This window comes from Zingiber officinale, chromosome 5B, assembly GCF_018446385.1.
Source record: "Zingiber officinale cultivar Zhangliang chromosome 5B, Zo_v1.1, whole genome shotgun sequence".
NCBI lineage: Eukaryota > Viridiplantae > Streptophyta > Magnoliopsida > Zingiberales > Zingiberaceae > Zingiber > Zingiber officinale.
The window spans coordinates 108,312,877-108,384,965 of NC_055995.1; the positions used below are offsets into that span (position 1 = coordinate 108,312,877).

The 72,089-nt window shown below is 35.2% G+C and overlaps 2 protein-coding genes across 2 annotated transcripts; both read left to right on the forward strand.

Moving 5' to 3' along the window:
• Positions 1-19,888: 19,888 nt before the first annotated feature.
• LOC121985307 (glutathione S-transferase T1-like) lies at positions 19,889-48,154 on the forward strand. The gene is made up of 7 exons (XM_042538672.1): positions 19,889-20,051; positions 20,191-20,264; positions 25,446-25,506; positions 26,336-26,389; positions 27,308-27,387; positions 28,021-28,226; positions 47,775-48,154. The coding sequence occupies exons 1-7, from the start codon at positions 19,987-19,989 to the stop codon at positions 47,979-47,981; spliced, it is 747 nt and encodes a 248-aa protein (XP_042394606.1). The 5' UTR covers positions 19,889-19,986; the 3' UTR covers positions 47,982-48,154.
• An 11,476-nt stretch (positions 48,155-59,630) lies between these two features.
• LOC121985308 (thylakoid lumenal 19 kDa protein, chloroplastic-like) lies at positions 59,631-60,675 on the forward strand. The gene has a single exon (XM_042538673.1). The coding sequence runs from the start codon at positions 59,765-59,767 to the stop codon at positions 60,515-60,517; it is 753 nt and encodes a 250-aa protein (XP_042394607.1). The 5' UTR covers positions 59,631-59,764; the 3' UTR covers positions 60,518-60,675.
• The last annotated feature ends 11,414 nt before the right edge of the window (positions 60,676-72,089 follow it).

Consider the following 72,089-nt stretch of genomic DNA (forward strand, 5'->3'; position numbering starts at 1 on the left):
TACATGACAATCCTTATGAGCTCCTCTTGGGGACATTATCAACCTAGATTCCTAGGACACATTTTTCTTCTATAATCAACAACACACACTATAAATAATATCATTTCTCAACTTATCGGGCCTCTTGATTTATCGAGCTAAATCTCACCCTTTGATAAGTCAAAGAAATAAATACTAAGTACACGTGCTTGTTACTATATCGGGATTAAGAGCACACACTTCCATAATAACAAAGGTCTTGTTCTTTTATTAAGTCAGTATAAAAAGAACTTATCTTAGATGGTCATGCTCAATACACTCAGAGTGTACTAATGTAATTTATCAGTCAAGATAAACTAATACCTAATTACACTACGACTATTCCAATGGTTTGTTCCTTTCCATCTCAGTCGTGAGCTACTGTTTATAATTTATAAGGAATTGATAAAATTATCTTCTGTGTGTGACACCACACACTATGTTATCTACAATATAAATTAATTGAACAACTACACTTAATTTATAAATGTAGATATTTGACCAATATGATTCTTATTTCTAAGTAAATATTTATACAAAAAGCTAAGCTTTTAGTATACATTCCAACAACACCTGATTCTTCGCCAAATAGATAGCATTCTGACTATCGTATAATAAATTGACTCCACCTTACTGAACACCCAGTTCTCTGACCAACTTTGTAGCCATAAAGCTTCCTTCACTGCTTTAGCTGCTGCCAGTACTCCGACTCTATAGTTAGATAATTCAATAATAGATTGTATCATAGATTTACAGCAAATAGGTCCTCCTACCACAGTGAACATATATCCTATAGTAGACCTCCTATCATCTAAATCTCCTGCATAGTCTATATCTATGGACCCAGTAACTGAAGGATCTTGCGGTTATCTATTGAACATGATATCATAATCAATTGTATTGCTCAAGTATCTGAAAATTCACTTGTACCCTATAACTTTCTCTCCTTCAGGAAGTTCTATTAGATCCCATGTTTGGTTCTTATGCAATAACTTCATCTCCTTCGTCTTAGCACCCGTCCACTTATCCTTCTCAGAGCTATGTATCGCTTCTTGAAAAGATGTATGGTCTCCACTACTAATGATAAGCACATAAGATACCAAGTCTTTGAATTTGTATTTAGTGGGTGGTTTTATGACTCGTCTCATTCTGCCACCAACTATAGTGCAATGCTCCTTGTGCTCTGAGCTAGAATCATCAAAGTCATGAGTTTCTAGCTCCACCTGCACAACATCTTTCTCCATGTTACTTTGTGGTATTTCCTTTCCTTTTTCTTGAGTATGTCGTAGCATAGCCTTCTCATCAAACACGACATCTCTGCTGATCATCACCTTGTTTGCCATAGGATCCTAAATCTTAAAGCCTTTAACTCCTTTCTAATACTCCATAAAAATACATTGCTTTGACTTCACATCCAACTTTGATCTTTCCTCACTAGATATGTGCATATATGCTGGACATCCAAAAACTTGAAGATGAGAGTAATCTACTTGATTCCCTGTCCATACTTCCTCTGATACTTTGCCTTCTAGTGCTGCCCTTGGTAATCTATTAATGAGATAACATGTCATATTAACTACTTCCGCCCAGAAATTCTTTGCTAGCCTTGCATTCATCCTGAGACATCTTGCCTTCTTGATGATTGTCCTGTTCAATATTTCCGCTACCATGTTCTGTTAAGGTGTCTTGTGAATCGAGAAATACCTCATTATCCCATATTGCTTATAAATTTCTTAAAACTTTGAATCTGCTACTCAGTCCCATTATTTAACCTAAGGTATTTGATCTTCCTTCCGATCTGGTTCTCCACTTCAGTTTTTCACAATTTAAACTTTGTAAAAGTTTTGACTTGTGACGCATAAAGTATATCTAGACCTTTCGTGAGTAATCATCAATAAAATTCACAAAATACAAGTGTCCTCCATGTGGTGCTACACTAGCTGGTCCCCAGAGATCCATATGTACATAGTCTAGAATTTCCTCCGTCTTGTTTGTTGCTGTTTTGAATTGCACTTTGCTTTATTTCAGAAGAACACAGAATTTACATAATTCAAGCTTACATGTCTTGACATCCTTCAATAAATCTCTCTTGTGAAGTTCTAGCATCCCACGTTACTCATATGCCCTAGCTGCATGTGTCACAAGACACTACTGTTTGATTCAGACTTCACCGAGATGACTCCACCTATAACTGTAGTCCTTATCAACTTATAGATGTTTCCTGCTCTCTTTTGTCTTTTCATTACCGTTAGAGCTCCTTTGCTAACTTTTATCATCTCACTTACTGATTTGTAACTACAACCAATACTATCTAGTGTGTCTAGTGAGATCAAGTTCTTCCTTAGCTTTGATATATATCTGACATCGCATAGGGTTCTGATCACACCATTAAACATCTTGATTCTGACGTTTCCTATGCTGATAACTTTGCATGATGCATCATTTTCCATCAACACTGAACTAGAATCCACTGCCATATAGGTGTCAAACCACTCCTTGTTTAGAGTCATGTGATATGAACATGCAGAGTCTAAGATCCATGCATCTGTCAACTGCTCTAAACTCGACATAACTGATAATATATCTACATCACCGTTCTCTGAATTTTCCTCTTCAATTATGCTTATAGACTTTACCGAACTACCTTTGTTCTCTACAACATGTTTCCTTATCTCTGGACAATCACTTTTCATATGACCTTTATCTCCACACTTGTAGCACGTGATCATCTTCTTCCTTCTCGACTTAGAACGAGTCTTGTTGTCGTTATCCGATCCATATCGAGATTTACTCCTACCACGCTCTTGGTTGTTATTTATCACAAATCCTTCTCGATGAGAAACTTTATCGCTTATTTTCTTCCTTTAGTAAAAACCTAGAAATGCACTTGTGATCTCCTCTAATTTAAGAGTTTCGTTACCCCACATCAAAGTAGTAACCAAATTATTGTATGTAGGAGATGAAGGTAGAGAATTCAACAATATCAGTGTCTTGTCTTCATCTTCAATCTTCACATCAACCCGTTTCAGATCACTCATAATCTGGTTGAATACGTTAATGTTCTGGCTCAGATCGATTCCTTCTGTCATCTTCAACCCGAATAATTTTTACTTGAGATACAGCTTGTTTTTCAATGATTTTAACATGTACCGACTTTCCAACTTTTGCCAAACTACCACTGGTGACTCCTTGTCCATGACATGGTACATCCCATCATTCGTAAAACAAAGCTTGATTTTTGTCACTACCTTCACTTGAAGTTCTTCCCAATCTGATCTCTCCATGCTTTTTGATTTTCTTTCTCCCAACGCCTTCACAATATCTTGTTGCACTAACAAGTCTTTGACCCTTCTTTGCCATAATCTGAAGTTCCCAGTTTTGGCAAACTTCACTGTATCAAACTTCATAGAAGTTGTTCCTGGCATATTGAAGAAATCCGCCAAAACATGTAACTCTGATACCAATTGTTGCGTAAAGAGGAGGAGATAACACCTCTCAACCTTTAACGCATAAGAAGAGGAAGAGAGATCGTGTGGAGCAATGAAACAAGGATGTACAAAAGGAGCAAACATGAGGAAGGAGAAGAAGAAGAGGAAGAAGAGTTACCGTGATTCGGCAACGTGTCTACTCCACCAAAAATGGCCAAAGCTTTATTAGAATTTTCTCTACTCAAGAGAATCACATTCAATGATTCTCATGATGGTTGTTGTACAATTGATTTACAATGATCCCTATAAATAGTGTATAAACCCTAAACCCGATAAAATCATAACAGAATTTTGTTATAAAAAATTACAAAAAAATTCTATTATGAAAAATCATAACATAACTCGATTATATAAAATAGTAACAAAATTTTATTACGAAAAATCTTAACAAATTTTTTTTCTATGACATCCATCGCATTAGCCTTCATCCAAATATGAGGTACCCGTCAACATCCTTAATAACCAAAAGGAGGATATTACTATATGTCAAGAGGTCTTGAAGTTTATGGTTGGCTTAAAGATCTCTAAGCTGAGATGTTATCAACAATTATTTTTAAAAATGTATAAATTATATATATATATATATATATATATATATATATATATATATATATATATATATATATATATTACACTCAATCAAGCATTATACATCATTATGTGAATCATTACTTTAAAAATATTTTTAATAAAATATTTCTATCAATTTTGTATTTTTTTAAAAAAATATTTTAAATTAATTTCCTTAGCATCTCAATTGTTCTAAATTTTAGAGTTTCAATTAATTTACTTAGCCTCTCAATTGTTCTAAATTCTTAAGCATGGTAACCTTATGACGAGTTTATTAGCATGATTTGTTTAAAGTATAATTAAATCAGATTTCTTGATGATTTAATCTTAAAATTTTAATTAATTTTAGATTATTCAAAGTAAATTTGGTTTAAAATTTTCAATTAATTTTGTGTTGATATAAAATTGTAAAAATTAATTATTATTTAATTTCGGATTTATTTAATTAATTTAAAATTAATTTTGGATTGAATTAATTAAGTTAAAATTAATTTCGAATTGAATTAATTTGATTAGAATTAATATTGGTTAAATTAATTAAGTTAGTTTTTTTTTATTAATTAATTAGGTTAAACTTAATTTTGGATTGAATAATTATGTTAAAGTATATTTTGGATTAATTAATTAGGATAAAATTAATTTTGGATTACATTAATTAAGTTATAATTTATTTCAGATTAATTAAGTTAAAATTAATTTTGGATTAATTAAAATTCTTTTAAGTTAATTAATTTTAGATTATATTAAAATTAAGTTAATTAATTTTGGTTTAGAGTAAAAAATGGGTTAATTAATTTGATTAAATTAAATTTATTCAAATTAGTTTTATCTTGAATGAATATATTAAAGATTTTATTAAAACTTTGATTAATTTGGTCTAGATTTAAATTGATTTAATCTTGATTAGTTTTCTATACTAATTAAGCTCAAATTATTAATGATAAAATTTGAATTTAGTTAATTGAGGATTTTCTTGGTTAACTAATTTTTTATTTAATTTTGAACGAGAATTTTTAATTAAATTTAAATTATTTAATTTTGAATTTTAAATTAAATTTGGATTTTTTAAGTTAGTAATTGTTTAAATTAATTTTATCTTTATTATTAATTAATTTCAGATTAATTAAATTAAATTAATTTTAAATTAATTATTAATTAATTTGGGATTAATTAATTTAATTATTAATTAATTTAGGATTAATTCAATTCAATTAAAATTATTTAATTAATTAAGAAATAATTAAATTAATCATTAATTAATTTAATAATAATTAAATTAAATTTAAGATCAATTAAATTAAATTTAGAATTTTTAATTAATTATTAATGATTTTTTTATTAAATCAAAATTACTTAAATTAATTATTAATTAATTTCATATTAAATTATAATTTTTTAAATTAATTATTAATTAATTTGAATTAAATTAAAATTATTTTTATTTTGATTATTAATTAATTTGAATTTTGAAAAGGGTTGGTTGACCTTGTGTTCGATTCGAACTTAGCTTTAGATTCATTAAGAAGAAGTTTATAAATAAGCTTTTTGCTATGGTGAGTCACAATAGACATTATTAAAATAACTACGTGTCTAAGATAATGGTTTTCCAAAACAACCAACCCAAAGAATTTAATACTAAATTTTAGTCTAATTAGTTCATATTTGACTGAGATAACTTCAACTAAATCCATTAAGTCTAGTACATTAGGTAGAATACATATATTTCAACCTCATTTGACAGAGCTTCCTTAGCCTACTATCATCCTAATCCATTCTAATACTAGATTGTCAAGGTTAGTTATATCTTTTCTTGTTTAACCATTTTAAATTAAGCAGAAAAAGAAACTAGACATGCATAAAGAAAGCAGTAAACCAATCAATCATGCAATTTAATAGGAAAGAATTATTTTTCTATTATATCCCTTAAATCATAACTTAGATAAGGTCTATCTAGATAATAAATTTAATTCTCGGGGATCCAATATTAATTTAGTCCAATTTTATTAACTAAACATGTTTTGGGGATCTATGCTTGGACTTGATTTTTATTATTTTAATTAAGTAACGATAAGTAGGACTGTTTGTTGTGTTATCTTTGTATTCGAGTTCAAATTTATTGCACACGATTAGTTAGGACTCAAGCATCATATTCAAATACTTGGAGCATAAATTAAACATTTCCAATGTTTTATTAAGTCTCTCCACTTGATCTTTCAAGATGAAATTTTCTTCTAAGTCTTGCAACTTGAGTTGAGTTTCCATTTTGAACATGTTTTGTTGAGAAATTTAAGTTGCAATGGGGATAAAAGTTTATCCCCCTAAGCGCCTGGGACCCTTCCAGGTGTCTCGATTAGGGCTATAAATACAGCTCTATTCCTAGAAGCTTATATAGAACACTTGTAATCATTTCTTTTTCGATTTAGCTTTGTAATTGAGTGCTTCAACTGCTGTAAGAGGCTTCTCCGCCTACGCCTGAAGGAGAATTTGATTAGTGCTTCAGAGTCTTGCACTAACAACATTCCGAGTTATAACTAAGTAAAAATCGTAGTCTATTCCTTTCTTTAATTAGTCTCTTATTTTTTATGCAAGTGTTAGATTTATTAAAGCTGTAAAAGTTTGAGAAAGGTTTTTTTAATTTTTATTGTGTAGGCTATTCACCCCCTCTAGTCGGCTACCAAGGATTCTACAAAATGACTTAACTTAAGTTTCATTGACTTAACCTATTTCCATTTAGAGTCTGAATATGATTGTGGGATGGTTAGGTTAATTCAATTAGGGTTTCACAATCAAATTATGATTAGGTTTAGCTATTTGGGTTTATGGTAAAACTTAGCTATACTATGTACTGTGTTGTAGGATACTAATTTGAGACAAATATTTTGACACGGAGATAGTTCAGGACGATCTATATTTGAGGCGGGTATATATTCCTTAACCTCTATAGACTATTGACCTTAATGTATGGGTATAGTTGATTGATTAAGTTATTTTGACTATTCATATGTTGTAGATGTATGCACGAGTGTGGTGTGTTGATAGGTGTTTTATTTAACTATACATGTTGTTTAGTAGACACCTATTGGATTATCACATATATGTATGTGTGGTTGCTAGATTTTACTACTAGATATACTTGTGATACTGTTGCATGGTGATAACTATGACCGTGTCATGATTATTTCATCTTACACATTATTACATTGTATACATGTTGTCAACCATTGTCTCCCTTGTGGTTGAGAAAGTCGCTAGTCATATTATCTGTCCACTTGGCCACTTAGGGGTAGTGGTAACTGAAGGATCGAAAAGAATTTAGATATCTCCACAATGACATGATATTGTTTACTTTGGGCCTAAGCTCTTATGATTTTATTTTTGGACTCTACCCAAAAGGCTTCATACCGGGAGATATCTTTTTCTTATAAAATCATGATCTTTCACATGTATTTTCAATATAGGATTATGTTTATAACCTTGCACCCCCAACAATAACTAGAGTTGCATGCAACTGGTGATGTCGTGCCCACTCGGTCATTCAGGATAGTGGTAGCGGAGTTGTGTGCAGACAGTGACCTCTTTATTATGTAGCTAGATAGCTACTTTACATCATGTCCGACCGACCGCTTAAATGTAGTAGTAGCTAGAGTCGTGTATAGTTGTCATAGTCCTCCCCACTCAAATGTCGTGGTGCTAGAATGGTGTGTAGGAGTGACATATATATATATATATATTCATATGCATGTGATGTGTGTTACATTTGATGGAGATACTTGTTGGGACCCAGTGACTGGCTAGAAGGGGGGTTGAAAGAACACTTGCATAAATAGAATTAGAGATAAACCAAAAAGACGAGGCTCATAGATTTACTTGGTTACAACCGGGGAGGTTGTTAATCCAAGGAAGTTAACGCGTCCACTAAATATCTCTTTCAGGCGGAGAAGCCTCTTTACAGCAATAAAGCACAAAAAATGAGAAGTTAAATGAAAATTAAAGTGTGTATAAGTGTTGTTTGCAAAGATGCTTGTTCTTCTTTAGCTTCTGGACCAAGACTGTATTTATAGCCTTGGTCGGGGCGCCTAGAAGGGTTCCAGACGCCTAGAAGGGGATAAAACTTTATCCCCTTCGCAACATATCACGACCAAACGTGATCTGGATAATATCACATTCTGGGTGCCCGGACCCTTAAAGTCAACAATGTTGACCTTTTTCGGTCCGGACCCTCTACTCCGGTACTGCTTGCCTCGGTCCGGGTCTACCGCTCTGGCTCCGCTTACTTGGGTGATTTCGGCCATCCGGAATAGGGCTCACCCGAACCCAACTTTCGATCTTCTCCTCGAGCAAGCTTCCGTTCCGACTTCTTGTACCTCGGAATCGTCGCATGCTTCCTTCTCGTCCGCCAGCATACTCTTCCGCAGCTTCATCCCTCGGACGCATTGAGCCCGTCGGCTCTCTCCCGTGTCGTCCTTCTCGCTAGCTGCGTCTTTTGCTCGACTTCCTGTGCTCCTAAGCTCCTGCACATTTAGATACAGGGATCAAAACCAACAGGACCTAACTTAACTTGTTTGATCACATCAAAACAACTTTGAGATTCCAATAATACTTACTACATATGCCTATGATATGTTGCATATGTTTAAGATATGAATATTATATATGCTTGACATTATCATACATATTACATGCTATCATATTTTGCCCATATAGTTATGAGCAGTTCTGTTGTCGATCTTTAGTTATTACTGATCATTATACCATACTTGTTAGGCTAATTTTAGTATGTGCATTTTATTATGTTGTATACGATTGAGTTATCGGAAAAGCGTCGTCGTGTCGCAGGAGCAAAGTGCAATAGAGCAGTCGTAGGAAGCAGTTGTTGTTTTTTTGCTCCAGGTGATGGCCTCCTTATATAGGAAGCTCCGGGCGCTCGGATCCCTTCCGGGAGCCTGGATTGTGACGTTGGCCCAGCCAATCAGTGCGCTCCACGTTGCAACGAGGATAAGTTTTACCTTCCAGGCGCCCTGACCAGTTCTAGGCGCCCGGATCCCTTCCAGGCGCTCGGACCACCATTTTCCAGAAAATTATTTTCCTGTAAGAAAATGTTAGTCCAAGGTAAAAATACAATTTATACTACCCTACAAAATAAAGTGTTAGCACAATTATATTCAAACAGAGTAGTAATTAGATTCTATCTCCTTGAGATCAGAATCTAGTCAAGATCTCAACTTAGACTTCCGATGGTGTTTATAAAACCCGAGTCGCTAAAAGATCTATCGATTTCTCCATCAGAGAATTTTTTGGGTATCTAGGCTGCCGGATGTGTACGGGGGATCTTTTCTCAATTTATCCTGATTTACCAGAATCATTACGTCCTCCACTTGATGTCTCACCTGACTCCATCTATGAGTACTTCTTCGGTCATCCTAGACCAGATGACCTAGATGAGTTGGATGTTGACTTTCCCACTTTTGCTGCCCTACGACTATCTGCCCCTGACTATATTCTTTTTAAGATAGTCACAAACTGTATTCTTCCAATTACATCCAAACCTCTTGCTGAGATCCGACCCTATCATTGTTTGATGCTGTATGGGTTGCGTCGGCGTCTCGACTTTGACATTATGTCCAGCATCTACTCTTCGATCATTTCATATTCTCGGCCCAGCGGCTCCACTGTTTATATGCCTTATGGGCATATAATTACTGATTGGCTCGAGACCCTTCAGGTTGATGTGTCTAAGGGTAGGGTAGTCAAAATGGTCAGGCAGGATTGCCGACTTGGGAAACGGGCATTTTCCAAGTCTGGCATCATTGGACAAAATGGGGGAGTTACCACGGGACCTCCACGACAGGTTGCTCTTGTTCCGCGACGCCACATGGTAGAAGTCGTTCTGATCGTCGCCGATGATGTTGCCCTTGTTGTCGAAGGTGTGCTGGTGTTCGATGATATGCGCAGTCATCAGGTGGTGACACAGCAGTTGCTACTCGGATGGATGGCACGCTACCCGCCTCCGCAGTCTTACCCAGGCTATCCATCCTCCAGCGTGCCGCCTCAGGATTTCACCCCTCCTGCCGATGATGGTGATGTTCCTCAGTGTGAGGATGTTGATTGATACAGTTTGTTTGTTGACTGCCTGTATTTTGGATGTTATTTGTTAGTCTTTATGACTGACACGGATGTTTGCACTTCTGATGCTACTCATGTATTTATGGTACTCAGTTTTATATTTGCTTGCTCTTTATTATATTTCATTTTCTATCCGTTATTAGTATCTTGTTCACTTGCATGTCTTGTTTGTCTTTTATTTCCTTATTACTGTCTTATAATACACTTAGAGGGAATTCTCAGTGCTTTAAGAACCAGACAGTAAGGGTTAAGGGGGAGTTCTTTAAGTTATCTTACCTTATTCGCACCTTTTCGGTGTTTGACAAAGGGGGAGAAGATAACTAAGTTTAGATGAATGCAAATGTGAAGACTCTCACATAGTGTTGTATCCGTCTTAGGGGGAGGATCTTGATTCCCCTAAAATTATGAAAATTTGAACAATTCTGATCTAAACTTAAATCGTGTTGTCAAACAACAAAAGGGGGAGATTGTTGATACAGTCTGACCTGAAACTAAGTTCCACGGATCGGTCTGATGACCGATCAGATGACACTCAGTAGCACACTGAGTGAAATCTGATCGGTCTGCAGACCGATCAGAAAACACTCAGTAGCACACTGAGTGCAATCTGATTGGTCAGGGTGACCGATCAGGAGAAGAGCCTGCAGAAGAAAGAAAGAGGTGGATCGGTCTACCGACCGATCAGAGAACACTCAGTAGCACACTGAGTGCAATCTGATCGGTCAGGGAGACCGATCAGGAGAAGAGACTGCAAAGAAAGAAAAGAGGTGGATCGGTCTGTGGACCGATCCACACTCAATCTGATCGGTCACTACGACCGATCAGAATGGTCTCAGACCGATCAGGCTTTTGCCTGATCGGTCCAAGGCACTGTGATCGGTCTGGTGACCGATCCACACACTCTGATTTGTTCGTTGTATCAACGATTCCTTCACTGCTTTTGATATATCTCATTCATTTATGTGATGTAATCCTCTGTGCTGTTAGCTTTTGAGTTTGCAGGTTAACAGGTATCATTCCAAGCCTAATTTCAAATTAAGTTCGTAAGAGGAATGCGACAAATGGTCTTTCTGTTGGTTTCAGCGGCGCATGGTGCATTTCAGGCATCAACGGATACTGCTGTGATCTGGAGCTTGGACCAGATTTGTGACAGCAGAGATCAGGTTTTGAGAAGCAGTAAAAACAACGAGAGGAGAACAAGAACAGAACACGAAAGAAAGCTTGAAAAAAAGGGTGTGCTGTTGTGCGAAGTTCTTGCGCTCTCGGGTGAACTGCGATCTCTGTTTTCTGCTACTAATTCTCGCGTGGTTGTAAGCACTCCTATTCTCCTTTGCCACCGAGTTTCTGTAAGTCTCGTGCTTTAATTTAGATCTTTCTTGAGACTCTGTTGAGAGGTTGCTCCACCGAGAAGGAGACATCTTTAGCCGGAAGTTATCCGGGGTGCGATCTACCGAAGATCAAGGAGTCGTCCACCTTACGGACACGCCGAGGAGTAGGGGCAAGTTATCCCCGAACCTCGTATATCTTTGTGTCTGCTGTGTATGTGTTTTTCTTCCTTCGTTTTAGTTTTCCACTTCCGCTGTGCTAACTAGTTTTTGTGTAGAAATCTCTGTCTAAGTTTTTTTTTAAGAGGCTATTCACCCCCCTCTAGCCATCTAAGATCCCAACAATTAGATTCTATCTCCTTGAGACCAGAATCTAGTCAAGATCTCAACTTAGACTTCCGAAATAGATCTAAGTTGGATCGACGCCTACTGTTCCCTTGAACGGGGAACGCGTCCTCACCAAGTCACTCCCCTCCAGTGACTTACCTTAACTTACCTGTCAGACATCCGTTGACTTAGCCGAACTCCACTGAGTTAGTACAATAGATAAGGCAAAATAATGTTAACAGAATTTGAGTATAACCTAGGGTTATCTCCCCTAGCTTCACTCACTGGGACTTCCATTGTTTGGCTTCACTTACCAGGACTTCCTTCACCTAGCTTCATTCACTAGAGTCCGACTTCACTCACTAGGACTTCTACCACCTACCTCCACTCTCTAGGGCCTGACTTCACTCACCAGGATTTCCACCACCTAGCTTCACTCACTAAGGCCTAACTTCACTCACCAGGACTTCCACCACCTAGCTTCACTCACTAGGGTCTGACTTCACTCACTAAGACTTCCACCTTGCCTATCCTTTGGTTAGAGCTTACATTTGTTAGTCATCTAGTATTGACTATACTTCTCTCTTCCAAATATCAAGTCCTGTTTGGATTAACTTTTGGTCAAATTGACCAGACTTAGGTATATTGTCAAACATCGAAATCTTAGAGGTCGACTGCACCAACAATCTCTCCCTTTTTGATATTTGACAGTTTTCTTAAGTTAGGCTTAGGTCTTTAAGGGTTAAATCTCAAAGTTTGAGAGATTCGAAAAGTTTGAGAGATCAGAAATGTTTTAACTTTTCTAACTTAAGATAACTCTCTTTTTTTAACTTTTCTAACTTAAGATTGCTCTCCCCTTAGGCACACATCAAAAAGACAATAATATTTGGTAACGGGGGAATTTAAAAAAAATAAGTTAGTAACTTGTTCAAAAGTAAAGATTTTCAATAAAGAAGTTAGAAATAATTTTCAAAGTCTATTAATTTTGCATACTTTACTATTTTTTCATTAGATTCCAAAATTTTGAAAATGCTAGAATAGAGTTAGAAGATTAAAGAAACAACATTTCAAAATAAAAAGTTTGGAGAATATTTTGAAAATTGAATCTAACTTTTAAAAATATTTTAAAAAAATATTGAAAATGTAATACCCCGATTCTGAGATTCTGGTTAAGTATGACTTAAAAGGTTAGATGGTACTATCCATATCACCAAGGTGTACCTTCCTTTTCGGAAGCTCAAGCTTAATAACTCCAAAGTTAAGTGTGCTTGACTTGGAAAAATCTGAGGATGAGTGGCCTTCTGGGAAGTTTTCCAGGGTGCGTGCGAGTGAGGACAAACCATGCTAAAAGGACCTCCGGTGGTCTGTGGAGCTAGTCGTCAACCCAATGGGTAATTTTGGTGGCGTTCCCAGTTCGGTCCGGGTGGGGCCCACCCGGGGTAGGGCGTTATAGATGGTATCAAAGCAACCTTGCGACTGTGAGTGCGCCTGTGGCAGGAGCACCCAGGGCACCACCTAGCGAGGGAGATTCTGGGATTTGTTTGTGGTGTGATTCGTGGTTATACAACGAGGATGAAATGTCTTTAAGTGGGGGTGATTGTAATATTTCGGTTCTGAGATTGTGGTTAATTATGGCTTAAAAGGTTAGATGGTACTATCTATATCACTAAGGTGTACCTTCCTTTTCGGAAGCCCAAACTTAAGAACTCCAAAGTTAAGCGTGCTTGATTTGGAGAAATTTGAGGATGGGTGACCTCCTGGGAAGTTTTCCAGGGTGCGTGTGAGTGAGGACAAATCAAGCTAAAAGAACCTCCGATGGTCTGTGGAGCTAGTCGTCAATCCAATGGACAATTTTAGTGGCGTTCCCGGTTCGATCCGGGCGGGGCTCGCCTGGGCCAGGGCGTTATAAAAAAAGATATAGGAGATGTTTTTTTTAAAAAAATGTCTTTTCAAAAATTTAAGTTTTCAAAAATAAGATGATAATATTTTCAAATATAACTTTTCAAAGAATTTTAGAAACCTTTTCGAAGATGAATTTTTGAAAAAGATAGTTTTCAAAAATCGAATGATAAAACTTTAAAAGAACTTTTGAAAAGGTTAAAAATTTAAACATAATTTTGCAAAATATGTTGAATAATAATTCTCCCTCTGAATTTATTACTCTCCCTGAAGTTAACACTCCTTCTTAAGCTAACACTGGGGTTTGGGTATGTTAAATTTTAAGACCTTGGTAATTTTTTATACCTAAATATTTTTAGGGGATTTCAGTGTTAGTAACACTTATGTTCATCAAGTGTATTATTTACATAAGAATTTCTATATACTTGTTTATATAAGTTTGAATAACATAAGGTTATCAAAAATCAATTATTCCAGGATTAAGTTAAGAATTGATTTGTTACTAACTCAATAATAAGTAACTCAATTTAATACTTATTTGATTAACACAACTTTAAATTTTACATTATTTGATTGAATTAATTAATGAAAGTCTTAGTTATAATATAATTTTTCATTTTTTTGATTTAATTTAAGTATTAATTCAGAGCTAAATTTATTAAAGTTATTAAACCTCTTTTAAGTTAATTTTTAAAATAATATTTTTTTTAAAAAAAAATTAAGATAATTTTAAAATAAGTTAATATTAAAAATAAATTTAAAAATAAATTTTTAAGTTAAAATATGTTTTAAAATAAATAATTTTTAAGTTAAAATAAATTTTAAAATAATTTTTTAGTTAAAATAATTTTTAGTTAAAATAATTTTTAGTTAAAATAATTTTTAAAATACTTCTTAGTTAAAATAATTTTTAAAATAATTTCTAAGTTAAAATAATTTTTTAAGTTAAAATAATTTTTAAAATAATTTTTTTAAGTTAAAATCATTTTTAAGTTAAAATAATTTTTATGTTAAATTAATTTTTAAAATATTTTTTTAATTAAAAAATCATTTTTTTAAAGTTAAATTAATTTTTAAAATATTTTTTAAAATAATTTTTAACTTAAATTAATTTTTAAGTTAAAATAATTTTTAAAATAATTTGAAATTGAATTTTTAATTTAGTTTTAAATTAAATTTGATTTGATTTAGTTTAATTTAATTTAATTTAGTTTAATTTAATTTAATTTTATTTTATTTTATTTTATTTTATTTCGATTTAATTTAATTTAATTTATATTTTTATTTAATTCAAATTTAAATTTAATTTTAATTTTAAAATCCTTAGTCATCTCACCCGATATATGTTTTTAATCAGGGAATTCTATAATTTTTGTGAGATGAGTTAAGTTCAATTTCAGGGTTTAATTTACTTTTGTGTTAGATTCAGGTTTAGCTTTGGGCTCAACAAACAGACATTTTTTGGATAAACTTCTTGGCTATGGTGAGTCACCTAGACATCATTAGAGTAGCCTTCGAGGTTTTCCAAATAGTCGTATCTACTGAACTTAGTACAAAACCTTAGTCTAATTAGTTAGGACCCGTAAGGAGTAGTTTCAGTTAGTTCCACGCATCCAAATACACCAGGTCGAAGTCATATCTTCCTAAACATGCATAGACAGAGCTTCCCTAACCTACTATTATCCAAAACTTCACCAGTACTGTAGGTCAAGTTAAACTTTGTCCATTTTTAAGCTAATCCTAATTACCCTGTCGAGTAAGTTATTTTTGGAGGTACTAGCTATTCTGGAGCCTCCCCTAAATTATTGATTTTCCTTTTTATTTTTAATTTAAATTTAAGTTTTAAATTTTGAATTAGTTAAATTGGTCAAATTTTCCTTATTTAAAAGAGTGTATTTAATAATTAAATTTTCTTTCAATTTTAATTTTATTTAGTTAAGATTTTTAGTGTTAAGTTTTTATTATTTTTAAATTTAAATTGATTAAACTGTTTGAATTATATTTTTTTTAAAGGTTTATCCCTTAATTTTTTATTAACCGTTAATTTTAAATTTTCTTTAATGTTTAATTTTGAATTTATTAAATTAGTTTTGGTTTTATTGAAATGTTTGAATTTATCCTTATATTTTCTTTGTCTTTTAAATTTATATTATTAGTTGAATTTATTATATTAGTTTTATCTTTAAAATTTAATCTTTTGTTAATTAAATTATCTTGGTTTTGGATAGAATTTTCTAAATTGATATTGTCTAGATTATTAAATAATTTATTAAGGTATTTGTTGATTTCATCTAAATCTATTTCGTTATTTTTTTAATTCAATTTTATTTTAATGTTTGAATTAATTATTTCTGAATTAATTAATATGTCTGAATTGATTTGGTCAGTATTGACCAAATCATTGTTAATTTGATCAAAATCTTGATTGAGTTGATAAAAATTTAGATAGTCATTCAAATTGATTTGGTCATCATTTGAATTTTTAGGATTATTAATTATTTTTAGATTTTCTGAATTTTCTAAATTAATTAGAGTTGTTTTATCAGATAATATTCAAGGGGTATTTTTGCATATATTATCAGATACATTATTTTCACGTATATTTTCAGAAATATCTAAATTAACATGCATATTTTTTAAACTACTACTAGCAGGAGCATTTTGGTATATATTACTAACCTTGAGCGCAATCCCTAATTCAGTAGGCTTCTCCGTTGGATCTGACTCGAGTCCGATTTCGATTTTGACTTGATCGTTTAACTCCAACGGCTCCTCGTGAAGCTTGGTCAGGCAGGTCCAAAACTTGTGGGCATCCTTGACATTTCCTATCTTGCAAGTAACTTTGTTGGGTAATAAATCTGAAACTAACTTTATTACCTTTTGGTTTGCTTCTGAGTTTTATGTTGATCTTCTCAGTGTCATGCCACCATCGAAGTCGTTCATGAGAATAAAAATTTCCATCTGCATCCTCCACAGATTGAATTCATGTCTTTTGTACATCTTATATGGAGGTGGTTCGTGAATGCTTCGTTGTTCGACTTGAGCCATTAAGCACTAAAGATAGAAAACTAAAAAGAGGTGTTAAAACTTGATCTTGGATTAGCAGTGTTGGAGAAAAAAATATAGTATTTCACTAATTTCGAATAAAAATAATAAAATATTAATAAAAATATAATTTCAAATTTTGGTAAATGCGATATTTTGCAAATACTAACCAACGATGAAAAGATGATAATGAATTTTTTGAAAAATAATTTTGGAGGGAAAAAATCCCCTTGTTTGATTGGTGGTTGCACAAATTCAGAGTGGTACCCTCTCTGATACCACTTGTTGGATCATGGAAGTCGCTAGAGGAGGGGGGAGGGGTGAATAGCGATAAAAAAATTCGTTATCGAATTAGGGTAAGCAACGGAAAATAAAAATCACAACGCTAACACGAACCAGTTTTACTTGGTTCGGAGCCTTCGTCGACTCCTATTTCAAGGCTCACACTCGTCGAGTGCTTTCATTGGGCAATTCACTAGCAGTTCGAAAAGTGTTTACAAATAAAAGTACAAGAACTCATTTAAAAAGAAAATATATCGACAACAATTAAAAATAACTTGAGATGCAAGTTATTGGAGAAGCGTCGTCGCGTCGCAGGAGCATACCGCAATATAGCAGTCGTAGGAAGCAGTTGTTTTTTTGCTCCAGGTGATGACCTCCTTATATAGGAAGCTCCGAGCGCTTGGATCGTGATGTTGGCCCAGCTAATCAGCGCGCTCCACATTGCGATGAGGATGAGTTTTGCCTTTCGGGCGCCTGTACCACCATTTTCTAGAAAATCATTTTCCTGCAAGAAAATGTTAGTCCAAGGCAAAAATACAATTTATACTACCATGCAAAATAAAATGTTAGCACAATTATATTCAAACAGAGTAATAATTAGATTCTATCTCCCCGAGACCAGAATCTAATCAAGATCTCAACTTAGACTTCCGAAATGGATCTAAGTTGGATTGATGCCTACTGTTCCCTCGAACGGAGAACGCACCCTCACCAAGTCACTCCCCTCCAGTGACTTACCTTAACTTACCTGTCAGATATCCGGTCAGCCCGTCGACTTGTCTGGTCTTCGTGCCAACTATCTGGTCAGTCTGTTGACCTAGCTGAACTCTTTTGTAACACTGAGTTAGCACAATAGATAAGGCAAAACAGTGTTAACAGAATTCAAGTATAACCTAGGGTTATCTCCCCCTAGGGTTACCTAGCTTCACTCACTAGGACTTCCATTGCCAGACTTCACTCACCAAGACTTCCTTCACCTAGCTTCACTCACTAGGGCTCGACTTTACTCACCAGGACTTCTACCACCTAGCTTCACTCACTAGGGTCTAGCTTCACTCACTAGGATTTCCACCACCTAGCTTCACTCACTAGAGTCTGACTTCACACCTTTCCTATCCTTTGGTTAGGACTTACATTTTACTAGTCATCTAGTCCTGATTATACTTCTCTCTTCCAAACATCAAGTTCTGTTTGGATTAACCCTGACTTCACTCACTAGGACTTCCACCACCTAGCTTCACTCACTAGGGCCTGACTTCACTCACCAGGACTTCCACCTTATCTATCCTTTGGTTAGGACTTACATTTTACTAGTCATCTAGTCCTGATTATACTTCTCTCTTCCAAACATCAAGTTCTGTTTGGATTAACCCTTGGTTAAATTGACCAGACTTAGGTATATTGTCAAACATCGAAAGCCTAGAGGTCGACTGCACCAATAATAACATCGCGAGCGGAGAAACTTCTATAAATATCTTGGGCTGACGACGTTAGAAAGTATATCTTTTTTTTTTTTGACCTGTTGGCGAAGATCAAATATAGTATTTATCTTTGTAAGTTTAATATCGGGAAGAGTCCTTTACCATATTACTTAAATATAAAGTGCTTTTATATTTTTTTTATTATTTTAATTAAAATTATTTAAACTTGATTAAAATCATTTTAACATGTTTAAAATCATCTTAAATTTATTATAATAGCGTTTAAATGACTACTACAACAATATAAAATTGACTAATACAATTATAACAACTAATTAATGACCACAGCAGTTGTGGCAATTACTTAATGGCCACTACACTATTATAGCAACGCTGCTACACTATGTTTAAGATTATTTTGACTTTCTAAAGCGATGTTAATCAAGTTTAATATCGACAAAGTTGATAAAATTTTTTTAATATAAAAATGCTCTATAATATTTTTGTTCAACTTAAATTATAAAAAAAATATTTTAATATATTATAATAGCTATGATGTATGTAGCAGCTAGTGTATGATTGCTATATTAGTAATAGAATAAAAATATTTTCAATATGAAAATTATAATAAAATACTCTTTTATAGTTTAAAAAAAACACATAACAGTCATCGAGTATTTTAATAATTAAGTACATCCCTTTAATTTTTGCCCATTAAAGTTTTATGTTTTTTCTTTATTTTTTTTATACAATCATTTAACTGACTACCAATGTAATTTTTGGAAATTATATTAAAGGTTCTAAATAATTATAAAGTGTATATATATTTTTTTAGAATTTTCTTTCAAAGAGCATGAGAAGGGAGGCAATTAAATATATCGCATATTTTAGAAATTATTTAGTTTTTAGAAATGTTATCCGATTAAACTTTTCTCAATTGTTAATCGAAATTTACATTTTTTACTATCATTTGGTTTAATTTGAATTATTAATAAAGATATAAGTCAATAAAAACATCCGACATAAGTTTAAATTAACCTTCTTTGATATAGTCAGACTGTTACATAAAAATATTCATATCAATTATTTTATTCAAAAATTTTATCCTAAATTTTAAATAAAATAATTAAAAAAATCTTTATATTAACTAAGTTATCTATTTCTTAAAATTAAATTTGATCGATAATAATTTTTTAAATTTAGAAAATAAAATTTTTATTTTAAAAATAAAATAATATTTTTTAATCTCTCTCCATCTATTTATTTTTTAAAAAAATAATTAAAATAAATTAATTATTTTAAATTTTAAATATAATAATAAAAATAATTAATATGAATGGTGACCAGATCGGTCGCCCAAGATCGACCTGTTAATTTTTTTTAAAATATTTTCCTAGTGGATAGATGTTCGGTTCACCGCTTATTCCAAACTAAAAGCCATCGCCGACGCCGACCGGGAGAGAAACAACAGCGGCGAATCGGAGAAACATGACGCTAAAGCTTTACGTCGATCGCATGTCACAGCCATCGCGGGCGATTTTAATATTTTGCAAGTAATAATCCCTGCTCATGATCACTTTTTTTTTTGAGATCTCAAATTCGGAAGAGATATCGTTGGCTTTGATCTCGAAATAAGAAAACTTCTGTCTTAATCTCCATATTTACTTGAGATATTGGGGCTCTTGTTGCCAGGGTCAACGCGCTCCCATTTGAAGAGGTTAGAATTGATATCTCTAAGCGCCAACATAGATCGCCTGCATTCAAGGGTATCCTTTTATTTACGTTTCCTTCTTTTCTCCGCTTGAATACTGTTGAGTGGCTACTTCTTTATTGTTATTTATTTTTCAGCCGTTTCAGCATATGGAATTGCCAACTCTCTATATAAAATGATTCACTAAATTGATGTTCTATACCCGGTTTTCGTTTTGAACAGAGCACAGAAAGATTAGTTGTATTGCATGCAAGAAACTGCCTGTCTTAATAACAATTCTAGTGGATGGCTTAGTTGATCGCTTTGTTGAAGTTACACTATTCTATAGTTCATGGTGTTGGATTGTGTGCCGGTGTGATTGATGTGGTATAGTGATGAATATCAATTTTTGCGATGTTAGTGATCTACAACTATAACCTAGAGGTCACAGGTTTGAGTCTCGGAAACAATATCTTGCAAAACAAGGTAAGGCTGTGTACAATAAACACCTTCTCCAGGACCCCGAATTGGTGGGAACTTTGTACACCAAGCAGTCTTTTTTTAGTGATCTACAAGACAAATATATGCAACAAAAAAATAAAGAACACAATAAATAAATACAAACCAGAGTATGCTGTAATTTACCATGCTTTGGCAGCCCACAAGCTTCTACACCATGACCTATAATCCATCAGAGGGATCACTTCCATGAACCTCTATATTTTTTTTCTTTATCGGTCGCACCTGAGGTGGAGAAACCTCTTACAAGTCAACAATTATAATGTATAAAAATTGAGGAAAAATAAATACAATGGAGCTCTCAATATGGCAGAGTAATAACACTATTCTCACTTGAATACTTGATTGTTTTTTCTTCTCACAGCCCGTCTAACTCCTTTTATTGCCTTCTTTAATCTTGTTGTCTTGCTGATGTAACAACTATAAGGCTACGTTTGGTTGGGTGTAATGTAATCTAGCTTGTAATGTAATCAAATTTGTAATGTAATGTAATGTAATCTTGATTACATTACTACGTTTGGTAATGTAATGTATGTAATCTTTGATTACAAAGGTGATTACATTCTTTTGTTTGGTATCCATTATTTTTTTATAAGGAATGTAATTCGTATTATTATAAATTGACAAAAATATCCTGTGACCTCTATCGGCGGTCGCCACACCTCTGTCGGAGTTTGCGGCAGCCATCGACTGAAGCTTCTGTCTTTAGTTGTGTTAGAATCAGTTGTTTAAGCATCAACCGATTGAATCTAACATCAGTTGATTGATCGGTGTTGAGTTGATTGCCGCTGTCGACTAGAAAACCTTTTGGTTTCGACCAAACAAACCTAAGTCGACTTGGCTAGTCAATTGCAAACTTTCTATTCATTTGCCAAAGGTCTAAACCATTAGTCGATTGATTACTCCACAATACTCTAAATGAACCTAACTTGGGGTATTGAATCACCATCCAACTAATACCCATTTATGAGTCTGTTGGGCATCCATAAATGCCAAAATACTTGGGGTATTTGATTCTTTCGGCCACCAGTCAACTGATACACAACCATGACTTGGGGTGTGATTTTCTTAGCCACCAATTGATTAGATACCAATAGTAGTCAATTGATTCTCTTGACTTTGACCACTGTTGAGTCCATCTAACTTCCATCTATCTTCATCCCTTCTGTATAGGTACTCCACTCACATCTCTCATCTCCAAATCTTGAGGTCTTGCTCCATTAAACTACGTCTCTTGGATGCTCCGAGTCTTCGACTCCTCCACATGTTGTTCTTCACATCTTTGCTTATGTCGTTCACCTCCTCGGCTTGCCATGCTTCGATACTTCTTGTCCAACGGATCTTCGGATGCTCGCTCCATCTTTCTCTAATCTCCATGGATCTTGTCCTTTAGTCCCTTTAATGTCTGTGTTGTCTTCTTTGATCACCACTGACCTTGAGTCGTCGAGCTAACAAACACCTTGCCCGCACCAAGTCAACTTGTATACATAATGGATCCCGTGCAACTTAACATCCAATGATATAACAACCAGCCTAATTTAAATGCTTTATTCAATCAATCAAAACACTTAATTGCCTAATTGCAAAGGGAGCAGACTCGTGTTGCTTGAAGTGGGCGATTTCTACTGTTCTGACATGGAACCAACACCGGATACCCTATAGGCACGGATGTGCGGACAACTGCATGAGAATCCTATGCACACATGCATCCTCACGTGCTTGTTGTTGACCAAATTGTGATTGCCCCACCAAATTGCAATTGGTAGTGCCCCTGGGAGGAGAACTTGCAAAGGGAAAAAAAGAGATTCGGGATTCTGGGAAAAGAATTTTGATATGTTTTCTTAATCGATAGTAGTCACATTTAGGTTAGAATTGGTGAAATTGGGGATGATCTTTTGTAGGTTCTAGATGTTAGATGTACTAGATGATTATGGATTTATAGTGAAGTGGAGTGAGCTACCAATGCAAGAAAGTGTGCAGTCATAGCCCACAAATCCTTAATGGAAATAGAACAGTAGTAAATGTTATTGAAAAATTTTGCGATTTAGTGACTTTTGTAGTAAATAGTAAATTCAAAGAAAATTCAGGTGTATAGGGAACCATAGAAGGTGGTAAAGATGGAGGAGTAACATGACCAACACCTTGTATAGATAAGATGTGCTAGAGCAGCATGAATAAGACATGAGATGTAAGCTCAAGGCTACAGAAAATTCAAGATATAAGTAAATATATGCTCAGAATCTAGAATTTCCGCTTTTGACCCATAAATATTTTCCTTGCAAGTGATAGAAGTACCTTATGAACTAGAGATGACATGGATTGAGGCAGTGCATTCTGATAGTGGTCTGCCACTGCAGGAAGCGTGCATATCCTATCATTAGTAAAAGGCCTATTTCTAGCAATACCATCCTCGGAAGTGCTGAATCAACACATATAAGAAAATATTTGCTAGTAGAGATTAAGGACATTGAACACCACAACAAATATGGAAGATGCAGAAGATTGTTAGAATTGTTCAAGAGAGGATGAAAAGTAGATAGGGAAGAGGAAATCAATTGATTTCTTCCTGCTGTGTTGAAAATACTACTAGAAAACTATTAGTGCAACAATCCATTGGATTGCTCATGATTGTCAGAGCAGTTGTTGCAAATGGCTCAAAAAAAAAAAAAAGTAGAGCAGCATCTTGATTCTCATGGATCAAGGCAATAGATTATGCTAGGAATTGGCAGAAGTTTATTAGACTGGTTGTAGTTCTCTAAGCTTTGACGCAAGGCAACAAAAGCTATTCTTCTCTTCATTCGAATGGAAAAAATTGGATAGTGGGTGAAGATGGAAATTATGCAAAATCACAAAAAAGAACTAAAGTATAAGCCCTCTTCTTGTAGTCCTTTTCTTGTGATGATCTAGCAGGGGACGCTAGCTTGGACTTGTGCAAGAGAACGGTGAAATGCTTAGGTACTCTTGAAAAGTGAACAGTATGGATGGCACAATATGGAAGGGAGCAGACCTATGTGGACTTTAGTGGGACACATACGATTCAAACTTGTAATCAAAGAAAAGGCCTTGATGGGAAGATGATGATCCTACTTGGAACCTTTATCTGTTCATAGGTCAAATTATTAGGGTTTATCTTTAGGGTAGCCCTGAAGGGGAGCCTTGGTGCAACAGTAAAGTTATTTTTTTGTGACCAAAAGATCACGAGTTCGAATCTTGGAAACGGCCTCTTGCAAAAAGTAGGGTAAGGTTGTGTACAATGGATCCTTCCCCAAGACCCCACATAGTGGGAGCTTCGTGTACCGGGCTGCCCTATTTTTTTATCTTTAGGGTAGCCCCCTCTACCTTTTTTTATTACTTTATTGTCATTTTTCATTTAGACTTAAGTCCTCAACCATCCCCTTAAGACCAAGACTGACATGTTTGTTCTTTCCTTGCCCTATGATGGCGGAATCAATTAATTTAGGAATGGTTGTGGGGATGGTTTTCTTCCGTTAAAGCCATAGGACCTAGAGAGTCTTCTACAGTGGTATTTGAGTATCTCCTCCAGTAGAACCGAGGCTTCTCCTTACCTTGATTTGGTGATGTGTTGGATGAACTCTATTTGGTGTGAAAGCAACTTCCAAATTTTCTCCAGTTGCTTTCTTCTAAGCTCAAGCTGCCTCGCAAATGCACTTTAATCCTTCTCCCTATGGAATGCCAACCACAATAGTCCACGGGCTCTTGTGTCAACATGAGCCCATATTTTTAGTCCTCCTAGTCCCGTTATTGTATCTGTCTCCATCTTCACTATGTAGCAATCTACCACCCGAGTACCAACTCGGCTACCCGTGGGGATGTCTCCATCTTCACGATGAACATTAACTTCTTATCTTTATCATGATACATTATTATGTGGGGAGGCCTTTAGCCTTCTCTCTCTGTTTTTTTTACAAAAATTGTTTATAATAACCATGACTCTTTAGGAATGCTGTAAATAAGAGTCTCAATGGTTCTCCTTAGGCTTTATGTTGTTTGAAGAGGAATCTGATCTATCAAACATCAGAATATAAAATGGCCAGTTATGTGCAGACAATTTGGTTCTTTCAGAAATTGGTTGCTGGATATAGTTAAAAAAAGATTCAGTATAAATTCAGGTAGCTGATCGAAATAGTTGTCTTGAACTCTTGATATCATCTTATGCTACTGTCCCGGTGCAGGAAGCTTCCGCCAGTGTGGTCCCGGGTAAGGATCGGACCACATTAACTAAATGTGATTGTAAATATTACATCACCACTAGTGTCATTATCAAGTGTTAATTTCAGTCCTAACTATTTAGGCTCAGCTATTAATTCTAAATATTGCCTTTGGCAATTATCTTGAGGTTAAACAATATTATCATTTTTGTTCATCTGAAAGGTAGATTCCAATACATGCTAAATCTATAAAAGATGTGAGTAGAGATTATGCACCTTCAACTTTAGCAACATTCAGTTTTGTTGCATTAAATAGCTAATATCAAATAGGGTAGTAAAGTCAGATATGCATTTCTTCATTATGCTTCTTGGAAAAGTATTCTGTTAGATGGAAATAATGACTTTATTTACTCTCGATCAATGATATTTCATGTTGTAAATTCTTGTTTTTATACTCCTGCTCAAGCTAAACAGATTAGAATTTCCAGCTAATTGGTAACAACTAACGATCATGCATTTTGCAATATATGCTATAATAAAAAGTGTACTGACTCAGATGTTTTTCTCAGAAATAAACCCCATGGGGCAAGTTCCAGCAATTGCTGATGGAAGATTTAAGCTTTTTGAGAGGTAAATATTAATTCTCTTTGTAAATTTATCTCAAGAGTCATTTCTTAAGTATGGTGAAATATATTTTTCAGTTAGTTTAAGTTTAATCTAAGCCATTGCATGATGGGTTCCACTCCAAGCATGTTACATAACACTATGATAAGTTTCCTAGTGGCTCAAATGAGTTCAATGTTGGCAAATCATGCTTGTTTAATGGAAGTTATGTTGGATTGATCAAAATAATCATTTATTTCAACTAAATAATTAGGAAATATATTAGGGTTTTAATCCATTAAAACTAGGGTTATCCATCTTAACTTAAACTTGCATCAATTATTATTTTTAAGAAAATTTTATTCTTCTATAAACAATAATACCATGTTGGGCAAGGATTCATGTTATTTATGGACTTATATGTGTATGAGAGCATGACTTTTAGTGTTGAGCCAAGCTAGTCAACATGGGATGAATTTATCATTCTGCTCGCTGATTGACACATGAGATAGACTTTGGCACAACAAAACAATAGAAACACAGGTAGAGAAAGGAGGAGAAGGAGAGGAGTCATTTGAATTTACTTGATTTATTGATTATAATCATCATGTCTACTCGATAAACTCCACATAATTTTAAACAAACTTACACTCAATCACTAAAACTTAAAATATTGGTTAAATATAACTTAACTAGTATCTAAAAAGTTTAAATAAGACAAAATTTAGTGTCTAACCTCAATAATGATTTTTTAAATATTATTTACCTTCTTTTTTCTTGAACAAATATTATTTTTATCACATGGTTCAATTATGATTGTTTTTGCTCGTGCATATGATTGTTTTTGCTTGTGCAGTCATGCCATATTGAGCTACCTTGCTTGTGCATTTCCAGGGATTCCTGACCACTGGTAACTTCTAATATGCCATTTAAATTCTCCTTTCTGTCCATTAAAGTGCTTGGTTTTGGTTGTTGTATTGTCCTCCTTCTGACAATTTAGTAGTGGTATCTGGTAATAACTAACAAGTGTTAGGACCAACATGTAACAATGTAGGGAGCAGATTTTAAATACTACATTATTAGGGTCCTATGTCAGGACCTATTTGTAAAACTGTTCTGTTAATAATACGAGCAGGATGGGGAATGGGAACCCTAATGGAATTCTTCTCTTTGCAGTAAGCATAGCTTTTATGCTGTCACTAAGCAACTAATGCATTTATTTGAAACCCAAATATACTTTCCATATCTTTGATAAACAATGATATACTACCAAGTTTTATGCCAACAGTGAAAACTGTGCTCTTCTCTACCTATCTGCGTTCTCAAGAATGTTCTAGGAGACCAGAGAATGCAGTTTCAAGAATAGAAAACTAAGTGTGCAACTAAAAAAATCTTTGGTAAAGTTGCGAAGACAACTGTGTAAAAATCAATACTTAAAAAGAGTTTTTGCCTTCCTATTTGAGAAGGAAATGCCATGGAATAGCAAAAGAATGAATCTTCCCTATATTCCCAGTTCCCCGCAAAGGAATTTCTGGTGTCAGAACTATTAGCTGTTTGCTCTGGTTTTTAATTTAAAGGATCAGGAGAAAAGAGACTCTTCAATTTATTTATTATTTTAAGTTGGCATGCTTGCGCATTAAAACAAATTTATTGATTCTTCAAATAAACCTTTCTTTGATTATTTTATGTTAAAGATTTATTCTTCTTTTGGCTTACTAGGGACTAGCTGATGACAATTAAATCTAGAAAATAGTTTCCCATCAAATTATGTTCTTATCCTGGTCATCTTGAGTTTCCTTATATCTTGCATATGCATTTTTATTGAAAGGTATCCTGCAGATCTCACGACCAGAGCCAAAATCCACTCCATCTTGGATTGGCATCACTCCAATCTACGCCGTGGTTCAAGTACCTTATTTTTCCAGCTTACTCTGTGTTCCTGATTCACAGTGTGCATCTTCTTATGATTGTCTCTCAGGCATCCATGAGGATGGATAATTATTACTGAATTATGTTGAAGCGTGTGTCCATGATTAATTTATAAATTAGGCTAAAAATTATTGAAGATAAAATAATATTAAAAACAAATATTTTTTGTAGAATTATTAAAATCTAGAATTCTGAGACACTTGTATTTTAAGTGTCTGAATCCTGCTATGGATTTAATAGTTGATCACTTATTGCCTGGAGGTTGAGGAAGAATTGTATTCATGGCGTCCATTAAGATGAGAATTAATTTACATCCAAAAAAAACGAAATTGGAGGGGAGTTCTTAAAAGAGGAAAACAAAAAGATACTTTTAAGTCTTAAGAACCCAATAGAAATACTTTAAAAATCTTCTGTAAATTACTAATTGTGTTTTTCCTCGAAGTTCTTAATTTTATTTGCATGTAAATTGTAACCTAATGGAGGATTGTACCCTAAAGACTAGCACCAATATATAATTTGATTCCCATGACCGGTTTCCATATTTGTTAGTTGTACACACATCATGCAGTATTATGAGATTTCAAGTGCCTAATTCTGTATCTTGCAATACAGTGGGCTTTGTTCTTAACAGCACACTGGCACCTGCACTTGGTCTTCCATTAAATCCACAAGCAGCAAAGGAAGCTGAGAAAGTTCTTAGTGAATCACTGTCATGTATAGAATCTGTATGGCTTAAAGGAAATGCAAAATTTCTGCTAGGGAACTTCAGGCCATCCATTGCAGATCTGAGTCTTGTCTGTGAAATTATGCAAATTGAGGTATGCCTGTTCTATTCGTCACCATGCAAACTATTCATCACTTTGAATATCAAGCTTTACTGAAGTTTTTTTCTTGTAGTTTAGTATTGTAATGATAACACAAAAAAAATTCATATTGTTTATAGGTTTGGTGGTATGAACTAGTTAAGTCTATTTAATGTGGCAACAAATGAGACCAATGACTAGAAATTTGAAACCAAAGTTGCAACAAAACCATTTTAGATTTGTCTAATCTATGTGTTATTTGAGCCACCAATGACCACTCAGTTGAAGTACAAGAATCATTTCAAGAATTTATGCCATTTGATTGATACTTAATTGGTTTATAATTCCTAGTCCCTTTTCTTTAGAAATATGTATGTCACTTTGTCAGTATAACAGATGTTAGATAAAATCTACATCTTGCAGATGTTCCATCATTGATTTGATCTAAACCTTATGATCATGTTCCCTGATGATCACAATCTCATAATAAAAAAAATTATAGAAGCATATGGTGTCATCTAGAGGGGATGATCATGTTCCCAAAACGGATAGAAATCTAGAATGTTTCAAGACCTACTAGTGCATTTATTCAAGTTCCCATTAAGATCAAGAATTTAAATCGAATAGTGGTAATCCTTGATACTAAACACAGAAATAAGGAACCTAGCCTAAATGGCTTACTAAAATCATGAAGAACAACAAGGACTAAGCTCTCTAGACACATCCTAATTACTTTTCCTATTCATTTAATATTCACACAAGATCTATCCCTAAGCCCAAAATACAATTCACACAAACTTTTAAAGTAGTCTTGATATTACCATAAGTTGCAAGCTTCACTCGTTGCAGTCTGTAATTTGTTTTGTCAAACTTAATATTTTCTAATGACCTACAACAAACGCACTAAGTCCTTGGCTCGCTCCATGCGCCAACCTTCATGCTATACTTATGTAGTTCTTCTTCCAACCACCATCAATGTTGTGCCTCGATGCTTCTTGTCTTATGGTCCCTCAGATGTTCCATCATCTTTCTATCTCTATTGGATCTCGAGTCATTGAGTCACAAAACTTGGTGGCATTAAGTCAAGCTTCATGAGCTACTCCAATATCACCCCTTAATATTTATCGTCTTGCAGTCCCTAGTATGCCTCATAAAACCTTCTTTGGACTTCCAAGCCATTGAGCATGTTGTCTTGGTCATGCCAAGTCGTTCCCTCGGGATGATTTAGTGGCTAGCGCATGAGGTGCTGCCAACTTGAGATCTGGGTTCGTTGGTATAGCCGAGACAAATGCCTCCCTTATGCACTAGTCACTATTCCAAGGGCTAGTAACCATTCGTGATTTACCTCCTCCGTGTTGGCCCTGGGGCGGGTTGGCGGGGTGCTAAAGGCGAGCGCTGTCGTCTTTTGCCAACTTGGTCACGCCAAGTCACATCCACACTCAACCTCGTTGAGTCACAAGCTCTGCAAGCTCAATATGTGTCTTGCCATGTTTGTGCATAATTTAACACATCAAATACAAATACAAGTCTAACTTTACCTCTTTGCTCAAACATTAAAACCCAATGATGAGTCTGACCACTTTGGGCACAATTGCATTAAGAATTTCCTCTTTTATATTTTGATGCTTAGTAAGGAAAATTTACAAATGAAATAGGACTTAAAACACTCCTCCTTCACCTAAGTTCCCTCTTAAAGCCAAAAATTTTCCCAAAGACAATGAGATTTCCAATTTTCTTCACTTTTCTTAAAGTGAGATTTCTAACTAAAACCTCTTTCCTTTCCTTTTCCCCCTTTGACATAAAAAAAAATGCATCAACAATGGTAGACATCTTGAAAATAATAATGAAATGGTTTTTATGACTCTGATATAGATTCCACATGAACACCTCAGGTTATTATTATCATCCACTCATGTTGAATGTTTCATTTCTGGACATTCTGCATAGCTCAAGTCTACTGCCCTACATGACCCCCAATTTACTAAACCCAAAGCAAGTTGTTCGGTAACCTGGTGATTGATGTTGTCGACTCTGCTCCAATGTTGCACTTTCGTGCTAATTTTTGAAATTCACCCGAAAATCCACAAACCTCCAAAGATTTTAAAATTTTGAAAAGAGGTTTGTTTCAACCATATCTAGTTAAGAAATACGGGTTTTCTTAAAAAATCATGATACTTTTTGAGGGGTTTGTTTTAATTTTCCTTAACCTTAAACTTTGAATTTTGACCCCTTTGAATTGTAAATGATATATCATATTGAATTGCACCCATGCATCAATTTATTTGGCATTAAATTCAATTCAACACCATTTCTTGTAATTTAAATATAAACCCAATATTCTTGCATGGAACAAACTAATATGTCAATTGCCTATGATTTAGCTTGCACTCATTCCCAAACCCATTGGCACATCTTAAAACCCTTTAGGATGCTAAAAATACATTCTTTAGGATCCAACTCCTATTGGTCCCAATTGGGAGTAGAAAGGAGATGCAAAAGAATAAGAAAAGAACATCTTTAGCTTACTTGGATGTCCCATCTCAAATGATACAATTTTGATATAGTATTATGAAAACAAGATTAAAAAAATATTATTTTATCTTGACGCGTTTAGTAATGTATTAAGGGGTGTTAAATGTTAGTATGAAATGATGCTCATCAATATGATTGACACAACCATACAGGACATATTTCTTGTATTGTGTCAAGTAGTATCTAGTTTCTGTAATTTATTAAAACAATATTATGTTGGAAATTCACCTCTTTGTTGGATGTTGAAGTAGGAGCTTCTTTCAAGGATGAAGATAAATTTGCGTGGTATGACACAGGTCAGAGGGTGTTGGAGTTGTCCAATAAAGCCCCTTCAATACTTATGTTACTCTCCGATTGTAGAAGTTGATGAAATGAATAGAAAGCCTTCAAAGCTTATGTTACTCTCCGATTGTAGAAGTTGATGAAATGAATAGAAAGCAAGAATAGAAGTAGAGAGATACTAGGTTTAGATCCCGGTATTGCCATTGGCTTTAATCCTTATATATGCCTTATGTTTTGAAACCTAGGGTTGGTGGGGCCTAGGGTCATGGGTCGCAATTGTATGGATTATGAGGGACCATGACTAATTATGTTTGGGCCTATGAGGACCATGCCGAATTATGGTTCATACGTACAAGGTACATGTCCAATTATGGTTCGTACCTACAAGGATACAGACCATGACCTGGCCTAGGCTTATGGCTCCCCAAGGGATTAGGCCCAGCATAGGGGCATGGAGAGTTTAGGACACACGAAGGGGAGAGTTGAATATGGAGCTCGAACACGACCTTGAGTGGAGGGCTTTGGCAACTCGGATATTGAGTCATGCGAGGCATTCTATAGGGTTCAAGATATATAGACTCAAGATTTTGAGTTATATGAAAGAATTCAAGGCCAAGTTGCATGGGGTGCTTGGGATGCCGAGCTGTGGGGGTGACTCAGGTACCTAGTCATATAGGAGACTCAAGGCACCGAGTCATGAGGGACTCGGGGTGCCAAGTTGTACAAAGGACTCTGAGTTGTATAGGGGACTCTAGGTGTCGAGTCATATAAGGACTCAAGAGCCCGAATTGAGTATGGAATTAGATTGAAGCCATATAGGTTTGGAGTTGCTATCGTTGACCAGAGTCAAGTAGGTTGGAGCTTGATGTGAAGTATCATAAGTCCCCTTTTCAAGTCAGGTTGAGGAGCAAAGATGAATGAGGCAATGACTTGGAAGTTGCCAAATTTGAGAAAGTACAAAAATGCAAATGCCACGTCATGGCTAAAATCCTGCCTATAATTTGCATCATGCCACCATAATATCATCATTATGACGCCTCCCTTGACCAAATCCTGACGTAATGTCTAACGATAGTTATATAAAATCAGTGGCGATGGTTAATCTCTTCACTAGAGTGGCCATGTCAATTGGTCTATCCATGATTTTGCTACACTGTTGGATGCAGTGCGAGGACCTTCAGGTTGATCTCTCCTCTTGGATCAAGAGTAGATCCTGCTAGTGGTGCTTGCCTTTCCTGAGGTTCTTAATTCTCACATAGTCGTTCCACAAACCCACACGGTTGCCTCACATTGTCATATAAGGGATTTGCTAGCCTTGAGGAGTCCTTAGTCGTTGGATTTGAGGATTTGTAGCCCCGGGGAGTCTCTGTGCCATCAGATCAAATGAGGGTTGATAAGGCTAAAATTTGCCTGACTTCCCATTTATGCGTACTATAAAACTTCTACTTTATTTTCTCTGTGCGTGTGACTCCTTTTAAGTTATTTTCTCGTCCTTTCTTTTTTCTCCTTTACATCCCCAATCTCCATAAGATGGAATCTATCTACGTCCTTCTATCCGGCTAGCGGATGTAGTGGTAAGTCGTCGATCATGCCAGGGCAACGCTTAGGTCGAAGAATCATTGTCCACCCAGCTCACCCTCGTTGACAACTAAGCGATCCAAGAAGGGCTCTATATCCCTTGGATTATGAGGTTATTGTTTTGAAACCTTCTGACCACCCCCCATCTACCATTGGCTAGTGCTCTAGCTTTCTTTGTTGGTTAGTTCGATGATGGTTGTTGGATTCCCATTCACCACTTTCTTGAAATCGCTACCTCCATCTTTTATTGTCTCTTTCATTTGAAGAAGGTTGAGGCTAAAGTATTCTACTTCACTATGCAGCTTGATTCTCAATTTCTTAGAGTGAGCCTAACTCCCCACAAGGTTTGGAAAAACTTCTACTTAATCCTTTGACCTTTCTCCCCCTTTTATTTTTCGACTCGTTTGGAGGACAATCTCCCTCTTGTCCTCCATCTATATGTAGATTTTGGGAGTTTGCCTCCTTCAAACAAGTCACTCGAGGTCTCTAAGGTTATATATACATCAATTGTATATAAGTTTTCTCTATGATTGGTCAAATTAATGATTCACATAATAAATGTGATTTTAGCCTAAAATAATGCATCATAATAAACATTTTAAACTAAAATGATTTTTCTAACATCTTACATATTATCTACGTGCCTCAATATACAAATTATGTTAGGTTCTTTGTGAGATGTAATGAAGGTATAGTTCTAGTCTATATGATCATGCAATTCTAGCGTAACTATTATATTTCACAGAGTGTCCTTCTATCAATGCTAAACTCGGCTTCATGAAGACAAGCTTGAGATCTACATAGTCAAATATTATGTCTCCCCTTGCCACATTTCCCTAATGAATTGATGTTTTACTTCAATGTGTTTTGTTCTTAAGTGAGACCAGGTTCTTAATCAAATTAATGGTGCTCACATTATTACACAACACTTGAAGATTTTTGTAATTAAATCCATAGTCTTCAAATGTGTACATCATCATCCACAACAATTGAGTCACATATCCTCCCATTGTCATGCTCCACACGAGTTAGGTTTCTTGTGAAGCTAGCTTCGCTTGCCACGCATGAACTTTAATAGTGTCAGAGAAAAAACATACAAGTCGTACTAAATGAAAATGCATACCAAGATGAAAACTCCACTTGTAATATGCATACATGTCAGCAAATAACTTGGAGGTCAAAAACTCCATAACGTGAGCAATGCAAAGTGGGCGTAAGAGAGAAGTGCATGATATCAAATAACATATTTCATAACATCTTCATTTTCAACTAAACTTCTCACAAATCAACTCTTAGATGAGCACATGAACTTTAATAGTGTCAGAGTAAAAACATAAGTCGTACAAAATGAAAATGCATACCTTAGAAGAAAACTCCACTAGTAATATGCATACATGCCAGCAAATAACTTGGAGATCAGAAACTCCATAACGTGTTCATAAAATGCAAAGTGGGCGTAAGAGAGAAGTGCATGATATCAAATAACATATTTCATAACATCTTCATTTTCAACTAAACTTCTCATAAATCAACTCTTAGATGAATTCATCATTTTTTTGTATTTTCTCTTTTAGTTTTTTACAAATATTCCCGAATTAATTTATAAAAAAAAAATCCACATATAAACATATTATGAGGGCAAACAACTTGCAATTTGCCTAATGAAGGATACATCATATATATATATATATATATATATATATATATATATCTCGATGGATGACCTGTAATCCATCTAAAATAAAATGCATCAAAATCATATATGAATACATAGGGTGAATAACCCGATTAAGATGTATCGTATGCACGTAGGGTGAATGACCCGCAATCCACTCAATACGAAATACACCATAAATATATAAAAGGTGAATGATATGCAGTCTACTTAGTAAAGATGTATTGTATATACATAGGGTGAATGATCCATATATTGGAAAAAAGGCATGGATAGAGCTGACACGGTAGAGGACGCACCTCTGAAAGTTGACGACAAATGACAAAATGAGGTAAGAAAGGTGAGGGGATAGCATGAAGGTGTTCATTGATCTAACTGAGAAAGAGATCGCGAGGGTGGGAGTGCTAAGCAACGACGATTTTAATGGTGGAGGCGGCTGGTAGCGGACAGAAGAGAGGAAGCGACATTACTCATTTGTGGCAAAGAGAGGAAAGGAAAAAATAGAAACAAGATGTGAAAAAGTGGGGAGAAGAAGGTGATTAGGTTTTAATTCACAAATTAGTCCATTATTTTTAAAAATTTTCAGTTTAACCGTTAAAAATTTACATTTATGACACCCGTAGCCATATACTCAGCCTTCATACACAGTGTTGCTTGCAACTACTTCACTTACTAGGTAAAATCCAAGAAATTGACATCCTCCATTAGTGTACTCTTTCTATCCAATTTGCACCCTAAAAAATCAGAATCGGAATAACCTACCAATTTAAATGCATCAATGCTTTGATACCAAAGACCTATGTTAAAAATTCCCTTGAGATAGCTCAAGATTCTCTTAATGGCAATCAAATTTGACACCTTGACACATGATTGATACCTGATACACACGGCAGCTGCAAATAACATATCTTGTCCACTAGCGGTACCTTATGACACTTCTATAATACTTAGATCCACTAGTTTGCCATACGAGTCATGATCTAGCCCAACACTTGTGGCTATTAGAGTGGACAACTCCTTATTGTAGGATCGAAAAGAACGAGAGAGAGAGGAGAGGGGGTGAATCTCGTTTTAAAAAACTTCTCTTTTTCAATTTCAAAAACTCTTCGGAAATTCGAGTACGTAGCGAAAAACTAAGAATAACACAGCGGAAAGTAAAACACTCATTTGTTTTTACTTGGTTCGGAGCCTTCAACGATTCCTACTTCAAGGCCCACGATCCCTTGGACCATATTGATTGGGCAATCTACTAAATTCTCCTTCGAAAAATCTTCGGGCAAAGAAGTCGAATACACAAATGAAGAAAGTGTAACAACCTACACTTTTCTATGTAAATATAATAATAATTGAAAACAAACTTAAATTTTACTGACACTTGTAGTAGATAAAGATCGTAGCTCGCGGTTAGTGTTGCTCTGAGTGTAGTAGTTGGGCATAGCAAAGTCGCAGCAGAGCAGTAGCAAAGAGATGGTGCAGCAGAATGATCGAAAAAATTTGTTAGGAAGTTATGTCTGGAGTGCTAGCCAAACCCTTCTTTTATATTGTATTGGAGGCGCATTAGTTCATCCGGGGTGTTTCAGTTCATCCGGGGCGCCTCCATCAATTTTGATCTGATCGAGGCACCTTCAATCAACCTAGGGCACCTCCTGTGCCTTATTCATCCGCGAAGTCTATCTGCACGGAGGCGCCTCCATCTATCCAGGGTACCTTCAGTGCCTTATTCAGAGCGTCTCCAATCAGTCGAAGCGCCTCGAGTACTGTTCATCCGCTCTAACTCCTGCGAAACATGTTAGTCTAAAATAACAATGAATACATGCAAAACAGAGTTAGCATAATAAAATTTATGAAAATAGATCTAGTCTTGGTCTTAACTTAGATTTCTAAAATGGATCTAAGTTGGACTAGCGCCTACAGTCCACTGGGACTCGTCCATACTGGATCTCTCTCCTCCAGTGGCTTATCTTACTCTTTTTTACATTTGACCCATTAGGTTTTCCTGCAAGATGCCCCATCTGGACTTCAACTAGTTGTCAGTCCTAAGCTAACTGGACTTCCTGCCAAATATCAGGTTCTCTCTTGACTTATCTAGGTTTCCTGCTAGTTATCAGGTCCTCCTGACCTAACTGGATTTCAGCATGGTGCCAAGTCCTCTAGACCTGTCAAGTCCTTTACTCTGCACACTTGGTAAATACATTAGATCATACATAATCTAACTTTAACCATTTGTCATGTATCAAAATCTGAGTTTGATTATTAGTGCTAATTGCACCATCACTTATCAGTTTCCATGCCAAACTTCATAATAAGTTCCTTGGCATATTTCTTTTGCTTGACATGGATTCCCTCCTTAATTTGTTTGATTTATAGTCCTAAGAAGAAATTCAACTCTCGACTCATCTCAAACTCACCCTCCATATGAGTAATAAATTTACGAAGAAAATCATTATTGGTTGATCCAAAAGTAATATCATCAACATACACTTGGGAAATAAATAAATATTTTTATGTGACTTAATGAACAAGGTGGGATCTATTTGTCCAATTCTAAAGTCTTTAGAAATGAGAAAAGATGAGAGACCAAACTTTACTTGTTTTAGCATATACAAGGCCTTCTCAAGCTTATACACATGATTTGGAAAATCTACATTTTAAAATCTCGATGGTTGTTCTACATACTTTTTCTCTAATAAAATCATTAACAATGCTCATTGCCGACTTCACATCTATTTGAAATAAATTAAACTCTTTGTGACTAGCAAATGCTAAAAGCATCAAGATAGATTCAAGATGAGCTACGCAAGTGTAGGTCTCGTCATAATCTAATCCTTTTACTTGGGTGAAACCACGAGCAACAAGTCTAGCCTTGCTCCTCACTACGGTTCCCTTATAATATTAATAATTGATTTTCTTGTGGTCTAGGAACTAAAGTCTAAACTTTATTCGTTTCAAATTAGGTCAATTCTTTTTGCATAGCTAACACCCAATCCAATTCTAACAATGCATGATATATAGTCTTCTTAGGCTCAACTTGAGGTATCGAGGCAAATTGATTTCCTAAGTTCCTAAAGTAGGATCCAGTCCTTACTCCTTGAGATATGTCTCCACCAACAACTTGTTCAATGGGATGGTTGGAACTAATCCTAAGTGACCTAGGTGGTTGAGATGTATCCTCCAGATTCTCTACCTCCCCTCTAGCTTCCTCTTGAACATTGCCATCTAAGATTAATTTTGAGTCCAAAGGTATTTTTTTTTGTTTAAGGTTCTATCAATATCCTTATCAATGGATTACTTTGGGGTTTTCATCAAATACAACATTAGAAGATTGCTCAACCTTCAACCTCGAGAGTCCTCTTGTTGTACGCTCTATATGCCCCTACTAGTTAAGGAGTATCCAACTAGGATTTTGCCATCTATGGTCTACCTCTGCCAAAAATTTTCCAAGATGGTTCTTGGTATTCAAAATGTATGCCTTACAACCAAACACCCGCAGATGCTTAATGGTAAGAGTCTATCCAAACTACAACTTGCAAGAAGTTTTTCCTAAACATTGTTGGTGCACCGGGATCGGCAAGAGTGGAGGGGTAAATTGTCTGCAAAATAAGAATACCCTCCTCAAAACTTTCAACTCAAGAATAATAACAACAATAATAATAAGAAAATAAAATAAAGAAAAACAGGAAGACTCAGCGAGTTGACTTGGTCACAACCAAGAATGTTATTAATCCAAGGCGGTTGAAAAAGCGCACTACAGATCTCCTTCACTGTAGGCGGAGAAGCCTTTTTACACATTAAGAAAGCACAGAGGTTGCTAGGAATTGAGTACAGAGTTGAATTGCTAATTTCCTAGCTCCAGGGGCCTTTATATAGCTCTGGAAATCCTATCTCGAGTGTTGAGGGCGCCTCCAACGAGGTTGAGGGCGCCTCCAGCAAAGGTATAGATAAAACTTTATCCAATCTTCGAAACAGTCATGTAGACCGGGTCAAGGGCGCCTTTAATGGCCTTGAGGGCACCCTGTACAAGGTTGAGGGCGCCCTCAAGGCAATGAGGGCGCCTTCATGACCGCAGGTAGCCAAGGCGCCTTCAGCTTTCTTTTCCAGCTCATTTTGACTCTTTTTCAGCTTCTGAAGTTCCAATAGCTTGGGTGATTGCGACCAATCAAAATAGGGCTCACCCGAACCCAATTTCTGACCTTCTCCTTGAGCAGGCTTCCGACTCGGCTTCTCGTCCCTCGAACGCCGCGCACGTTTTTCTCGTCCATCGGTGTACTCTTCCGCAGCTCTTTCGTCCTTCTGGCGCACCGAGCCCGTCAGCTCCCTTCCCGTGCCGTCCTTCTCGCTAGCTGCCTCTTCCGCTCGACTTCCTGCGTTTCTAAGCTCCTACCCACTTAGACACAGGGATCAAATAATAAACAGGGCCTAATCTAACTTGGTTGATCACATCAAAATAATCACGGGGTCCAACAATCTCCCCCTTTTTGATGTGCATCAACCCAAGTTCAAGTTAGGGAAAAAAACAGACAAGTAATTTAAAGAAATTGCTAAACTAATATTTTAAGCAAAAAGGTTGCAATAAAAGAATTTGCAACACTAAGCAAAATTAAAAAAATATTAACTCCCCTAAAACTTGTACCTATCTCTCCCCCTTTGATCACATCAAAAAAATGGGGTAATAATTTTCAAGTAAAAATATTCTAAGTAAAATTTATTTAAGTTTTAAAATAAATAATTTTTTCTTAAGTTTTTGCAAACACAAATATTTTGGAAAATTAGAAAAATTTTAAGCAAGAAAATTTTCTAAGTAAAAGAAAATTTCTAACTTAGGCAATTTTTAGAAAATTTTTTTGAGAAATTTCCAAAAAAAATGTTTAAAGTATTTTCTAATTTCTATTTTCATGCTTTATCAGTAAGTTAATTAAACATTTTATTTCAATATTTTGGCTTCCAGGCAGTGGCGAGACACTAGGCATTCTTTGTTATTGAAGCAACAACCACTTTCTTAAACAAAGTCTCAAAGAAATTAACTGTTTAATTTTTCTTGCTGAAAGCGCTAACTTAGAAAAATTTAATCTAGAAAGGTTTTTGGAACCCAGTATAGGTTCCTCCCTACCGGATTAATCAAAAACTTAGGGGGTACATAACTTTTGGGAACTTTTCTAAGTTGTCCTTGATGTTTTTAATATATCAATTCAACTTTCCATAAATTCTAAGTTTTGATTTTGGAAATTTATTTAAGCATGCATTATTTTTCAATTTCAATTTCAATTTTCAATTTTTCATTTTCTGATTTTAGATTATCGTACATCTCAAGAGGACATGCCTTTGCTAAGTTTGATTTTAACATATCATTTTCCTTTTCTAATTTAACTAAATCTTTTGTAAGCACTTTAATAAATTGAAAGGACTGCTTGGGAGTTAGAGAACGTACCTTACTTACCTCTATTTCTGATGTCCCCCCTTCATTGCAACTTTCTTTTTCTGATGATCCTCACCCTTCATCTATGCTCATTTCTGAGCTGGACTCATCTTCTTCTATTTGATGGTTGACCATTAGCGCTAGTCCCGAGAAAGCTTTGACTTCATATTCGGAGGATGACGATTCATCCCATGTAGCAGACTCTTGCGCTTCGAGGACGTCCGCCTTTGAGACTTTTCCTTTTCCATTTTCTTTAGTTTTGGGCAGTCATCCTTGATGTGCCCTTCCTTGTTGCAGTTGTAGCATCGGACTGTCCTTCTGATACGTTAATGCTTTCTCGACTGCGATCTAAATTTATTAGTCTTAATAAATTTATTTAATTTTCTTACCAATATCGCCGCTTCAGTTTCATCGATCGACGCTTCGGAGTCGGGATCGTCCATCTTGGCTTGTAGGGCAATATTGAGATTTGATTTCTCTATTTGTTTCGGCTCTGCAATTCGAGACTCGTGAAGTTCGAAAGTAGAGAATAAATTTTCTAAAGTATTTATCTCAAAGTCCTTAGAGATGTAGTAAGCATCTACTAAGGACGCCCACTTTGGAGTTCTTGGGAAGGCGTTGAGAGCATACCGGATAGAATCTCGATTCGTTACCGATTCTCCGAGATTGGTCAGTTAAGTTATCAGCTCCTTAATTCTCGCTTGGAGTTGCGCTACCTTTTCGCCGTTGTTCATCCGGAGATTTGCCAGCTGAGTCCGGAGGATGTCGCGCCTTGCTAATTTCGCTTCTGAGGTGCCTTCGTGGAGCTCCAGGAATTTTTCCAAAAGTCTTTGGCGGAGTCGTAGTTTCCGATCTGACTTACCTCTTGGGGCGACAACACGTTAAGCAGATGGAACTCTGTCTTTCCGTTGGTCACGAAATCGGCTTGCTCCTTCGTCCATTGGTATTCTTCTTTGTCTTTGGAGCTGTAAAATCATATTTCATAGTTATAAGAATATCGAAATCCGTTTTAAAAAAATACCTCCATTCGTCGTCTCCACGTAGCGAAGTCTCCGTCGAATTTCGGGGGATGAATACTTGTTCCGACCATTGTCTTGATCTTTGTTGCTTCAGACGGTGGTTAGTCCTTCTGAGGGGGTTTGGCTCTGATACCACTTATTGGTGCAGCGGGACCGGCAAGAGGGGAGTGGTGAATTGCTTGCAAAATAAGAATATCCTCCTCAAAACTTTCAACTCAAGACAACAATAATAATAAGAAAATAAAATAAAGAAAAACAGGAAGACTCAACGAGTTGACTTGGTTACAACCAAGAAGGTTGTTAATCCAAGGCGGTTGAAAAAGCGCACTACGAATCTCCTTCACTGTATGCGGAGAAGTCTTTTTACACACGAAGAAAGCACAGAGGTTGCTAGGAATTGAGTACAGAGTTGAATTGCTAATTTCGTAGCTCCAGGGGTCTTTATATAACTCCTGGAAATCCTATCTCAAGTGTTGAGGGCGCCTCCAACGAGGTTGAGGGCGCCTCCAACAAAGGTATAGATAAAACTTTATCCAATCTGCGAAATAGTCATGTAGATTGGGTCGAGGGCACCTTCAATGGCCTTGAGGGCACTCTGGACAAGGTTAAGGGCGCCCTCAAGGCAATGAGGGCGCCTTCATGACCGCAGACAGCCAAGGCGCCTTCAGCATTTCGTTGAAGGCGCCTTCAGCTTTCTTTTTCAACTCCGTTTGACTCCTTTTTAGCTTCCGAAGTCCCGATAGCTTGGGTGATTGCGGCCAACCGAAATAGGGCTCACCCGAACCCAATTTCCGGCCTTCTCCTCGAGCAGGCTTCTGACCCGACTTCTCGTCCCTCGAACGCCACGCACATTCTTCTCGTCCACTGGTGTACTCTTCCGCAGCTCTTTCGTCCTTCGGACGAACCGAGCCCGTCGACTCCCTTCCTGTGTCGTCCTTCTCGCTAGCTGCGTCTTCCGCTTGACTTCCTGCGCTCCTAAGCTCCTGCATACTTAGACTCAGGGATCAAATAACAAACATGACCTAATCTAACTTGATTGATCACATCAAAACAACCACGGGGTCCAACAAACATATGGACAAGTATGGTATTTGGATATAGCAAGCGCTTTGACCCAAAGGTAGATAGAGAGAAAATACTCATTCAACATTATCCTAGCAACTTCTTGAAGGACACAAATTTTCCTTTCTACTACATTTTGTTGTGGTATTGTAGGACAAGCAAACTCATATTTATATCTTTGTTCTTTGCAAAATTTCATGAAATTGAAGTTCTCAAACTCTACATCCTGATCACTCTGTATCTGGTTGATTTTGAGATCCTTCTCATTTTCAACTCTATTGCAAAGGCTAACTACTATTCCTCAGGTTTCATCTTTATGCTTTATAAAATCAACCCAAGCAAGTCTAGAGTAGTCATCAACAATAATTAAGCAATATTACTACTATTCGAAGAAGCAATTCCTTGACTATCAAATCAATCTAGATGCAACCATTCAAATGGCATGGAAGTATTAACTAATGTTTTACCTTTGTGGGTAGCCTTTGCTGGCTTACCCATTTGGCATGCATTACAAAATTTATCTTTTTGTAGGCCTTTCACCAATTGTCATTTTGCCACCTTAGCTAGTGACAGTCTATGCCATAGTCAAGCTTCTTCTTTGCTCATAAAAACTTAGTAGAAGAATTAGTAACACAAGGAAAATTTGTATGATAGATGTTATCCTTCCTATGGGCAACTAACATGATAGTGTTTGGCTCATTATGTTTTACCAAACACTTAGTTGAGTGAAACTTAACCTTGTATATGACATTACATAATTCACTTACATTTAGTAAGTTAAAAACTTCAAACCTTTAACTAATAAAAGTTTCTTGATAAGAAAATTTGAAGGTAACTCAATATTACTTGTACATGTGGTGAACTTATTAATATCCGTGATCATGTGCTTTGGACATCTACTATCCACCAACCACTCATTTGTTTAGGTAAATACTTCGGAAAACTTCTTAGGAACCCAAGCCTTTACAACCTTTTCCTTGCTAACATCCCTAATTACATAGATGAATTTCTACCAACCAATAAAATATATGCAACTTCCTTTTGGTTTTGTTTATATCCTACACCAACCTTGCTATAGATGACACGTTGCAATGAAATATATGCAACTTCAAATATTTGGAATCCAATGTGAATTTTCTTAAGTCCTTTAACTCTTTCACTTGCAACTTCAACATCACATTTTCTTCCTCAAGTGTTTCAACTTGGGAAGAACCATCCTATTGAACCATCTTTTTTAAGTGTCTTAATCTTGACCTTAGATTTTGCTAAAGAATTTGAAAGGTCTGCAATAGTCTCATATAACTTTTCTAATTTAGGTGAGGTTACTTCATCATCATCGCTTGATGATAATCCTTCTTCACTTGAAGAAGCTCCTCCTCACTTGATGAGCTTTCTTCGGGTTGGATTTCATCACTAGACTCCCCATCATCAATGGCCATGAAGGCCATGTTCTTGGTTACTTGGCACAATTCCTCCTTATCCGGTGACTCTGATAAAGAAGACTTATCTCAAGTTGCTTTTAACGCCTTCTATTTCCCTTGGTCTTTTCTACTTTGTTTTGAAGCTTTGAGCACTCAGTCTTGTAATGGTCTTTCCTATTGCAACCATAACAAGTTACTTTGAGTTTAGACTTAGGTTACCTTTCTTTTTGGGATCCTTGAACATTTTCTTGACTCCCTTCATATCGAATTTCTTGCTTCTCATCATTCCCTTCACAAAATGAGTCATCTCACTTGAAGAATATCGCCTTCACTTTCGGTTTTAGACTTGGATTCAGATTGAGACTACTTCTCTGTCTTCTTTGGCTTTTTATTTTCTACAACAAAAGTTAAACTTTTCTCCTTGGGAGTAACATTACTATGTTCATGAAGTTTAAATTCACAAAATAATTCATTTTGTGCCGGGAACACTTTCAATGCATACCTTATTAAGTCACGGTTGTCAACATTCTCTCTAATGACATGAAGTCCATTTAAGATTTCCTTGAAGCGCCCATGAAGTTGACTCACCATTTCTCCTTTCATTTGACAAATCTACAATTGATTCAGAAAGAGATCATGTTTAGCAATCCTAGAATCTCCCATAACTTCATAAAGCTCAATGAGCTTCTCCCGTAGTTCTTTTAATGCTCTTGAAAGGTACAACTTTGTTGAGTTGGTTCGGAGCTAGTCCACATTAAAGAGTCACCATTGCTTTGGCATTAGCTTGAGCTTTTTTCTAAGTTCATTTGACCATGTATCTAATTCAAGGACTTCTCCATTATCAATTGTTGAGACTTAAAAACCCTTCTTTACAGCTAACTAAGTCTCAAAAATTAACCATTAAATAATACTGCATGTGGCTTCTCCCATACACAAATTTCACTCCATAGAAATATAATGGTCTTGCAATGCTAAGCCCCTCTTGAGTAGCCATGTCCTTCTAAATATGTGCTTCTTCAGGAGCTACCTCGCTCTGATATTACTTGTAGGTTCAAGGAGAGGGTAGAGGAGGAGGGAGGGGAGGGGGATACTATATTAATTTCTCAAAAAAAAAAAAAGCTAGTGTAATTGAAAATACAATAATATATTAATATATATGAAATTATTACAATTAATTCTAAAATGTAGAATGATCTCCTTCTTAATAAGAAACAAAAGGTGGATAAACATTTTCTTACAATTGTTCTCTTATAAGATAAAGAACTTGAGCACAAGAACAACTCACAATTACAAGAGAAATAAATTTGGAAACTTAGCTGACCCACCTAGTGGGATAAGATTTGGTTGTTGTTGTTGAGCACTTAGGGAAGAAAGGATTCAATAGTAAACCTTTCCCACTTGACTGAGTAGTCGATTGGCCAAGCATCACCAGTCGATTCTTGTTAGTGATTTGATGGCTATGTGTTACTTTTTCTAGCATCCATAGTAAATTGGGTTATTACCGTTGGGCTCATCAATTGACTGCTAGACGATTTTCAGTCGATTGATGCCTAGCAGCTTACTATCATCAAAATCAAAATGAACAAAATATTTTACTTGATTTTGTTTAGCGCCCAATCTACTAGTTCTCCAGTTGACTTATACAAATCTTTAGTTGACTAACACGACTTCTCCAACGGCTTCCAGCTTGAGTTTGCGCTTGCCTTTGTTTCTCTTAGGTACTAGCACTTCCTTGTTGTCTTGACTTTGGTGCCACAAGGTTTTCCAAATGTTCGAGATTTCCTCCTTGCTAAAAAGCTCCTCGCTTTTGTGATTTCTTTCTCATGCCTGACGTTGGGTTCCTTGTTGACCCATCGGGATTTCCTTTGTCTGGTGTCCGGTCTTGACTTGCTGAGACTTCCTTTGCCTAGCGTTCAGTACTCGACCCGCATAGACTTTCTGCATGCCAAGTGTCCATTTGGACTTTTCCTTTCTACGAATCTTCTTGGATTTCCTTAGTTGTAACTGCAACTTATAGTAAGTTTACCTACACACTTGACATTCATATGAAACAACCAACATTGCCTTAAATAAATATTGTCCAAACATCAAAACCATATGAACACATGCTATGACATGATTGCACCAGCATTATCGAAACCTGGATCTTGCACCTTATGTGTAGCTTGTTTAAGTCGACCTAAAATAAGAGAGTTGGACATCAAACTCCTTTGCTAAGGATGGATTAACATATCGATATTTTGGGTTCACACACATTACATTAAAACACGCTTGACCAAGTAAGAGTTTAGGTTGGAACTAATTTTATTCTAGAAAATTGCATTAACCATTTTAGGTAAATCAACCTACTCTGAGCCTGGGTAGTATGTCAACCATCCATCCTATTAGTGAGTTACAAAAATGAGAATATAATAAGACTCTTATCCTTCTCTAACATACACAAACTACCGCATGATCAAGAAAACTTTAAAGCTAAGTCACATTACCTTATACTAAAAGACTAACATTTGTTTAGATATAGCATTAGAACTAAAATACCACAACTCCAATTACATGATGACACTACGATACTACCCACAAGCACGACATGAAAAAATAACAAAACACTAGCAACTCTAGACAAGATAAATGCAGTCTTTTTGGCATATCGATTTTTTTCTATGAACATCCTATAATCTTGTGCCTCCTCTCACTTGAAAATCTTGAAGCAACAATATTTACAGGTATTAGCTCATGTTGACTAAGTAGATAATTATCAATGATTATGCAAAAACTAAACTAGGCATGGCAACACCACAAGAAAAATTCCATCCACCCAACTATGATTCATTTCTTTTATAAAACTAGACAAAATTTTCATTTTTCCATCCACCACACTGTTCACACCTGCAATGCCTCAACTATAAACACGAAAATAGGGCCAACATCTGTTGTGTACCATTCATATAAAGGCTCCAGATTGAAACCTTCATTTAACTAGCTCAAACACCAAAAATGATTTGTAAGGCCGATGCCATCATGCACATGAAGAAATGGTACACCAGACCATCATCTTGCTTCTAACAAGAGAATCTGAACCATACAACCTTTTAGTTTACTGACTGATTGTAGAAACATCTTCAATTGTCCTAATTCGTTTTCCAAAGGCACTTCCTATATTCATCATTGTTTGATAATAATGAAAAGTTCTACACCTATAGAGAGTTTGAAGGCATTCACCATGAATAATAGGCTTTGTCTCTTCCAAAACATGTCCTCAAGGTCCTTAAGATTGTTCTAAACATCAAAACTCTCAATGAATACTAAAGACAAACTTTTTAGGTCTATCCTTCTTAAGGACATTGTATGGTCCCTAGGGCTACCTTCAAATTGCCTATAATACCTCCAATCACAAGAGCAGAATTTCCTCCACCAAGGGCAATAGGGAGAGGAAATGGAGAGGGCAATAGGGAGAGCAGACAGAGATGAAGAGGTGCTTTGGGGAAGATGGAGAAAAACAAGGGACTTAGCTCTAGGAGGGATCAACCACAAGATTAGGTGTCACTCCTTTGTAATGTACGAGCAACCCATGAAATCTGCAGCCCCTCCATCTCTCCTACACTGGGATTTTATTTTACTTGAGAGCATCATGTTTTGCCTTTCTTAATTTCCCAAATTTTATAAATGTCCCTTAGGCACTCCTAAATTGCACTATCAATCTCAACTTTCCCAAATTCACATTATTTGATCCAACAATTAACAATAGCTAAAAATATAATTATCTTCATCCTGTTCGTTTTATACTTTATGACATCCTAAGAAATAAATAATGTCAGCAAACATAAAGAATAGAGATGATAATTTTTGGGAAAATTACATTTCAATTTAGAGTGCATCGCTAGGAAAATTAGACATGCTAGAATAGTGGAGGAAATAAATGGAAAGTATCTCAACAATAAAGAAATGTTTTTTCACCCGAGAAAAAAACCAAGACTTGGTCCACCAGAGTGTATAATTCTTCTATGGAGCTGATACATAAATACAATAGAGAGTTTTAGAAAGTTACAAGCTTAAAACAAGACAGTACGATTGAAAGTTGAGACAACACAAACAGCTACAGCAACATGTATAAGATGTGCCATTTGAATACGAGAGATGTTGACTGTCCGAAAGATGATGTCATTTTGTTCTTTCTAGAGGGTAGAATAAACTGTCATCGATGAATTGATTTAAGATGAATGCTCAGTAATAGGCTGCATCGAAATATTTAAGAGTAAAAAGTGCATGAAGAAATACAATTACATCAGTAAATCTGATGCACTGGTGCGAAATAGCAAACATAAGGTAGGATCTCATTTCCTTTTATTATTTTCTAAACAATTCGAGAATTTTTATGCATCAACTTGTTCTTGTGTGTATCCTATAAACTGCAACTATAATTTTTTTTTCTTGCTACAGTTGTAATTTAAGTGGATAAATATTAGCAAATACGGAACACATTTAGCAAGATGTTATTTCTTAGACTTGCAGCGAAGTGCTAATAGATGTACTTTAGATGTTTCATGGCACTTTTATTCACTAATTAAATTGCTATTTCTTGAGGTTGTGGATGACAAAGACCGTGAGAGACTGTTGGGGCCCCACCCAATCATTTTGCAATGGGTTGACAATGTGAAATCTGCTACCAAACCTCACTTTGATGAAGTCCATGAGATAGTGTTCAAAGTCAAGGAAAGATTACGCAACAGGGTGGCCTCCACAACAAATGATACTACTGATTTGAAGATGAAACCCAACCCAAAGCTTTAGCTCAAATTGAATCGATCATTTAGGGCAACCTTTGTTTTTCATGAACTGCAATGCTTGGTTCAAGATGTTTCGACTTAGACCAAATGTTTAATTGTTGCAATGCTTGGATCCATGTTTGCCTGCATATGTTTCACACAAAGCTTTATAGTAATAGAATATCATCAAAATTGAAAGGATGATGATCATAATATTCCATGCCTTCGGCTTTGATGCATGTGTTTGTAGTCTCTAGTTGCAACACAGAACATAAGCGACTCTGAAATGATTTGTAAACCACCACTGCTGAGAATTCGTATTGTCGATATGATAGAGCGACTTTTCAGTCCCCTACATGGAAGGTCACAAGGTTAGTATGGTAGAGAAGCCTGCCGTCCTTTCCTTCGTCACTGATAAAATCATTGCTCTTTTCCTCTTCTTGTTAGGCCATAAATTTTGTTTGATTGTTTTTTACCTGCTAGTGTAGCAACTCTTCCTTTTAGAGCGTCTTACATTAAGAGTGGGTCTTTATACCCATTTTATTAGGAGTCTTCACAGTCTTCTTCCCTCATTTACAGATCTCCTTTGAACATTAGACGAGTGCTATCTTTTTTGCTCTGTTCTTCCATGAGGTTCCTAGAGCTTCCTTTCTGAGCCAGTGCTGTCATGCATTAAGTGATACCCGTCAAGTCTCTAATGTGATTTCAAATGGTATTGTTGAATCCATAATTGAAGAATAGGTGATCCCTGTCTCTGGTTCCTTGCTGCAGAGCTCACACCGACCATCCATCTCCTGGAAATTTATCTGGTCACAGGTCTGCAGCTAGTCCTGCACTGAACGAGTGTTTGGGATCAAATAGGGATTCCATGTCTTTCATACATTGCATTTTCCTGCTCTTCACCTATAGAAACCATATGCATTTGATGTATCCAATGCATCATCCTTACACTAGCGTAATAGCAATTGTGTTGTGGTACTTGCATATCTAGCCGATCCCAAGAGAATATTTCTGATTTAGCTATCCTTTTGAGTAGAGGAGAGTACCCTTTATTCGGCTCCCGTTCCCACACTACAGTTTGAGGTATACAGTGTAATCAATTGTATCCATAGTGAATCATTCTTGGCATAGATTATTAGATTGGAATGCTGATGTGGTAGAAGGAAGTGAATATACAAAACTTGTTAGTAATGTTTGTGTTCTATAAAAAAATAATATGTAGCGTAAATAAAGAACACAAAGAGAAAAGCAAACCAAAATGACGTTTTTAATTTGTGGTTTAAAACCCCCAGACCACTATGCCCATGGTATATGCACATGATATTCATTATCTTTTTCTCTTTAGAAAAAAAATATGATACCGCCACTTTAGCAGCCCCCTCATGACTGCTCCATTCCATTGAAAGGGAGTTCACATAGCCCAAATTGGCCGTGTATGCATCTTTAGCTCCGCTTATATTGGTTGCTGCAACATGAGTCAACTAATCTGAACCATTAGTTGACTCTTTAGTGCTTAGTCAACTCCTGGATATTTTGTTCTCTTCTAATAACATCTAGGTAATTGAGATGTATTCTATTTCTTAAAAGAATTTTAGTCGATTGCCCAACCTTCTATTTTTTTCTATTCGTTTAATAGGTTTGATACTAATAGTCGATTGATCTTTACTCATTAGCCGATTGATTTGATTATAATACCCCATACAAACCTAACTTAGGATACATGAATATTTGAGTTACTAATCGATTGAATCTCACCATCATTCGGTTGACATCCTAACACTGACTGGCTCTAAAGTCGATTCCACCTAAGTTGTTTGTCTACCATTTGGCCCATGTATATAGATCACTCCACTTATCTTACTTAGAGTATCTTCAAATCTTGAGGTCTTCTACCATCAAGCTACGTCCCTTAGATGCTTTGAGATGGTGACACCTACTTAGCCATCTTTCTTGCCTTGACTTACGTATATCTCCTCTTTGACCTGTCATGATCTGATGCTCCATATCCCATGCTTCCTCTCATATACCATCTATTGTTGCAATCGACCATTGGTTAAGGTTGACTAAGCTCAAATTGAGTTTCGATATTTGCTCAATATGTTTGGTAATTGAGCGAGATGTCAAATATGTCAAGGTTGATCGGATACTTGATAATGAAGATGTCTAAATAGGTCACAGTTGATTGTATATTTGACAGTTGGAAGTTCAACAGGGAGTTGGTAGGGGTAAAATTCAAGTAGGTTATGGTTGACTAGACACTAGACAATGATAAAATTCCTAGCAAGTCTTGGAGAACCAAATATTAGGCATGAGAGTGAAGTCATAATAGGTTATAGAGAATCAAATGTTAAGCATAAGAAGGAAAGTTTTGATAGGTCATGGAGGACCATATGTCGAGCATGCAGTTGAAGTCCTAACAGATTATTGAGGGTTGAATGTTTAGTATGTGAATGAAAGTTCAAACACGTCAAGGAGGATTAATGTTTGACAATGATGAAGTCTTGATAGTTTAAAGTTGACCTGATGTCAAGCAGTAAGTGAAGTCCTAGAGATAAAGAATCTTTAGATAAGAAAAGTTCTAGTAGGTTGAGGTTAACTCGATACTAGGTAAAGATAAGGTCCTAGTAAGTTGATGTTGGCCTGTACTAGTCATACAAGGAAGTCCCTAAGATTTGGGGATCTTTTAGCATAAGGAAATTTGATATGAATAGTTTTTCAACACCGTGAACCATATCAGTCGACTTTAACGCTCGACTACTGCATTAGTCGACTATAACACTCAACTACTGCATTAGTCGACTATAGCACTCAACTACTGCATTAGTCGACTATAACACTCAACTACTGTAAATAATATTATCAGCAGTAGTATTTTTTTTTTAACTAAAAATCAAATAGAAAGTCTTGTAGTCAACTACAGTAGTTGATTGATGAACTCAGAAGTTAGAAGGAGTCATTGAGTGTATAAAGCTCGACAATGTTTGAATTCCAATATAATAGTCGACTAATAGGTGGATTTCAATCATGAACAACAACCCAATGAAGGAAGGTTTTGTGGGGATTTTGAAATATTGCTTCTTAGAAGGTTCGTGGGAGAGTGTTACTGCATTCTAGACCTTAAGGGTGCAATCCAAAGCAACTACATAGCGAGCAAAACATAGATTTATCTTGTAAAGTTGTTTCATTTATATTGTATCTATTTTCTATTATATCTTTGTAATTTGTTTGTATTGCTTGTAAGAATAGATTATTTTAAGAGGTTTCTCCACCTTTGAAATGTATCCAACAGGGAGAAAAATAGTAGTGTTATTGTTAGAACTCTAGGTCATAGTGTTGGAATATGGGATTTTGAACCATGTAAAATTTAAAGAAAAAATTGAGGAGTTGTGTATTTGTGTTTTGTTTTGCATTTGTTTCATTTATTTTCGTTGTGCCAATGAATTACACACAAGCATGCAACAAATGAAGCAAATCTCTATTCACCCCCTTTAGCAATCGCAATGGTTCTAACACCATCCTTCTCCAATCTTACGAACCTTGAGTCATCAAACCCTCATAACTCTTGGCCTCTCCAAGTCAACTTGTATACTTGGTAGACCTTGTGCGACTTATCATACAAGTCAAATGACTAGAAGTCTAACTTAAACCCTTTGCTAATTTCATCAAAACTATTAAACCCTTGATTAATGCAATCGACATCTGGTCAAGGTTAACCAAGCTCAAATAACTTTCAATATTTGATTAATATATTTGATAATTAACAAAGATGTCAAAAAATTAAGGTTGACTGGTATTTGATAGTAGATAAGTTTAAGTGGGTCACGGTTAACTGGACACTTGACAGATGGAAGTCCAATAAGGAGTTGACATAAGTGAAGTCCAAGTGGGTCATTGTTAATTGGACACTTGGTAATGAATAAAGTTTTGATAGGTCCTGGAAGATTAGATGTTAAGCACATGAAATGAAAGTCTTAATAAGTTAAGGAAGATCGAATATTCGACATGCATAGAGAAGTCCTAATAAGTTATAAAGGACTTGATGTCGAGTATGTGGTTGAAGTCCTAACATGTCATATAAAATCATATGTTAGGCATGTAAATGGAAGTCTCAATAGGTCAAGGTCAATAGAATACTAGGCAAGTATAGAAATCTTGATGATGAGGTTAGACAAGAGTTGTCTTGGTAGGTTGACGTCAACAATTCAAACTTGGACAAGCTAGAACTAAGGTAAAGTTGACTAATACTATATAACCAATTAATTGATAAACTTGAAACCATGAATTTGGGATTTAAATAGGTTCATGGAATGATTAGTCAACTAATAGAAGTTGTTCAAACAATTGAATTTGTAGCTGACTACTGCAATTGACTGGGACCAATATGAACCCTATAGAATATTTCTAAGTAGATTACATTAGTTAACTAATGATAGCCAATCAACTAGTAAAGTATAGAACAGTCAGCTGGTGACTTAGATGCTAAGCTAGAATGAGTCGTTGAGTAGATAAAGCTCAAACAACATTTAGATTTGAGTAGTGTAATTAACTGATGAAGAGCAGACCATCAACTAATGTTGAGTAGTCAATTGGGAAGGTTCAAGCCATCCATTGATAGGTAGATTTCAATCACAAACAACAACCCTATAAATAGGGTTTCATGATTTCAAATAACAAATTCTTAGCTGGTTCATGGGTGAGTGTTGATGCATTCTAGAGCTTTCAAGAAGCTATCAAAACAACAAGAAAGTGAGGGAAGAGATCCTTTGTGTAAAGTTATTTCATTTGTATTGTACTTATTTTCATTTGTATCTTTGCATTTCTATTTGTGTTGCTTGTAAGAACAAATTTTGTAAGAGGTTTCTTCACCTTTAAAAGGTGTCCGGAAAGGGAAAAAAAGATAGTAATGATATTATTAAGACTCTAAGCCATGGAGTAGGAAGCGGGTGTTCTTAACTATATAAAATTGAGATGTGGTGTGCTTGTGCTATGTCTTGTGTTTTTATCATTTATTTTCAGATGTACTAATAAATTACAGACGAGCACATGATTAACGAAATGATCACTACTATTCATCCCCTATGTAGCCCAAATGTAGAGGGGGATGAGAGTCCTAACATAGATATTCCTTGAAAGTTTCATGAGCAAAGCTTGATTCTAATATTTAATATCTTAGGAGTCCAATCCTCCTTGATCCTTAGCTATTGGGATTGTGAATATTGTCATTAAGAAATATTTCAAGCATAGCATAAAGAGCATAGCCCCATTTTTTCCTAAAAATATCCATATAGCTTTCCATTTACAGAGATTGAATATAAGACCATTGTCATATATTTCATCATCCACTAAATAAATCTTTCTAGAAATTCCACACTAATGAATACCTCATGGAGAAAACCTAAGTTGATTGAGTCATATTCTTTCCTTACGTCAATCTTGAGCATACACCTTGGATATATAAATTTCTACAATATTGTTTAAGTAGTTTATATGCCAATTGAAAATTGTTAGTGATAATACATTGTTCAATGGAAGCAACTTATGTAAGATCTATAGAATCTCGTACCATGGTGATCTAAGTAGCAATGATTGTTGGTGCGGTAGAAGCAATTTGGATCGCTAGAGAGAATAGGTGAATAACGATATGCAAATCAAAATAACTATTTATCTTACCAACGATTCATCAAGGACACACATTAAAAGCAAAAAAGCAATCATAAAAGAAAGAGGACATGAGGTTTACTTAGTTACAACCCTCAGGCTGTTAGTCCAAGAATTATAAAAGCTTCACTACCTTCTCCTTCTATGGAAATCGATCTGGAGGCAGAGAAGCCTTTTATAGTAATGTAGCACAAGCATAAATCCTAAAGATACTAGAGAACATAAATAGAAGTATTCAAATTGTGTGTTGCGTTAAACTTCGAGCTTCAACCCTCTATTTATAGCCTTTATCTTTGATATGACTGTTTGCTAACATGACACTCTCCGATCACCTAGAAGCACTCCTGGCACTTGTATTCGTCAAACTCTGACAGTGGTTCGCTAATGGCTTTGGATGACTCCTCACTTTTCGTGCACCTAGAAGCGCTCTAGTTGCCTGGATTCTACTGATATGGACGTTATCCTGATCTATTTTGACAATGACTATTGCTGACGACAACATTAGGGTGCTTGGAGTCTGGACGCTTAGAAGTGATTTGGGAACCTAGAATGGTCAACATCTGGACTTGACCAGATGTTGTCTCCCGGTCGCATGTATGTCTACCTGATTATCAGGACAGACTTCATCTTGATTGTCGCCTTGCATAGTCTTCCTTTTAGCTTCTCGCCCCTCAGATGCACCAACTTCTTCCAGCTCTCTCCTGTGCATTATTCTCACTCTGTTAGAGTACTCTTATGCAGTTCTTCGTATATTAGATGCATAGAGCACATTAGCTCCTTTCTTGTATCATCATTCTCACTTGCATACGTCTTCTACCATGGTTAGCTGTCTCCAATGCTCCTTAGCTATTGGGTATATGTATATTTTCCTAAGTTCTTGTATACTGAGATACATATATTAAAATTCTACAAGGACCTAATTTAAATTTATTTTACAATACATCAAAATAGCAAGGGGTTCTAGCAATAATCTTGGAGATGATTATAAAAGATATTAAAGCAAGTAATAGCTTTGAAGTCCTCTACCCTTTATACACTATTCACTTTAGGTACTGACCTAATATTTGAATGGTTTGTTTGTTTAGTAGGGAATTTATTCGGACTGCTTTTGAGAAATGAGTATATATAGTTCCTTATAACTACTTGAAGAAACAAGAAGAGCAACCATCTAGCCTTGGGATTTGTTATGGTCAATGTTGAATAACACCTGCTTAATTTACTTTACGACTACTTCCTTGCATGGACTCTTGGCTTGCGGCTCAATATGTAAACGGTATCATATATAACCCAAGTGGAAGATTAAAGAATTAAGTCTCTAACATATGGGCTCATACGTGAATTAACAACACATAATAATTGTCAATAAGATTAAATTTCAATTAAGTGATTTAATTCATGGTGCATGAAGGGGAGTTATGGTGCATGAAGGGGAGTTTAAGATATTGAATGCGGATTGTATGTGTAAATCCAATAATTCAGTTCATCAATATTAATGAGCTATTAATGGATTATGAGTTTTATGCGGACGACCCCTGTAGAATGGGCCTGAATATATAAGGAAGAAGTCTTGATTCATTTGGTATCAAGGATCATGATCTTAATTGAAGCTTCTTCCTCTTCCTTCTCTTTTCCCCATTGAGACAAGAATCGAGTTGTTGCCCAATCCCTATGGAAGATCCTTCCATTACAATTGTAGGTGCTTCTCCGACGAAAAGTAAGGGACAATGACATTAACTTTGGACTCAAGTCAACCCTTTGATTTATGACATTGTTTCAGTTATGATGTAGTTGTAAATTCAATGATAACTAGATCCTATGATGTATCATTCGGTTTGTATTTGATGTATCATGTTACTTTCAATTGGTATCAGAGCTTACGATTGATTTATCATCGTCTTTATGGTGTAAAGATTAGATTTCAATGATATGGAACATTTGCATAATGTGTTGCCCAAAGAAAGATTATTTATATTTTAGATAAATGTAATTATGAGTTATTTGGAGAGTATCATTAGCAAGTTGCATTTTAGTCCAAAGAGTTAATGTAATATTTTACTAGGTGTATCTCAATAAATACTCATATAGTTGCATGTTTTTATTGTTGCATTTATGTTACTACACATCTATAAAGATGCATGCCTTGTTTAGTAAATTGAGCTATACTTTTTTGCTTTTGTTTATTCATGCTTACTAATATAAACTTTAGTCAATGGAAAGAACATATTATGGTACTTTTAGACAACATGGATTTAGACTTTGATGCAAAACATGATAACGCTCAAGCCAAGCATCCCTCACATCGTCGGCTCCACGGTGAGATGAAGGGAGGTAAATCAAGTACTGAGTGCCCCCTTAAGTTGGAGGATTATTTGCCATAGTAGTGACTTGAACTCTTGCCCATTGATGCAAGTCTACCGCTTGAGTACCAACTCAACTATGCCCTTGGGGCACATGGATCTAGACTTTGCATTTAGGTATAATCATCCAACACCTTTATCCACTGAAAGTACTATGGACCAAAAGCTGAACTTTAACAAGTGGGAGCAATTAAATCGCATGACCTTTATGATCATGAAGATGTCAATTCTAGAAGTCGTTAGAGGCACAATTACTGAGAATGAGAATGCTAAGACATTCCTTAAGGGATTAGCGAATTGATTCATCTTAAATAAAAAGGTCAAGACTACCATACTTCTCACAAAGTTGGAAGAAAAGAGATTAAGATATGATATATCTGCCAATGTTCACTTTGCATTCTCATCTTAGCACTCAAGTAAGAAAAGTAAAGAGGATAATAGTAAAAGTAAGGGTATACAACATGTAGTGACTGGATCTTCAGGGCATAAGATACAGAAGCAACAAGATCCAAACTCAACTTATTACTTTTATATAAAAAAGGTCATCTAAAGAAGAATTGTCCCAGATATGTCAACTGATATATCAAAAAAGATATAATTCTTAACTTTCTTAGTTTAGAAGTCAACCTAGCCATTGTATCTAATAATACTTAGTATATAGATATGCAAGTAACTATTCACATAAGTGTAACTATGCAAGGTTGTCTTTAGAACAAATTGCTAATTGATACTGAAAGATTCATTTATACGGGAACTTGCAAGAAGGCAACAGTAGAATCTATAAGTGTCCTTAGAGTTTGTTTTGAATTTAGAAAATACATTTATAACTCCATCATTTAGATGAAACTTATTTTCTATTTCATATTTGAACAAATTCGGATACACTTATTTATTTAAAAATGACAATTTCAGTATTTTTGAAATTCTATATTGTTTGGTATTAGTTCCTTGATTGATAAACAATACACCTAGACTCATACAGATAATATTTTGATGCATAATAAAGGTATAAATGGATGCTGGCAAATGATAATTATCCACGTTGTGACATAGACATTTAGGACATATCTCTAAACAATACCTAGAAAGGTTCATGTCTATAGAAATTCTTGATTACCTTGATATGTCAGATTTTGAAATTTGTATTGAGGGTATCAAGGAGAAAATAACTAACAAAAGTAATAAAGGTTTAACATAGTGTAATGGAGTCTTAGAGCTGATACATACGAATATATGTGGGTCATTTGCTATAGCTTTGAAAGGTCTAGCATACTTTATCATCTTTATAAATGATTATTCCTGATACAGATACTCATACCTTATTTACAAAAAGTCAAAATCCATGGACATGTTCAAAATCTTCAAAGATAAAGTTGAAAATCAACTAGATAAGAAAATTAAAGTCGTTAGATCAGACCGTTGTGGTGAGTACTATGGTAAATATGACGGATCAAGTGAATAACGTCATAGATCATTTATGGAATACCTTGATGAGTGCAAAATCATAACGCGATATACTATGCCTAGTATCCTTCACCAGAATGGTGTAACAAAATAACTAGGGATGACAATAGGTCGGATTCGGGTCAGATTCTATATCCTCCGTCCCCATACCCATCGGGTACAGGATCTCCGATGGGTATACTCATACCCATTAAAGGATCGAGTATCTTCTATAATTATAATTTTTCTTCTTTCTATCTAACTATTATCATTCAACAAAAATCTACTAAAATTAACAACACACACACACACACACACACACACACACATATATATATAGAGAGAGATAATTAAAAAAATAGATTAAACATCTATATAGTCTTCTCCTAATATCAATAAAAATAGTAAATTAATTTTGGAAAAATAAAATTTTCTTTAATATATGTATATATATTATTTAATTGGGTATTCGGGTCGGGTCTCGGGTATTGATAGTCCCTTCATACCCTCCTCCATTCGGGTCGGATATCGGATCCTCCATCGGGTTCGGGTGAAATTGTCATCCCTAAGAACAACAAAATCGAACTGTAAAATACATAGTGAGAAGTATGGTGATATTTTCTTGTCTATCGGAGTTTTTATGGGATGATACATTCAAAATTGTAGTGTACTTATTTAATAGAGTTTCTAGTAAGGTAGTAACGAAAACTCTATACAAGTTGTGAACAGGTAGAATATCTAATATTATACATTTACATATTTGGGGTTGTCCAACCAAGGCTAACCCCTATAGGAAGGAAACTGGACTTAAGGAAGTTAGCTGTCATTTTGTATAATACTCTAAAAAGTTAAGGAGTTTCAGTTTTTCAACCCCTTGAGTAAAACCTTTTTCGAGACAGGTAATGTCAAATTCATTAATAATGGTGGGAACAATAAAGTTAAGAAAATATTATTTGAGGAGAACATTAACGATCATAATATGATAACTATTGTTGCAGTTGATAGTAAAATGATAATCATTCCATATACAGTTGAAGTTGTACAACTAGCAGGGGTAGTGGATCACGATATTCTCATATCACCTTCAATACAAATGGAGGTTATGTCAGGTGACATAGAGGTATTCCCTCTTACGGTTGAGCATGATTCCTAACCACCTTAAGTACAAATGTCACTAAGAAGATCCATCAGTAAAAGGAGATCTACAATGTCTTATAATTACGTATATCTCCAGGAGTAACGATGACGATTTTCTCCGAACCTGACAAAGGATCGGATATCCGACCTAAATGGAGGAGAGTATGGAGGGACTACTGATATCCGATATTCAACTCAAATACTCGATTATATATATATATATATATATATATATATATATATATATATATATATATATATATATATGTAATATTAATTCTAATATACTTTTATTGAATGATAATAGTTGGATAGAAAGAAATAAAAAAAAATATTAGTATAGAAGATATTCGATCTTTTATTTGATCTCTAATGGGAGGATATGAAATCCGACCCAAACTCGATCCATTATCATTCCTATCTAGGAGCATGACTTTGACATTAAGTTAAAAAAATGATCTCATATCTTTCCAAGAAATCAAACAATACTTTAATCCAGAAAAATAGATCAAAGTCATGAGAGAAGACATTAAGTCTATGGTGGATAACGACTTTTGAGAATTTGTCGAATTCACCGAAGGTATGAACTTGTGTAAGTATCCCAAGTGGTTGAGCCACAGTTCAACACAAATTAAGTTAGATCTTGTTGATCTAATCTGAATGTTTAAGTGTGTAGAGACTTAGAAGAACATAGAAGTACCCGATGACTAAGGAACATTGGATGTGGTAGAAGACATAGGTGAGAGAGGATGCCACGAAAAAATAACCTATAGGCTCAGTACATCAAAGATACAAAGAGTTACGGGAGAATACTCCGGTAAAATATGAAAGACGCAAGGGATATATTCGAGAGATGAGAATTTAAAAGAAAAACTACTCGAGAAGACCGACATTAAATTGGGGATACAATCATCTAGAATTATTAAGTAATTTTAAAAACCTTAGACTTGTTTTTTAAAACATGAACGTTTTGTATTTTTTATTTTTGACAAATCTAAAATTAAGTTGCAGTGTTTGACAAAATGGCTGCTGCATAGAAATAAAGCAAAAAAAAAAAAAAAAAAAATCTGATATCCTGATCCGCGGGGATTTTATCCAATTACTGATCCGGCACAACGGATAAGGTCCCGAACACTAGCAGCCGCCGTCGTCAAGTCTCCGCCACCACACAACCCAAGCAAAGCCAAAGCGAAGTGCCCGTCAGCGACCGCGAATGGCCGCCGCCCTCTTCTCCCCTTCCGCCGTCTTGTCAACCGCCGCCGCCGCCGTCGCCTCTGCTCCTCTTCCCCCCAAACCTCACCTCGTCAGACTCAGATCGTACCATCCCAAGCCCCTCTCCACTACCCTCGCAGCCGCCGCCGCCGCCGCTGCCCTACTTCTATCCGCCGCCACCCCACCTCCCTCCTTCGCCGATCCCACATTCAGCCTCTACTACGGCACCGCCGCCAGCGCCTCCAACTACGGCGGCTACGGCGGCAACGCGGACAAGAAGGCCACGGCGGAGTACACGTACGAGGTGCCGGAGGGGTGGAAGGAGCGACTGGTGTCCAAGGTGGAGAAGGGCACCAACGGCACCGACAGTGAGTTCTACAACCCCAAGAAGCGCTCCGAGCGCGAGTACCTCACCTTCCTCTCTGGATTCCGCTCGCTCGCCCCCGTCGACGCCGTCCTCTCCAACCTGGCCCTCTCCGACGTGGACCTGCAGGACCAGTTAGCCACCGCCGACGAGGTGCGGTCCCAGGAGCTCAAGGACGACAAGGGGCAGCTGTATTATGCGTACGAGATCGACGGCACCGGCGCCCACAGCCTGATCTCCGTCACCTGCGCCCGCAACAAGCTCTACGCCCACTTCGTCACTGCGCCTAACCTGAATTGGTCCCGCGACCAGGACATGCTCCGACGACTCCACGACTCCTTCAAGACAGTCGACCTCTCCACAACCTCTTCTTCTTCTTCTTCATCGTAGACTCTTCCTCTTGCCTTGCCCAGGTATTTAATTGGATGCCCAATTACTTTCTTCACTTCAGAGGTGTACTCAACAAAGCAATGGCATGCTTTTGTACCATCCATCTTGGTTTCCGTAATGAATTCACAATATATATCATGAGGGGAACTGGGGAATCATACTTAAATGTGACATGTTACAGATCATACCAAATTGTAGGATTCAGCTAATCCTCAACTGGTTTTTGAACAACGAATGAACCCAAACAATACAATAGTTGTGAATTGGTTCATTTGTTCCACACTTGCACTCGTGTAGAAGAGTGTCTTCCGGTATATATTTTTCCAAGAATGGTTCTTTTTTCTCTAACATACCAACCTAAACACACTAACAAGAAATGATGCTAATAAAATCAAGTAATACAAGACTTTAGCACAATGATTTTTTGTGTTCTTGAATGATGGATTTATTCTATCCACTATAATATAATTGATGATGAATAAATTAATGTGCAATCAAATAAATTATGCATTATGGTGTTGTGCTTGCGATGAGGATGTGCAAGAGTATTTTGATAAAAAAAAACTAATTAATTAAATAAATTTAAATTCAGAAACAAATTAAACAAAAATAATTTTTACAAGGTGTGATAGTACCTAAATCATAAGGAACAATTTGTTGTTAAAATTGTGACCAAGCTCAAGTCTATTAATTAATTAACGAAAGTCCAGTTGGATCTCTTTTCTCCTGCAACTAGCAATTTGCAGTATGCAGTGCAATTAAACCCACTCGAGGTCTTATGCTTGATCTTCTTCAATGGTTCTCTCTTGTTTTGTAAGTTACTTGTAATGGGTCTTCAACTTAATCCTGCATTTATAATCTAAATTCATAATCAGATCAAATTGATTAGATTTTTTTGTCCAGTAAAGGAAAAGAGAATCAATCTGTTCAGTTGGATTCAATACTTTGCATGACGATTCTCTATGACATGACATTCACGAAGATTGCTACAATACAATGATATCTTTAATACTCATGAGAGACATCTTATCAACACACAGTAACAAGACCATATCTTGGGCAACATTCGCTATGTCTTGAAACTTCCAACCAAAGTGAGAAATTAGTGTTTTAAATGATTTTGAAAAGCAACTAAATCTTGGATAGTATTGTTTCTAATCAGTTTTTTTTTTTTTGTGTTTCAATAGCTGTTATTGTGTGTTGTAACAGTCAATTACTGGAAAGTTCTTCAGCTGACCTGTTTAGTAGGTTGATACAATTTGATTGAAGTTTTCAAAATGATGGTGGGATCGTATTAATGTATTCAAACTACACTTTTGATCTCATTCTACCAATCTCATGCTGTTTAAATATCTGATCCTATTTTCATATAAAAACTAGTTCCCCTCTTCCTTTTCATCTTCATTTTCTTCTTTCTTGACTCTCTCCACAACTCTTATTTCTTCACGGCGCAGCATTTATACATGAGAAACCGCATGGATGAGCATTTTCGCCTGGATGCTGCCGTGTTTTTGTTTGCGCTTATTATGTCTTCTGCGTGCTATCTATTTTTCTGTAATTTCCTATTTTATATGGTTTGCCTTGCTCCCTTTTGTGCTTGCCATTGCCTTCTGTCTTGCCATGTGCACAATCTCTATTTGTGAATATGGTTTAATGATTCAGATTTTGACCTAAACCTTTGTTAGGAATGCATGTTTATATATTCATCCTAGGGTTAATTTGCACTATTAATCATATATCATAAAGTCTCCCCATGGTTAGGACTAATGGTGGTCATGAAGTGGGCAAGCTCACATATAGATATAGTCTTAGTTTTCACTCTAAATTACCTTTGATCATTTTGAAGCATACAGTCCTTGTGAGGTTTTTATTATAGTTGTGCTTCTGTCTATAAAAGTCAGTGCTATTATACAAATATTTTCTGCTTTATGCTAAACCCTTAAGGATAAGATATAAGGTTTGGTCATGATCACATTTTCTCTACAATATAGAAAGATTGTACAAGATAATTATTACATGAGATCGAGATTTCACTTTTGTGAAGTAGGTAAGAGATGTTTTAGCATGGCTCATGTACAATATTGCACGAGTTATCTCATCTGTTTTGAGTATTATGGAAGCGATATCATCCCTTATCAATAAAGTTATCAATATCATCCCTTATACGTATGTTTGGTCACTTTGATGACTTTTTTGTGTTTGTATACTTGTAATTCTATATTTTATGCTAGTTGGCGTATGTTTTGCCAATCATGACAATAACACTTCAAAATTGTGTTCATCATCTACATTGTGATACATTTACAACACCCGACCTTCCTTTTGAAGCTACTGATTCAAAGAATTTGGCTGCAACTTTTTTTTTTTATTATATAAACCTTCTTATTTTTGAGTCCATTGTGCTTAATCTATCATCAAATTGTTCCCTTTTTTCAATGTTTAATGCTAAGAGCCTCTCAATTGGATCAAACTACTCGATGAGCAAGTTAAAGTGGAGCCACCCTTTTTAAAACCCTAAAGTGTATTGCTAATTGGTGTTACGACTGGAGGACAACTAAAGGGGGTGAGTAGCATCCACATTTCTATTCCATGCCTATGATATACCAGTGGTTCACTTTTGGAAAACACCATTAACTTTTTTTCGATCAGCTATTGGAGATGGGAAATTCTCTTACAAGCTCAAGAGATCACAAAGAAATTACAAAAGGAAAGCACATACAAATAAAATGCTTTTAATAGAGTTTATTCAATTTTATTTTGTCAACCTGGAAGCCATTTTGAAGTCTTTTATAGCCTTTGAAACCTTACCGTAAGTGTGGCTACTGTGCAACAATCAATTGGTTTGCTGGCTTGCATCATCAGTTGATTGCTCCATCATGATTCCACCGTTGTTGCTCAACAATGGCTCATTTATACTTTTCATATAAGCAATAGTTGACTCCTTAATTGACTTAGCCACAAACAGAATTATCATTATGTTCGTTGGCTCCTCAGATCCAATCGACTATTCCACCAATTGACTCAATTCCGCATTAGTCGATTGCTGTAAATCACAAACCTTGAATCACTTTGGGTAACGGGTTTCTCAGCCACTAGTCAATTAATTTACAATACTAGTTGATTGGTAACATTAACTGCGACTACTTCTAAGATCGAGCTGACTTATGTTGAATTTTCATTCCCATAAATATAGGTCACTCAACACTCACAGCTCGCTACAGAGACTTACCATTGCAAAATAATTTCACCCCTCAACCATCTCTCATCAGGTTAACTTGGCCCCTCGAATGCACAGGAGCTCTCGGTTCCTTCACATGCCATTGATCGCTCATTCACTTATGACATTTGCCTCTATTGGCTGTTATCCTCACTACCTCGATGTTCCCCATCATGTAGTCCCTCGATGTGCCTGGTGCAACACTCATCACTATGAATCTCGAGCCATCGATCTACTAATGTGATCACACTAGGTCATTTCTCTAAAGCTTCTTTAGCACCACCTCAGTGTTCCTCGACTTACGGTCCTTTAGATGTCTCATACCATCCTCTAATCTCATCAGACCTCTAAGTTACTGAGCATGCCACCTTGGTCATACCAAGTCAACATCCATCACTCGATCTTGTTGAGCTTTGAATTCTCCAAGCTCCATATATATTCATGTAATTTTTTATACACTCAAACACACATATTAAAAATAATTGACAATCTAAATTCTTTATTCAAATATCAAAATCTAAGATCACATCAGATTTATTGGGACGCGCTTACACCAACAATTAACTGAATTGCAATATGTTTGATTGAATTTTCTCTTTGTTAGTGTTCTATATGCATAACACCATCATTATTTGTTTTGAGCATAGTTGAGAGCACCCCAAATATCAAACCCTAAACCCTAAGTATTATATGTTCCTTGTGGTTACCACAAGAATTGCCTTAGATAATGAGGGTTTATTGAGGTTACCATGAGAATTGCTTTATAGTGTTCCTTGAGATGAGAAAGTAGCTAGAATAGAAGCAGTGGATGCATTTTGAGAATAGTTGGAAAGCAAATGTTAGTCTACTATACTGACGGAGGGAGAGTCAAAAGGACCAACTAACTAATGTGAGAACTAATTTTCACTTAGTTATTCTTCAAGTGGCACTATCACTTTGATTCGACTGGAATAGTTTGAGGTGAAATATATTAGAACCGCAAATATTTATGATTGTATATGAAACCCACATTATAATTGTTTGTTAAACCATCACTTCAAATTTATTCAATGTAAATACGAAGTCACCTAGCTCCACAACGAGATCGCATGAGATTTTCATCTTGTGTTAAAGTAATACAAATAGAACATAATGTGGTTTGTAATTCTAGTAACTAAAGAAATAGTGTAAGTCTATGTAATATGAGAGAAAATGTAAAATTAAATTAAACAAATGACTATTCACAATTTGCATAAGAGAACTCTTAATTCAACCTAAACTTTTCTCTTAGTATTGATAGAGATAAAAATATAAAATCTCACCTCAAATTCTTCTTCGTACACACCAGAAACTATTCTTGAAAAGAAAACTTTCTTCACTAAAAGAATCTTGCTATGCTATATTTTGTACGCAACCCAACTCTAAGAATATTGTTGATGTAATCACTCATACATCCATGCCGTATGCATATTTTGGACGACTATCGAAACAATTTAACCAAGTGTATGTTTCTATGATTTTGATATTTGGACTGTGTTTTAGATAAGTATTTATTGTCATCTGATATTGTGTGTCAAGTATGTAAGAGCAGATGACTTCATAAGTTGGATGAAAGTTCTAACAAGCATGAGATGTCAGATGCTAGGTAGATAGATATAGTAAAAGTTCTAGCAAATATGAGATGCTAGACAGATGGGCATGATGGAAGCCCTAACAAGCATGTATAGGATGCTAGATGTTAAGCAAATGAATGTAATGGAAACCCTAGTAGGCAAGGAGTGTTGAATGCTATGCGGAGAAAGTCCAAGAAAGGTCAAGCACGAAAGTTCAGTTGACATGGAGACCTTTTGGTATCAGGTATACTTCTAATTTGAGAGCTTCAAGCTTATGTAATTTTGGGACGAGGATAGTTTCGGAGCTAGGACTCAACTCATGGATAGGTTGAGTTATGGTGCTTTAGTTGACTGATACTAAGGTAACAGTCAACTGTTGTATAGGAGTTTGCTGACTTTAGATCCAAACAAGTTCGAATTCGTGGTATGAGATTAGTTGACTGTGGATTGTTGGAGTCGACTGGTCGATACTACGAATGATCGTGCAAAGTTTGGTTTGCATGTAGGCTACTGTGCATGTACAATCATTTAATGGAAATCACATTGTATTTGAATTCATGATTTAGCATGAAAGTGAATAAAATGTTGAACAGTTGAATTGATAAATTTTGGAATGGATAGAAGGTTGAATAGACAACTTGATTAGTGCACTGGTGAATTTCTTAAATGAAACAAAAGGTTGAACAATCAATTAGACGAGTTGACTTTGCAAAATTTATTATTCTCAGTGCTCAATCATTCCATCGGGAGGATCTTTATGATCAAAATGAAGGACCTGCGTGCATGAGGTGTTGTCATCATAAGATTTGGGATTCAAATCTCAGCAAAGTCGAGGTAAATGTCTCTCTTATGTGCTAGTCACTATTCCAAAAGCTAGTAGCCGTCCGTAATTTACCTCCTCCGTGTTGATCTTGGGACGAATTGACGGGGACGTTGGAGACGAACGTATTTATCTTTTTACCATCATAGATCCAGAGAATTCATATTCCACTCTTGGAAGCTTTGTAAAGTTTTTTTTTCCATTTTATCTGTCTTTGTATTTAAATATATATTTATTATTAAGACTATAAAATAACTGCATTGCAGGAGGTTTTTTTCTATCTTGGTTAAGGTCTAAAAGAAGAAAATTAGTAAAACTTTCGGTGAGGATTCTAGGACCGTAGATTAACAAACTAGAAGTTGTGAACCATATAAAAACCTTTGTATCTTGTTCTTGAGTGTGCATAATCTATAAATTTGTTTGCTAGGTAAATTAGGGGAGAAAGTCAATCTCTGGACTTTTAGTCACAAAGCAATAATTTTATCGTTGCACTAAAGATTCCGTTCATATATATATATATATATATATATATATATATATATATATATATATAAATAAAAGGTCAATTTTCTAATTATTGAGGCTGAATTTCCAAGGGTTAAACCTTAATGAATTTGATAAAACAAATGAAACTTGTCTTAACACTAAAAAAAAGGTTTTTGCAATGAATTTTGTCACAATATTTTTTAAAAAAATCGTTAAAAAAAATTTACGAGGAAATTTGCGATAAAAAATATTTCATCGTAGAAAAGTTGTCCTCAAATTTTGTGATGAAAATAATATATTCATCACAATTTTTATGATAAATTTTATTTTCGTCGCAGAATTAGTTGAAAATTTGCAACAACAAATAATTCGTTGCAAAATTGAGAAACGTAGATTCCTGACGATTATTTTTTTTGTCCTAAATTCAATAATTTAATTTTTATCACAAATTTTCCAACGAAAAAAGATTTTGTCATAAAATCTTAAATTAAAATATGATGAATTTGGTAATGAATTTGGAGATGTGCCAAAGATTCTATGATGAATTTCGGGTTTTTTTTCAACTAGTTATTTCATCGGGAAAGTCACGAGTCTGCGATGAATTTGTAAATTCTTCACAGAATCCATGACGAATCTACAATTCGTCACAGATTTATGATATATTATGATAATTTGACAACGAATAATTTTCGTCATAAATTCATTGCATAATAAAAAAAATACTCAGAAATAACTATTTTTGCATTGTACTTGTTAATACAAAAAATATCAAACTTATTTAACAAATAAATCCATACATATCATGTATACATATCCTATCCAAACATCATATCTAACAAAATAAAATCATACATTCAACCAAATCACAATTCATACATCAAAATAAAATCATACATCTAACATCAAATTCAAACATCACCAAATATCTAACATTTTACAAGAAGTTTTAAACAAATCGAGTCATACATCATCAAATATCTAATATTCATACATTACCAAATCATAATGTTTTTCCTTAAAGAAACACTTTCTTCTCCTTCCAATATTTTTTTTTTCTTGCATCAAAATAAACAAACTAACAAATAGTATCATTGATAACAAGAAAAAAAAAATACTATATATATATATATATATGAACACAAAACTTAATACTTCTTCTGACATTGATTTTTATTTTGTACTAGCCTAGTCTCACCAATCATATTTAAAATAAATTAACAATATTAATAAAAAATACAAAAATAAAATGTTCAAATCAAATGATTAATGTTCAAAATACTAATTATGAGATAAATAATATTCATACAAAAGTCATGAAGAATCATCACCACAATCATAGTCATCGCCACCATCGTTGTCGCCACCATTATCATCTAAACCGGGAGGAATCTAACTTAGAGCGAAAGTTAACTGAAGATGTCTTATAATAAAGTCTTGTTGTTAGCGCATAGCTCTCATTTTCTTTTTCTCTTTCCAATATTATTCTCGTTAAATGAGAAACCTCTTTAGTCAAGCTATTGATCTGAGTCGCAACTGCTGGTAGGGTGGAAAAAGATTTACGAGAAACTCTATGAATTTTACTTAAAGAATCCATTGCCAAAATCCTAACCCCTTTCTGTCCTTCATGCGCCTCCAACCACAAATTTAAATTATTATCGACAGATGACTCAGTTTGCTTACTAGCAAATGAACTCTTGTGTGTTATCTCAAGCTCATTATATTTATCTTATATTGTAATGAATAAAATTAAAATAAATTTTGTATAACAATAATTTAGAAATGCATATATTTTTTATTACTCCAAATCTTCATTGCTTAGATCTAGTCTCGCTCCCAGACTTGTCTTTTTTGTAAAAGTTTTATTGAAAGTTTCTAAATATTAATTTTACATAATATATTAAGATCGATGATTTTTTTTAACATGATTTAAATTTTTCGAACACAATCGCGTTAAAAAAAAAATCATCGATTAGGTCAAATTAGTGTTTGAGGGTATTTATATAATCAAGTGATTTATAGGAATATATAAGAATTGGTTTTATGTCATTTCAAGCTTTATAGGTCCGTCAACCGGTTTCGAAAAGTTTAAATTTTTAAAAAATAGCACTCTATGGCAAATTCTAGATTCGTTGCAGAATCAGTGAGGAATCCTAGATTCATTGCAAATTCTGCAACGAATCCATGGATTCGCTGCAGAATGTAATTTTTTTTAGTTTAAACTTTCTAAAGTCGGTTTACGGATCTAGAGAACTCGGAATGACATGAAACTAGTTTTTATGGGTTCCTCTAAATCTCCTAATTATATAAATATCCTCAAATACTAATTTGACCTAATCGGTGATTTTTTGAATGCGAATGTGGCCAAAAAAATATAAATCGCATTCAAAAATCATCAATCTCAATATATTAGGTAAAATTAATATTTGAGGACAATTATATTATCAGGAGATTTATAGAACTCATAGAAATTAGTTTCATGTCATTCTGAGTTTTCTAGATCCGTCAACCGATTTCGGAAAGTTTAAATAAAAAAATTACATTCTGCAACGAATCCATGGATTCGTCGTAGAATATAATTTTTAAAATTTAAACTGTTCGAAGCCGATTGACGGATATAGAGAGCTCGGAATGATATGAAACCAATTTTTATGGGTTTCTATAAATCTCCTGATTATAGAAATACCCTCAAACACTAATATGACTTAATCGGGTGATTTTTTGAATGTGAATGTGTCCGAAAAATCTAAATCATCTTCAAAAAATCATTGATCTCAATATATTAGATAAAATTAATATTTGAGGGCATTCATATTATCAGGAGATTTATAGGAACTCATAGGAACTGATTTCATGTCATTCCTACATCTTTAGGTCTATCAACCCGCTTTGGAAAGTTTAATTTTTATAAAAAAAAATAGCATTCTACGATGAATCCTAGATTTATCGTAGAATTGGTGACGAATCTAGGAGTCATCACAAATTCTTTAACGAATCCATCGATTCATCGCAAAATGTAATTTTTTTTAATTTAAATTTTTTGAAGCCGGGTGACCGACTTAGAGAACTCGAAATGACATGAAATCAATTTCTATGAGTTTCTGTAAATCTCCTGAATATATAAATACCCTCAAACACTAATTTAACTTAATCATTAATTTTTTTAATGCGAATGTGTCTGAAAATATAAATCACATTCAAAAAATCACTGATCTCAATATATTAGGTAAAATTAATATTTGAGGGCATTTATATTATCAAAAGATTATATGAACTCATAGGAACTAGTTTCATATCATTCTGAGCTTTTTAGGTCCATCAACCTGCTTCGAAAAGTTTAAATTAAAAAATTGATATTTTTCGAGAAATCCTAGATTCATCGTAAATTCTGAAACGACCCCATGAATTCGTCATAGAATACATATTTTTAAAATTTAACATTTCTAAAGTCAGTTGACGGACCTAGAGAGCTTGGAATGACATTAAATTAATTTCTATGAGTTCCTATAAATCTCCTTATTATGTAAATACACTCAAATACTAATTTCACATAATCGGGAATTTGTTGAATCCGAATGTGTCCAAAAAATCTATATCACGTTAAAAAATCACTGATATCGATATATTATGTAAAATTAATATTTGAGGATATTTAAATTATCAAAAGATTTATAGTAACTCATATGAACTGATTTTATGTCATTTCAAGCTTTTTATGTCCGTCAACTAGCTTTGAAAAGTTTAAATTTTTTTAAAAATATGACATTCTGATAATATAAAACATTATTCCTATCTTGGCATTTGTAATTTCTGAAGTTTTAGCCTCGGTTAGGGAAAGACCGGAGAAACTATCTAGTTATGAATCGGGTATAGAACTCATAGGTGGATGCTTGGTTACAATTCTGAATCTGCGACAGATCCGGGATTCATTGCAAAAATTACGATGAATATTGAAGTTCGTCGCTAATTTCCAACGACTTTAATGACCAAATATATTTTGTTGATAATTTGCAATGAAAATATTTCGTTACAAAATGAGTTTCTAATTTGCGATAATTTACATTTTTGTCACAAAATTCATAAATTTATGATGAAAAATTTTTGTCGCAAAATTTCATCCCTAAATAACTATTTTTTTAGTGTAAATTCTCTCCTACTCATGAAGATATCAATGAAGAGATAAATAAAAAAGGTTGAACAAGAAATTATAGAAAATGTAGAAACTAAAGAAAATATGAAACATGAACAAGAATGATCACAAACAAATATAACTAATTGTTGAAAAATTAATTTTGAACCAATAAACTTCAGAAGACAATTCAAGGGAGTGATGTTTGATATTTTTGAAAATTGAATGGAAAATTAAAATCTAAATAATTTGTAATATTTAGTTTTACAAAATTAATTTTGAGTGAATGAGAAATTCTGTATTAAAGTGAGCCTGAATAAAAGCTCATTATCAAAAGGGATATAAAATTATCTCACATTGGAAAGGAATGGTTATTAACCCTTCCTTTTATGTTGTGTGTTGTTGGAATTTAGTTGGTTCAACTCAACCCATGCTCGGATCTTATGAGGGAGGTGCATAACACTGACCGTGCACATATATTGGGTGCTTGCACTATGTACGTCACAGGTATGCATCATCATGAGGAGTTTAAGTAGCCTTTTTTGTTGTATAAATGCGCTCATGTGGGTTTGGTATGGTACGGATCAATGACATGACACAATCTGTGAATCAAGTGGACCCGCTATGGATCAGTGACATGAGTTAATTTGACTCGTCAGATTAATATGGACGGATCCAGTCCATCCAGATGAGAGGGCATAAGTGTTGAGTTGAAAATGAATGACTTAGATGCATCTAGGTGAAGGGACAATGTGTTCTTTGAGATATTATGTGATTTAGATATTGGAATTCAAGTTGGACAGATCATATCTGCTTAAACTAAGAGGTTCCTCCCATCCTTCACATAATATAAATAGGGCTTAGTCTTTGCAAATTGATTCATTCAATTCGGAATATAAGAATAAGCATTTGAAGATATTGTGATTTGTAGTATTGCTATAATAAGATAAAAGTTGTTATATTTTGGGAGATCATATTATGTGAGCATTACGTGCGGAGTAAATTCTTATTAAAAAGAGAGTCCAATTCTAATCTTGACTTTTCCTAAACGATACTATATTCTCATTTTGCCCATGCTTAGATTGCACCACCATCATCAACTCCAATATTTTTAAGATAAATTTTCACAATCTGAATGGCATTTCCATTGACGACCTTTGTCCCACCGGCATATAGTGAGAAATTGGAGAAGTTTACTAGCACCAATTTCAAATTGTGACAACAAAAGATGTTTTATCTGACCACATTGAAATTGGCAAGGTTCCTACACAAGGATGCTCCATTATATTGTAAAATGAAATTGATAAAGAGAAGAGGGTGAAATACGATGC

Coding starts and splice junctions, on each gene's coding strand:
- LOC121985307 (XM_042538672.1), top strand. CDS start 19,987: ATGACGCTAAAGCTTTACGTCGATCGCATGTCACAGCCATCGCGGGCG. Junction 25,507..26,335: donor AGATTTAAGCTTTTTGAGAG/GTAAATATTAAT, acceptor TTGCTTGTGCAG/TCATGCCATATTGAGCTACC. Junction 27,388..28,020: donor CAATCTACGCCGTGGTTCAA/GTACCTTATTTT, acceptor CTTGCAATACAG/TGGGCTTTGTTCTTAACAGC.
- LOC121985308 (XM_042538673.1), top strand. CDS start 59,765: ATGGCCGCCGCCCTCTTCTCCCCTTCCGCCGTCTTGTCAACCGCCGCC.